This window comes from Alligator mississippiensis, chromosome 1 (genome assembly GCF_030867095.1).
Source record: "Alligator mississippiensis isolate rAllMis1 chromosome 1, rAllMis1, whole genome shotgun sequence".
In the NCBI taxonomy this organism is placed as follows: domain Eukaryota; kingdom Metazoa; phylum Chordata; order Crocodylia; family Alligatoridae; genus Alligator; species Alligator mississippiensis.
The window spans coordinates 480,266,995-480,337,193 of NC_081824.1; the positions used below are offsets into that span (position 1 = coordinate 480,266,995).

General features: G+C 53.9%; 1 protein-coding gene and 1 pseudogene across 1 annotated transcript; both read left to right on the forward strand.

Moving 5' to 3' along the window:
* The first annotated feature begins 1,829 nt into the window (after positions 1-1,829).
* Positions 1,830-54,303, forward strand: LOC106737791 (butyrophilin subfamily 3 member A2-like). The gene is made up of 25 exons (XM_059723303.1): positions 1,830-2,060; positions 3,311-3,427; positions 4,878-5,225; positions 8,628-8,909; positions 13,110-13,142; positions 13,234-13,266; positions 14,076-14,108; positions 14,205-14,237; positions 15,363-15,383; positions 16,261-16,281; positions 29,121-29,153; positions 31,663-31,695; positions 31,792-31,824; positions 32,950-32,970; positions 36,172-36,204; positions 37,442-37,474; positions 37,571-37,603; positions 38,727-38,747; positions 39,626-39,646; positions 42,448-42,480; positions 43,717-43,749; positions 44,613-44,645; positions 47,086-47,106; positions 50,280-50,306; positions 54,123-54,303. The coding sequence occupies exons 1-25, from the start codon at positions 1,877-1,879 to the stop codon at positions 54,212-54,214; spliced, it is 1,605 nt and encodes a 534-aa protein (XP_059579286.1). The 5' UTR covers positions 1,830-1,876; the 3' UTR covers positions 54,215-54,303.
* Positions 54,222-60,565, forward strand: LOC132248860 (E3 ubiquitin-protein ligase TRIM39-like; annotated as a pseudogene).
* The last annotated feature ends 9,634 nt before the right edge of the window (positions 60,566-70,199 follow it).

A 70,199-nucleotide genomic window follows, 5' to 3' on the forward strand; every position in this document is an offset into this window, starting at 1 on the left:
GCTGTCGCCAGGGCTCTTTGTCTGCGCCATCGAGCCTCTGGCACAACGGATCAGGGGGGATAGGGTGATTAGCGGGGTGAAAGTGCTGAGGGGAGGAGAATTGAAAGTCCTCCTATACATGGATGATGTGACATGTGTAGTAAGGGACGAGGTGTCCCTGGGAAGAGCCTTGAAACACGTAGACGAGTTTGGGGAGGCATCCGGAGCGAGGCTGAACGTGGACAAGAGCGTAGTGCTTGCAGTAGGGAATTGGGGGGAATTGAGAAACCTTGGGCTATGGGTGGAAAGGGAGGAACTGAAGATGCTGGGAGTCTGGATGGATATCCAGGGGAAAGGGAAACGGGCTTGGGAAGTGTTGGAGGGGAGAGTGAAGCAGACAGTGGGGTTGTGGAGCACACAGGGGTTATCATCGAGGGGGAAGGTGCAAGCGATTAAACAGTGAGTGCTGCTGCTAATCTTGTACACGGCGATGGTGTACCCCCCGTCCTGGCGACAGGCCCGGCGGGTCCAGCGGCCCTTGTGCCTTTTCTTTTGGGGGGTGAAGATAGAGAAAGTGGCTAGGACAGAGATATATAAGGATGAGGGATTGGGGGGATGGGGCTTCCCCAACATAGAGACCTTTGTTTACGTGCACTTTTTGAAGCTGGTGGTGAGGGAAGCGAGGGGAGCAGCGGGGACGGTTACCAGTTTCTGCAGGTTCTGGGGGGGAAGCTCCTGAGAAGGCTGGGCCTGTTCGGGAGTGCGTGGCAGGGAGCGTGGGCTTGGCAGATGTCGCTGCCCTATGCCCGACTTGGAGCCTTTGTTGCACAAGAAGGATTGGAGGGGTTAGGGATCGAGGGGCTGGGAGATGCCAAAAAGGTCTTTAATTTCCTGAGAGGAAAGCAGAGGATGTCGGATGTTGGGGAATTGAGACCGGAGCAAGTCAGCAGGGTGTGGAAAGGACTGGTGGGGAAGGACTGGAAAGGGGAGCATGAGGAGCTGGCGTGGAGGGCGGTGCGAAATGCTCTGCCAGTGCAACAGGTGCTCTCGCTGGGGACTCTCTCGGTCCCCCAAGTGCCCAAGGGAGCTCTGCGATGAGCCCAAGTCGGTGACACGTGTGCTGTGGGACTGCTTTTACGCACAACGGGTGTGGGGGAAGGTGACTACTTATTTGAAGGATACGGGAAGGGGAAAGGGGGTGACTTCCAGAAATGTTCTCTATGGCTTATCAGAGGGGACAGATGGGACATGGGGGTGAGGCTCTTAATCTCCTGCACCAAAGTAGCACTATGGAAAGTACGCTTTTTGTTGGCTCTAAAGGGGTCGTGCTTTTCCACGACGGAGTGTCTGCAGTTAGCAATGCACGAGCTGCACTTCTATAGAGCTAGAGAAGGAAATACAAAAGAAGTAGGGGAGAAAATATTCTGGCAAGAGCCGGACTTCAGGGGGTTGTTTCAGCCCCGCACAGGTGTAGGCTAAACTAAGAGTCAGGCTTTGTGGGTAGAAAAGGCTGGCTAGGGTCGTACACGGGGTAGAGACAACAAAGGGACCTCTATGTTCTCCCTTTTCTTTTTTCGGGAAAGTACAGGATGTCTAACACGATACGTGTAATGTGTGTTCACTACTCAGAGATGTTTGTATATACTGTGTAAAAAAAAAATGAGATGTTACGGTCTGGTTTTCTAATAAAATGTTTTTAAGAAAAAAAAAAAGTATGTTTCTTTAAGGGGATTTTGATTTGTGCTGAGTGTGTGTGTGTGTGTGTGTGTGTGTGTGTGTGTGTGTGTGTGAGAACAGGCCCTTCCGCAGTCATTTCCTGTAACCAGTTTTACTTTCAGTTTTGCAGCTGCTGGGAGCAGCAGGAAGGAGGATGCCCAGCAATCCTGAAATGCATTAAATGAACACCAGGACGGTGAGGGGTGCCTTTCCCGAGGCCTCTGGGCCAGGACCCCCTGTCTGGAGGTGGGGTAGCCCTCGTAGGGCCGGTCCTGCTGGGGAACAGCCCTGGGAAGGAGCACGGAGCTCAGCCCCAGCACCGAGAGGAAGACACGGCCCAGCCGCGGTGGCGCAGCACTCAGCGGGTAGGGGGGCTGAGGGGAGGGGGCCACGCTCACCCTGAGATATCCACACATGGACCCACTGACCACTCATGGGACCTGTCAGCATGGGAGGCACCCACTGGGGCAGGCAGACACTGCTCACGAGTCAGAGCCCGTGACACACTTGTGACAGGGTCCCTTGCACCGTCCCAGGACTGTGGGACTGGCACAGACTTAGCCTAGAGGGTCCCCGGGCGATGGCCCTGGCTGCTCACCCCTGAAACCAGCCCGGCTGGCTGTGGGTGTGCAGAGGTGCCCCTGCCTGTTTCCCTACACTAGTGTGGCCAGCCCGTGTATGTGTGCCACGAGGGCCATGGGTAGCGGCTGGGTCTGGCACGTGACCCTGGGTGCAAGGTAAGGGGAGGTGCTGGGACGGAGGCAGAGACACAGGCATCGCAGGGATCAGAGCAGCACTCAGGGAAGGTCTGGGTCTAACTAGTGGCGCTTGAGCCAAAAGGTGGTGGCCAGCAGGGCCGTGCGAAATGGCACCGTTCTCTTTTGCCTTGAGTTTCGATGATTCAGTCTAGCACCAGGGACGGGAGGTCAGCCCAGCTGCGCTGAGTTCGTTTCCCCAGTGCTATGGTCAAAATGTTTCGACTAGCCTTGTTTTGCTTTGAGGCTGTTTCGCAGCCCTTTCTTTTGCTTTGATTTTGCTGTTTCGACCTTGAAAAGAGTTGAAACAGTGTTGAAACAAAACAGCCCTGAGAAATGTCGCACAGCCCTGGTGGCCCGCACTGCCCTGCATGATGTCCTGCAGCGTGTGCCACGGCTCTTGTGCATTGAGAAGCCTGTCCCTGCCCTGAGATAACCGCGGGGGAGAAGGGCGGATGAGGAGGGGCATCCTGAGACCAGATCCGTCCCTCCTGGGTGATCAGGGCTATCACAGCAAACTGGTCCTTCCCCAAGCCATCCGTCTCTGCTATCTTAACTCCTGGCAGTGTGATGTGTTTTAATGGCTATGCAGAGCCCTTTTCAACATGCCGACAGCCACGACATCTGGTTCCCGGCCACAGCCCAGAGCAGGGCCCTTGTCCCGGGCAGGGTGGCTCAGGGGCGCAGATGCTCGTATGTGCCAGCGCCTGCTGTGGGTGCGCCTTGCTGCTGTGTGACACTGCCCAGGTTGGTGCCTCTGGAGAGCCCCTTCCCTTTGCACCATCCCACCTGCTGCCCTGGCACGGGGTCACAGCCCTGGGCATACTCAGGCTGGGTTTGTGCTTTTCTCTGCTGCGCAGGCCACACCGCCATGAAAAGGGAGGTTTCCTTGTTCTGCTTCAGCCCCTCAGCGAGCCCCTCTCTGCCCGGCTGCATCGCTCTCCTCATCGCTCTCCAGGTTCACCGTCTGGTGGCAGGTAGGACCCCTGCTTCCTTGTGGCATTTGCTGCTTGCTCTCATGCAGAGATCCATTGCCCGGGGCTCCCCACACGGTCAGAGATGTGATCCCATCACCCCCTCCCACAGCCATCCCCCTGGACCCGGCACAGCCCAGGGCAGGCACGGAGCTTCCTTCTCGCAGCCTCCCTGCAGGCCTGTGCCAGCCCCGCTCCTGCACCTGTCATCTCAGCTTCACCCTCCTCCCGGAGCCAGCCCAGCCCCGGCCTCTTCCCTCCCCTCCTACCCCATCCCCACTGCTGGTTAGAGGCCTTGTCCCACGGCATCTCCTACCACTGGGGCGCTTTCCCTTGTCCCTAGTCATGCCTCCAGTTCAGTCTGCGATGAGCCTGTTGCAGGCACTGAGTTCAGGTCTCAGGTCAGTCGCTCTCCCTTGGCTACGGGGTGTCAGCCACAGCAGTCTGGAGTCAGGCAGAAGGCAGGGCAGGGCGGCTCCTTGGATCAGTGGCTCGCAACCTGTTTAGACTCACAGCTCACTTGTTAGACTCAAGGCATGCCTTGGAAAATGCCAGCTCTTCGCATTCACTCATTTCTTGACAATGGAAAAATTAATAGAGCAATTCCTCTCTTCCAGAGAAGCTTCTGTTGCAGAAGCATGTATCTGAAGTGGTTAGTCTCTAGGGGCATTTTTACACATGTGCCAGATGCAGCGCTGGGTACAGTTGTATAAGTGGCACAGCACGTGTCAGCACTGAGAAAATGGTGGTAGTGCGCTTTGAACTAAAGCACATCAAATGTGTTTTAGTTTAAAGCGCACAGTCCAACACTTTCTCAGTGCTGATGTGCAGTACGCCGCTTGTACAACTGCACCTGGAAGAGCTCTGGGTAGATTAATTATGTACTCCAGCAGACTCAATTCATCGAGTGTGCTCCAACATGCTGTGTTTCCAGCATGACAGAGAAGACTCACGGTCTGTGTATCAATGCCCTAAAGTACCACCTTGCCCTCCCTTTTGTCTGCGTTTGCTACTAACCATTTGTCTCTCCTGGATTTACAAGGGCCCCTTTCCCTGGTCTCTGACTCAGGAAACTAAATTCCTGGCTGGGATGCATAGTGCAATGCAGCCAGCGGGCAGGGCCTGAGACTCTTCCCTAAACCCTGTGGGCTGAGGTGCGGCGGGAAGACCCAGGCCTGTTCCTCCTCCAACATATACCTGCCCCGTCCAGTCCATGCATGTGCAGGGCCCTGTCCCTTCTCCTTTGTCACTGCTGGGCCCAGGGCCAGCGAGCTGACTCCCTGAAGAGGGAGGCCGAGGGAGGCCATGCTGTCCTCTGCCCGCTCCAGCCAGGCGGCTCTGCATGCGTGTTTGCCTATGTCCACCTTTATGTCACGCTGCTGTTGAAGCTGCATTGACAGAGTTCATGGCTTCTGTCCAGTTTAATTTCCCTCTGGTCTTGCACTCTCCCCAGCCCAGTTCAGAGTGATTGGACCGGACCAGCCAGTTGTTGCCTCTGTGGGAGCAGTCGCAGTCCTTCCTTGCCGCCTCTCCCCTGCGACGAGCGCGGAGAGCATGGAGGTGCGGTGGTTTCGGTCCCGGTTCTCTTCAGTGGTGCACTTGTACCGGGGAGGTCGGGATCAGCCTGGAGAGCAGATGCAGGAGTATCTCGGGAGGACTCAGCTCCTGAAGCACAACATCACGTCTGGGAGCATCTCCCTAAGAATACGTGGGGTGCGACTCTCCGACTGTGGGCAGTACACCTGCTTCGTCCAGTCCCATGTCTCCTATGAAGAAGCTCTGCTGGAGCTGCAGGTGACAGGTGGGTAGCTCCTTTACGGTCTGGGCCTGCCCGCAGTGCACTGAATGGGGCTGGAGGGCTTAACGGGAGCAGGTGATAGTTCACTTGTCAGTCCCCAGAATCCCATCTCTGCCTCCACTTCCTGCAGTGTGCGCTCCCTGAGAGAGGAGGGGGATTTATTTCCTGAGAGTGCCCGGGAGGGTTTTCCATTCTCATCCTGACCTCAGGGTAGCCTGTAGACTTTGGGGGCTGGAGCACACCAGGGGAGGACCATGGGACTGGGGCAGAAGGTTTCAGTTTGACAGACTTTTTAACACTTAATTTCATTAACATGTCATATGTACTGGTGGCGGTAGGGGGATGCTGTAGCTGTGGTCCAGAAGGAATGCAAGAGGCAAGGATTTTTTTGGTTGATATCTTTCATGGCTAATATGATCTTTATGCAATTGTGATTATATTGGATATGTTTTGATATTTGTACATATGTTGGATATATTGATTTTGATGTGATTTTTCATATATGGATTTTGAGGTGAGAGGCCAACCCCTGTCTCTGGCATAACAATACATAGCCCCTCTCTTAGACACAGTGAGCTGTGGGGAGTGTGGGGACTTTTCATGTGTATGGGTGCAGACATGACAGTCCTAATCCCTGCATGGAGTGTTTCACTGGATTTTCTCTCCAGTCTCCAACCCTGCTGTAATATGGGTGAAACACTGGGGGCTCTGGGCTTTACACCCTGTCTTGCTAATCATCAGCCAGTTCACATGCTGGTAGCTGTGCCCAGGGGATGTTTGCTGGTCTCCTCGCTTGTCACCTTTTCTGTATAATTTAAAAGGATACGCTGAGAGAAATGCAGTGTGTTTATTAGTGACAAGATAACACAGCTAATCTAGAGACCAACCAAGACTCTCCTTACACCAGTAGCTGTAGCCTGGGCCAAGGCTGTTAGAGCAGTGGCCAGTTCATCTCTCCCCTTCAGTGCCTGCTGGGTGTATTTTCATGCCATTCATCACACCTTGTTGGTGCCCACGGCCCAACCCCGGGTGCAGCCCAGACCGAGCCCCCAGCCTCTTTCAGAATAAGCTCAGAGGAAGATTGCACACAGGCAGATTCACCCGTACAACCTGGGCATGGACGTGCTGGACGTGTCTCGGCTGCTGGGCCTCGCTGCCTGTCCTTTGCTCATCCTGCCTGGCCTTTGGTGACGTGCTGAGCCCCGCCAGGCCTGACACGCAGCTCGGACCAGCGCATCTCTGAGTTTGGAGCTGAGAACTGGAAAGCTATCAGTGCTTCCTTGTGTAGCACCCCCATCTCACCTCTGCCCAGGCATCTAGGGGAGTTTCCCAGGGTGACAGCCTGAATGAGCTTCCTGCCAGAAAGAAAGAAGAGAAAGAAAGATGGATGGAGACTGAGGGAGCACACCGAGCTCCTGGTTTGGGGGAGGGCACAAGCTTGGCCCCGAGCATGAGCGAGAGAATGAGTGAATCTGGTGTGTGGATACGGGTGGCAAGTCTGGGCTGTGCTGGAAGGGAATGGCACAGACAAGGATCCTGGGATCTGGGAAGAGGTGGGGATGTTGCAAAAAGTTCTTCATTGCACCTGGTTTGATAGGGCACAACTGGGGGTGCCTGTGTGGGAGAAAGGAGACTTACAGGAGCACCCTGCCCCGCTGGGGTGTACAGGACTAAGGCCACAGAAGTGGTGAAGTGCCTGAGCCCCATCCAGTCTCTCCCCATCCAGCCGGCTCCTCTCCCTGGGCAGGGGAAGCACCAGGGAGTGGACAGAGAAATGGCTATACCATGTTAACGGAGGGAGGGACTTAGCACTCAGGGGCACACCTCTCAGATCTGCTGGAAGTGGAAGCTAAAGCAGTGTACCTCAAACCCATGTGGTAACGTTCATACAGAACAGCCTGATGAGCTACAACTTGCTAGAGCATAAAAGTGAGTGTAAAAGGGTTCGTGCGGCTGAGAAGAGCCAAGAGCTGTGGCTTGTAGCCCATGCCAGGAGGTCTGATCGGTGGCTCAGGTTCAGAGCTTGCTCATGGCCCTCCTGGGGTCTGGCCTAGATTCATAGGGCACTATTTGTTATCGAAGCCCTATTTAAAATCAGCAGGTACTTTAATTCAGCCAATCAGAAACCACCTTCTAACATGTCAGATGTATGGTGAGATGCACCAAAACCCATGGGATCTCATTTGCTCTCATATAAGTTGATCAGCATCACACAGTGAATGTATTTGGGAAACTGTGCTGCCCTCGCACTGCATGAGAGTCCGGATCTGTGCCAGGCGCTGGGTTGGATCCCGTGTAATCAGGCATGCTCAGTGCAGGGCACAGGGCTGCGGCTGGGGGTGAGAGCACCCACGGAGATGGACGGAGCAGGTCACCCCCTTTAAGCTCTTGCTCCAGGCTGTGTTCATGTCCCAGGGGCTCTCGCACAGCTGAGAACAGCACATTGATGTGGGGGGGCCACACTGCACCTCCCTGGGCCTCCTGTCCTGCACATCGACATGGAGCTCCCCTGGCTTAGATACCAGCTCCCAGCCTGGGGCAGAGACTCTGCATCTCCTCTCCCCTGTGCCGCTCTAGATCGCTGCCCATTTCTAGTCCACCCCTCCTCCCCCTCCAGCAAAAGACAGTCACAAGCAGTGTGTAAGTGCAGCTTGTGCTGGTGCGTAACTGGGGTTTAGGGGCTTAAAGTGAAATAGGATCCAGGGTCCAGCCCTGTGAGTGTAGTGAAGGGAACAGGCCTCCCAGACAGCACGGGGCCCATTCACAGTGTTTATCCCATAGCTTGCTCTGCTGAGGGTCCGGAGCAGGCTCCTTCCTGAAGGTCTGAGCTGTTGATGGAGCAGGAGGGACTGGGATTTCCAAGGCCAAAAAGGCATTTTGCAGTCCACGTCCCTTAGGAATGAACAGGAATTGAGTACTCACATCCTAGCGGTGGTGCTGGGCAATTCCCCCGTACGTCTAGAGCAGTTGTGTCAGATTAGGGACTGTGGGTGAATCCTGCCTGCGAAGCAGATGTGTTCAGCCTGTGGGGCTTATAGAGGAGCTGGGGATTCAGGCAATGGACAAGTGGGGATGGGGCCTGCTGCCAAATCGGGGGCATGGAGCCCTATTGGTGGTGTGTGTCAGCGGTGGGGTGTGAGCAACTGGGTTGAGCAGCACGTGTCTATGGCAGGGGTTAACTCTCACCACTATTCACCCCACCACTGCCATTACCTATAGCACAGTGACTGCTGGTGCCATTTACCCTACCACCGCCACTGGTTGCACCACTACCACTGCCACTGCCCCCGTGCTGTGTCCAGACCCAGCCCGCAAGGATCCTTGCAGTCAGCATCTGCCCCAGGGTGTGGGTGAGTTTGAAGCCCTGATCTAGACCTAACGCAAGATTTGTCTGTTCCTCTCCAGCACTGGGCTCTGACCCCCACGTCTCTGCTGAGGGTCACCAGGACGGAGGGATCCGGATGGTGTGTCGATCGGCTGGGTGGCACCCAGAGCCCGAGGTGCAGTGGAGAGATCACCGTGGGCAGCCGTTACCACCAGCCTCTGAGAAGGTGTTCACAGACACTGCCGGGCTGTTTCACACGGAGGTTTCTGTTGTGATCATGGCAGAGTCGAACCAGAACGTGACCTGTGCTGTCAGGAGCCTGTTCCTGAACCAGGAGAAAACAGCCACCATCAGTATTGCAGGTCAGTGCCTGCCACGCCGTGAGCACGGCGTTGGGGTGGGGAGGGTGATCACTGCTCACGTGTCGGACATGTAGGGAGCCATTTCCCCAGGGAACACAACAGCCCGTCTGTGCTGCTCTCAGAATCCCATAGTTCCCAGGCTTATGGGGACATGGGAGTTTCCAGTGACACCGACACCAGGACTCAGGCCAAGCGCCCTGTGGCTGAGCCGAGAGCTGGGCCCGGGTGAGCCAGGTGGGGCCAGGCAGTGAGTCCTGCCCAAGGTTTGCAAATGCTGCTAAGGACTGAGGGTGCCTCCGCTTTGGGCACCCAGCTGAGACACCTGAGGGAGCCTGGTGTTCAAAGGCAGGTGCTCAGCACGGCTCCACTCCCAGACCCTCGGGGGTGTCCCAGGCTGAGTGCCCAGAGTCACTGGGCACTGCCGCTGCTGTCGGGAACTGCACAAAACATGGAAGTCCAGAGTATGACTCTTGAACTTGGAGTAGCTGGAATTAGAAATGAGGTGCGAGATGTGAGCAGGGCAGGATGAAGCCTAGCACACATTCCCCTGGGCTGGCCTGGATCCTTCCTCTCCGGGTGTGCTCGGTTCCAGCCGGGAGGTGCTTCTCAATGACAGGCTTTAGCCAAGCACTGGTATTGCTGTAGTCAGACCTGCATGACTGGGCTCAGAGCAGAGGAAAACCAGGTCATCCATAACATCCTGTGTCTAAAAGGGGTCAGATTAGACTCTCCACAGACACCTGAACCCCTCCCTGGTGCCTGTGTGTGCTCTGGCTTTTCCTTGCAGAGCCCCACGGTGCACACAGGGTCTCTGGGTGCACAAGGAGACTCAGGGGTGCAGCTCCCTGGGTGCGCAGTGACATCCTGGTCACTCATGCAAGAATCCCATAGTTCCCAGTTCCTGGTGAGAGACTGTAGTTCCCAGTGCCTGCTCAGGGTCTAATCAAACACCACATTTCACTTCAGGAAGGAATTTTCCCCTGTGGCATTAATGGTACAGACCATGGGGGGACGGGTCGCCTGCCTCTGCAGCAGAGGGAGTGCGGGGAGGCAAAGGTCATTGTCACCAGATTTGCCCGTCACTTTGGGGTGCGCTCATTTATTAGGGATACGTTTCTGGGCTCTCTGTAATTCTATCAATGTGCTGCTTGTGTTACTTGTGTTTCTGTTTGGAGCTGTATCTCTCCCTTCTGCAAGTCCTCACCCGCAATGGAGCTATCTTGCAGGACTCAGTTTCAGTGGGGCTGAGTTCCTCCAGCCCCCAAATCAGTCAAATACACACGCACACACACACACACACACACACACACACACACACATTAAAGTGACATACCTGACCCGGCCCGGTTCATCAGCATGTACAGGCTGACACCCTCATCTGCCAGGAATCAGTTAGTCAAGGTAACAACACACTGCAGTCAGACACGAGCACACAGGTGAACAGAAGACCTCTGCATCCGGCTGGGTGTCCAGCTGACACCCTCGTGGGCCAGCATTCAGTTCCTTGGGGCACGTCTGACCCAAACGGAGTCAATCAGCCTGTACACGCTGATCCCCTTCTGTGTCTCCAACTCAGCACGTCCCAGTCCTTTGCCCTAACTGTCCTAGCAGTGGTAGCCTCTTGATGAGTGGACCCCACAGTATTTTGGGGCTTCACAGGGATCTTTGGCTTAGGTAAAAGAAGCGTTGCTGCAGAGCACGTGTGAAGGGGAAGTAGAGAAGGAAAAATACACCCGGTTACCACCAGTTTGATTATAAAAGCTATTTATTGCTAAATATATGAAATTTTGATGTTACTAGTAGTAATAGCCATGCAAGCGAAAACAAACAGAAACAATTACAATATTACCCTGGCTCAATTGAGTATCTGGGGTAACCTAGCTCACACTTAACTAATACAATTCAGGTTCAGAAAGCTATGCCTAGAGAGAGAGAGAAACAGAGCGAGAACGAGAGCTGGGATCTCCCCGTCCCAAGGCACTCGGCTGGTTTGTTGGCAGGAAAAATTCCCAGCATGATCCTTGAAGGTTAAACAGGCGATGGAAAGAGAGGATCTGTTTCTCCCAGCTTCTCGAGAACAACAGTGGACGGTGTCACAGAGATTTCTCTCTCTTGAAGCACACTGTTTGCTGCTTTACACCTTTCTTATACCCTTAGTCCAGCCAGTTGAAGGCACTCTTTTAGTTGTGTAAATCAAAAGGGTCCCAAGCCACAACTGACAGGGGAAATCCTGTTACATGAACGGTTTCAATGTACATGAATTACCTTTTCCAGTGACAAGGGGTTATCTGGTTTGGAACATCTCAAGAAACAGATTAACAACCAGGAAAAACATAAGGTTTTAAGGAGTAACCAGACACCTAGGAGCCAGCTTGAAATGCTTATGAATACAGAAGTAAACTGGAAGGGATACCACGGTGTTTCTTCTCAGCTGGCCTAGCTATGCTTGCACTGTCAAATCAGCATCTGTGTTTTGTATTTTACCCGTTGTGAATAAGCCTCAGCTTAGCATGACTTTCAGATCTTACTGTAGTCTTCTAACAGACTTAAGGGCATTACTTGAAGTGCTCATAAACTTTGTGGGGAGGACTTCCATCAGTCATCCTGGGAAAAAATACGACAGCATTTGTGGCCAGGGCTCCAACAGGCTGGACATCGTGATGAACCCTGAACCACTGTTCAAATGTTGCCCATATCCTCTCAGACTCTGTCTCTTGGCTCAGCATTCCCTAACCCGGCAACTGAGATCCAGTCAATCAAGTTTAAAAAGGCCTCCCATACTGGGACTGGGAACGTACAGCCCGAGATGCCTATTACATTTTTGTTCTGCTTAGTTGTGGTTCGGTGAGGTGTGGGGAGGGGGAAAGAAAAAGTCCTTTGTAAGTCCAGCAAGCTGGGTGTCCGTGCTCCCTCGGGAACACAGAGCTGACAGGTAACAGCACGGCTCTCTTCCTTGGGTCTCTGAAGTGTATTTAACAACCTTGCAGCGGCAGGATGTAGAGAGTGTCCTTGTCCCCTGCTGTATTTATGTCAGGTGAGGCTGTTCTTGGTGTCCTCAGCTGTGTGTCTTTTACCTGTGCGAGAGGGTCGTTTGTGCAGTGTTTGGAACAGGCTAGACAAGCGCGTGTGGGATGGTCGGGGTAGGGATGATCCTGCCTTGAGCAGGTGCTTGGACTAGATGAGACCTCCTGACGTGCCTTCCAACCCTACTTCTTGTGATTACAGGAGCCCATGTAATTCTATTTCCTATCAAATCCCCTAATAATAATTGTTGCCCTTACTGTGTGGTCACAGCTAGAATGACATGGGGATAGCAAAGACACGGGGTCCATGCAGCACTGTTCATCTCGGGGCCTCTGGTTGCTACAGCTGCTGAGATCAGCGCACGGGTCACAGGGAGCACGAAGGGCCCTCACCAGTGCATCGGGCTGGAGGCTCAGAAAGGAGACCTGGGCTCTGAGTGCCCCGACTCGCTCTGTGCAGGTCCAGAGCACTGGGAGGGGAGGAGAGGAGACACAAACCCAGATGCAGCACCAGGCTCCCAGGGAGACAGGACAAGGGGTTTCCCATCAGCCTGTGCTGTGAAAGCTTCAAACATGGGCAGGGCTCCCAGACTTGCCCCCTCACCCCCACTGTAGAACAGTGACTCCCCAGGCATGGCACCGTGCGAGGGGCTCTGGAGCCATACGCACTGCTTTGGGCTCTGGGGTGCACGTGCAGAGCTTGCACAGCAATCTCAGCATGGGGCTGTGTTGCACCATGCACACATCCCCTGAGAGACCTCACTGCTCCTTGGGACACGTCCCCATGACCCTGCAGTTGAGGCTGCACTGGCTGCACTGCTCACGCTTTGGCTAACCCCCAGACTATTCCTGGTACCTGCAAACACTCTCCTGGGAGGCCTCTGGTGCCACGAAGCCCTTCCCTGTGTCCTGTAGTCAAAGCAGACTAAAGCATGGGATGGCTCCTTTGGAAGAGACATTTTGGAGGGGATAGGAAACAGTGGGGCAGTTTGAACCATGCCCTGGAGCAGGTCAGTGCCAGGCAGCAGGGATGTGGTGTGCAGGGAAGCTAATGACCACCTGTGTATGTCGGCCCATCTCCTTATGTGCATCCTTGCATCCCAACCCTGCTCATGGCAGGAATCGCACTATCACCTGGACAGGGTGAAATCTCACCTCTGCCCCTTCTCTCCCCCAGGGACTCTGCAATCCAAGCTGGAAAGTGAGAAAGGTGAGTGTTGGGGGCACTATATGTGCTACCAGGAGGATAATTTCAGAGTCACCATAGGGTGAATCTCACCGTCTCCCTCTTCTCTCCCCAGAGGCCCTGCGGTCTGAACTGGAGACCGAGAAAGGTAAGCGCCAGGAACTGTGGGATCTGTAAAAAAAAATTCTGTGACCCTTCCCAACAAAAAAGATGATTGGAAATAGGTCACAGATCAGACAGACACGTGCGCTATCCTGAGCTGAAGGGAAGCTCTGATGCTTTGTAACAGCACAGGGAGCCCCTCACTCACCCCGGGGACACGGCTGCACCTGCCAGTCCCAGGGGAAGTTGTGCTGAACTTTTGTCCAGACATGGAGGAAAGGTCCTTTCTTCAGTCCAATTATCTCAGTCAGGCCAGCTCAGATCTATGAAGGGACATGCAGGGGACACAGCCAAGACCATATGCTTGACTGTAGTAGGTCAGGTGAGTGCCTGAGAAGATGACAACCAAATTCACATCCTGGCCAACCTGACCTGGGAGATTATTGCTTGACCCCATAGTCTGCAATTGCTTTAATCCTAAATGCATGAGCAACCCCGCTATCCTAACACCAGCACAGGCACCAGCCCACCTGGGCCAATCTCTGCTATAGCACAGCCTTCAGGTCCCCCTGCCAAAATGCAAAGAGTCAGAGGGGACGAGGCAGGGGGATGGCTCCTTTGGAAGAAATATTAGAGCAGGTCCTAGAGGGGATAGGAAATAGTGGGGCGGTTTGAACCATGCCCTGGAGCAGGTCAGTCCCAGGCCACAGGGATGTGGCGTGCAGGCAAGCTAACGAAAACCTGTCTGTGCCCATCTCCTTACGTGCACCATTACAGCCCAGTCCTGCTCATGGCAGGAACCTCAGTACAAACTGGACAGGGTGAAATCTCATCTCTAACCTTGCTTTCCCCCAGGACTTCTGCAATCTAAGCTGGAGAGTGAGAAAGGTGAGTGTCTGCAGTCAGTTATATGTGCTACCAAGGGGATGATTCCCAGAGACACAACAGGTTGCCATCTCACCTATATTGCCCTTCTCTCCCCAGCGGCCCTGAAGTCTGCCCTGGAGAGTGAGAAAGGTGAGTGCCAGGGACACGTTGGAGGTCTTAAAGAGTTCCTGTGACAATTTATAGCAAAAAAAAAAAAAAAAAAAAAATTGGAATTGGGCTAAAGCTGGAGCAGACAAGAGCTGTGACCTGAGCTGAAGGGAGCCCGTGACCCCAAGTAACATCCCTCACAGCACAGGGAGCCCCTCACTCATCCCAGGGACACGGCTGCACCTGCCAGTCCCAGGGGAAGCTGTGCTGAGCTCTTGTCCAGACACGGAAGAAAGGTGCTTTCTTCAGGCCCGTTAGCTCAGTCAAGCCGGCTCAGGTCTGTGCATGGCCTTGCAGGGGACAGAGCCAAGAGCATTCACGTGATTATAGCAGGGCAGGTGACAGCCTGCTTTGATCCCTGCCCAGGACCATCTCCATTTCCACTGCAGACCCCAGCTCTGTTGGGGAGGGACCGGGGTCTCTCAGCACTGTGGCTATTAGGCCAGGGCTCCCTGAGCCCACAGCCCTGAGCAGCCCTCACCCGCCTGGTCCACACCAATGCAGGAGACAGGAAGACCTGACCAGCACGTAGCAGGATCCGTCCTCGTACAGGATCCCCTGGGCTCTGGCCCTATCATGGGCTGCAGTGGGGCGAGGGGCAGGACTTCACCCTGAAGCACACAACCAACCTTAACTCTGCCCTGCCCGGACCTCAGTGTTATTCCCACAGCCCTGATCAGTGCAGGATTGGGTCTGCAGGTTTCAGTGAAGGGATCATGGTTACTAAAAATAGCTTAGAGGTCCCCCCGTCCTCAGGGTGTCAGGGCAGGGCAGAGATAAGGGGTTTAGGTGCCTTAACTCCATTTCCAGCCTGTAACCTGCTACCACTTCTCTTCAGGTTCCCCCCAGCTTTCCTGGGGGTGTAACTCTGGGAGGGGGCTGACTCCACCACCCTTGCAGTGCACTGCCCCCATAACTTACTGACAGCTCCTTTCACCCATCTGGAGGGGCAACGGGTTTGGGGACCCAGGTGTGCTGTGGCCAAGGGGACAGTGAGGGACAGCCCCTGCATGCATAGGTAGGAGTGGAAAGGCCATTGCTTGGCGCTCTTTATCACTGTGTCCAGTCTCCATCCGTGTAACACGTCTCTCCTGCTGTTTGTTTCAGAGAGGCGGCGTGCAGACAAAGGTAACTTTTCTTCATGGATTTCCCCGGGGAGGGAAGGGGGAGGTCTCGTGCTGTGCAGCTGGTGTCCCAGCAGCTCTTCAGGGCTCCCTCTGCCTTGGAGCAGAGGCTGTGTGTGATGTGTTCTGGGGAGCTACCCAAAAACCTCATCCCCCAGCACCCCCAACCACTGCTCTTTCCCCCCGGTGCAGTGCTGCGTAGGAGCCCCAGGCCAGGGCTTGTCTGCACATGCAACGGGCTAAAGGGCAGCATGCATGTAGGGGCTGGAGAGGAGGGGATAGCTTCACTGTGGCAGGAGGAGGGATGGTGAGAAACTCGGCTGCCAGGATTTAGAGGCCGGATCATGGAGGAAGGGAGGAGCAGCATTTGGGAGTGGGAGTGTGGGGGGCAGGTGCAAGGAGAGAGGCGTTGGAGACCACCAGAGACTGTGTGGCTGAGTGAAGGGAGAAGGGCAACGGAGGGCAGAGCTGTGGAGAAACCCCCAGAAGACAGGAGAGGGAGGAAGAGGAGGCAGGCGCCCTGGCAGAGGTGGTGGAAGGGCAGGCAGGGAGGTGGGAGTGCTCGGGAGCCCAGCGAGGACAAGGCACCTTGCTGGAGAGGGGCTATAAGGGGTGGGGTGTCCTGGGGCCAGGCAGCCGAGCCCGGTGCCCGGGTGTCTGTGCAGAGCCTGGTGAAGAGGATGTCCCCAAGGCAGGCGGGACAGCAGAGCCAGGTCCTGCCCACACAGCGCATGGCCCTGGCCTGGACTCGGCTGGATGCCAGGAGCACAGATCTGCAGTGTGTGTCCATGTCCGCGGGTGGGGAGAGGCGGCTGCACCTGGGCCCGGGCCAGGGAATTTGTGGGACTCCAGGTTAATTCTCCTTCTCTTTCACGTTGCAGCGGAGTATGAAGCAATGAAAAGTAAGTGCCTTTTACTTCCTCCCTGACACCCTGACTTCACTGGCAACACCCTGGGACCCAGCCACGCGTCCCTCCCCATCTCCAGGGAGGTCTTGTGACAAGGACACTTCTGTATGAAAGGGTCCAATCCTGGGTGCAGTCCCAGGCCTGCAGCCCTGCTTCCTTGGGCCCGGTCTAGCCCCTGTGGCCCCTGTTCCCTCTCCCCTCCCCACACGCTGTGTGACTGGCACTGACTGGCCCAGGGGCCCATAGGCTGGGACCCAAAGTCACTCCAGCCCCCACAACCCCCCACACTCACCCAATTTCCCTGTTGACCCCTTTACACCCAGCCCTTGTGCCTTCATCCTCTGGAGCCTGTGCAGAGCCCAGCGCTGCCCCTGGCTCCGAGGCGCTAGGCCCCACATGGGTGCAGGTCCTGTGTCCAACAACCCCTGAGTGCTGGGACCTCGCGCTGCAGCCTCCTCTGCCCTGAAACCACCACTGACCCCTCAGCCTCTGGTGCCACAAGGCTTAAGCCCAGCCTTTCCCCAAGGCTGCCAAGGTGTGAGCCTGTATGGCTATGTGATGGTAGAGCACGGCACACGGAGACCTTGCACACAGGGTCTGAACACCCCCTGCTCTTCACTGAACAGCACAGGAGATGCATGTTTCTGGACAAAGATAACAAGCTCTGCACACGTTTTCCTCCCCAGCTGCCTTGTCTCCAGGGACCACCCTTGGGGTTCGGGCCTCTGGGATCCCTCTTGTCTTTTGAACCATGGAATACTTCAGCTCAGCTTTCCTGACCCCAGCTAAGTCTGCAGCCCAGCCTGCCCTTCTGGCCTCTCATCTCACTCTATCCACAAGATCACCTCTCCTGCCCAGGCCTGCCTCTGTCTTGCCCCAAAGCCCTGATGAGGCTCTGGCAGTCTGGGCATTGCCCCCAGATCCACTCCCTTCCCAGAGGGAATGGGAAGTTTCAGGCTCAGGGATTCTAGAGAAGCATCCATGACTAAGGTTAGGGGTCCCAATCCCACAGACTGTACTTAGGCCACATGCCCACTGAAGCCAACATGGGTTGCATCCAGCATAGGACAGATTTGTCAGTAAGGATCATGGCTACTGACCAGCATTGACACCTCAAGAATTTTTTTTTGCTGACCATCTACAAACTTTTTACTAACACCCATGCTTTTTATTAGTGATGTTTTTACTGACCTATGCTTTATATAATGTAAATATAACCCTTCTGCCAGACCTTGGAAGGCAGTGACAAAGTGGGCTTCAATTATAGGGGTTAACACTAACCATAGGGCAAAAGTTTGGTTCTCAGTATAAAGTTTGCAGATTTTAAGTGGGAAAAAATGTCCTTGTGTTGGCAGCCCTGCTTGAGTGCAGGTGTGGTGTTTCCATCTGGTGCCCCCACCCCAAGGGCCCCTCCTCACCACCCCTCCCCCATTCTGAGACCTCTAACTACACCCTACATCCACCCCAGCACACCTCCTAGCCTTACCCTGCAGCTCCAACCCCCACCCCATTCTGGATCAGAGCTCCACCCACTCCCTCTCCCCATCCTGACACACAGCTTCTTGCCAGCTGCACCACTGTACCTTCCAGGTGGGCAGCTGTTAGAGGCAGGGGATGGCCAAAGGGGCCCAGCAGCAGCACATGGCTGGGAGGGAGGAGAGCTCTAAGCTGGCTCCTGTTGTTAGGCCCCAGCTCAAGTTTGGGTTCGTGCCCGGTATGCAAAAGCCAATAGATACCAGGGGTGAAAGTATAAAGAAGATTTATTGCTAGCAATAAAAGGTGCAAGCGGAATAGTTTCCCAGAACAAGCACACTTGATTTCAATTCTAAGCCCCTTTTATACAGGAGTTTTAAACCTTCATAAGCATCCTTGTTTGCTAATTGGCTATAAAGGAGTGACGCAAGGAGTTTTTTACTGAGCATGTCTCTAGACCTGTGTTTTAGCTATGTATCTCATTAACATACATGCATGTTTCATCAGCATATCTTTTGCCCACCTAGGGGCGTGATTTTTAGTATTTTAATGAGCTCTTTGACCCAGTACTCTGATTCTGCTTTTGTTTTCAAGCCGCCTTTATCTAAGACTGTCTGCTCCTTATCATTGCAGATGGGCATTCGTCACATAATATTCACTTTTGCTTAGGCTTTGCATAGTAGTTTCTAGGTCAAACCTCACATTCCCCTCTCTGGAGCATTTTTAATTATTTTTATTATAATTGCTCCATTCAATTTGACTTAACACACATCTAGTATCCTCAGCTTTCTTTGTTTTGCAGAATCATTTGATTTACCTTAGGCCTGAAGATAGATAAAATAACAGGTAAACATTGGATACAACTAACTATTAGGAAACATTCAGAAGCATTAGCTGTTGCCTGAACCCGTACAGAAAACATGTCTCTACTTTTCTCTTTTACAATAGTCCCCCACTTATATACCCTGATATGTATTTTTCTTCTCTACATCTTTCAGCATAGTATAATTTTGTAAAATTTTCAAAGGGGTAGGTACTGCAATTAAGCATGAGGTAAAAACCAGGTGAGCGTTGATCCCTCCCGCTAAGCAGAAGTCCGTTCTATTTAATATTTCCCGGGCCAGATAAATCCAAACATTTTCCTGAGGGTCAAATTTTTGTTGTAAAAGATTTTCCCCTCCTATGAGTAGGAGTGGACAGATCAGGGTGCCCCACACTAAAACCTTGAACAATTTCATAATAAGGCTTGTAAAACTTGATCAAAGATTGACAAATTATTTAAAGTTCCTTTCTTTTGAATAGGAATTTTAAGTCTCTTATTGGCTCCATCTTCCACTGTTCTCTGCCTCCGGTCCCGGAGTTTGCAGGGGTTTCTTCTTGTTCCTGTCCAGCCACCGGCTTTAGGCAACTGGAATGTATCCAAGTCTTGATTCTTTCGAGCTTTGCTGCCATCGGGGTCGTTAAAAGAACCTTATATGGGCCCTTCCATCTGGCTCGAAGTGGTTCCTCGTTCCAATCTTTCACAAGGGCGTAACTCCCAGGTAATAATCGATTTTCCGGGACAAGAGACTGGTCCTGTGTCTGCAGCACATCCCGTACCTGCTGATGCATGGAAGACAAAACAGAAACCAAGGACCATCCATATTCTCTAATCACTCCCTCCCCTAAAACATGTAACTGTTGTTCAGTACCCATGGGCAGACTCAGAGGGTAAGGCTTACCATACATTATCTCAAATGGGCTTAATCCCAATTTAGAATGTGGTGTGACCCTTACTCGTAACAGGGCCAAGGGTAGGGCCTCTGGCCATTTGAGTTGAGCTTCTTGGCAAATCTTTGCAAGGTGTCTTTTTAAGGTCTGATTCATACGTTCCACCTTTCCACTGGACTGGGGTCTCCAAGGGGTGTGTAAATGCCAGCTGATTCCCAGGAACTCAGAAACCTTCTGAGTAATTTGTGCAATGAAATGTGGGCCATTGTCTGACCCTATTCCTTTTGGAAGTCCGAAGCGAGGTATGATTTCTCGTAGGAGTGCCTTGACCACCTCTCGGGCTTGGGCAGTCCGACATGGGAAGCACGCAACCCAATTAGAGAAAGTGTCCACAAAGACAAGGAGATATCTCATCCCCTGTTGCCGGGGTAACTCAGTAAAATCCACCTGCCATTCTTCTCCTGGCCCATTGCCTATTCTCTGATGTCCTGAAGTTTCTTTTCTCCCTCCTTTTGGGTTATTTCTCTGGCAGACCTCACATGTCTCTGATACCTTCTTGGCAGCCTCTCTTAATCCCACTCCAGTTACATAGTGACTGATCCACCTTATCAGGGCCCTGGGTCCGTAGTGGGTGCCATGATGGGCTCTCTTTACTACCACATGAAGCCAGGCAGCTGGGATGATAATGCGGCCGTCCTTTGCTACTAGCCACCCGTGCTTCCCCTTCTTTGCTTGAAACTCTCTTATCAATTGTTTGTCTCTTTCCCCATACTGTGCTGTCACAGGCTGGTATAAGTCTGGGAGGAGAGGTAACAGATTACTTACTTCGGGCAGCAAGTCTGTCTGAGGTCTTTTAGCTGCTCTCTTTGCTGTAGCATCAGCAAATCGATTACCTTTTGTGGAGGGGTTGTTTTCTTTTTGATGTGCTTTGCAATGCATTACCGCCACCTCCTTTGGTTCCCAGACTGCCTTGAGGAGAGCTTTTATCTGCTTGCTATGCTTAATGCCTGTTCCTTTAGAATCAAGTAGACCCCGCTCTTTCCATAGCGCTCCGTGAGCATGTAAAACAAGGAAAACATATTTAGAGTCAGTATAAATATTGACAGTTTTGTTGGTCGCCAATTGCAAAGCCCGAGTCACAGCAATGAGTTCAGCCTTTTGAGCTGAAACAGATGGGTTTAAAGGTCCTGCTTCTATCACATTCTGTGTAGTCACGATAGCGTATCCGGATTTTCGAATTCCATTCTCCATACTCGAGCTGCCATCAGTGTAAAACTCCAGGTCAGCTTTTTCAAGAGGTCTGTCTCTCAAATTTGGTCTTGAAGAATAAACAGTTTCCAATGTTTGCAAACAATCATGCACAAGATCTGGTGTGTCCCCCATAGAAGGCAACAGTGTTGCTGGATTTACAGTGCGAGAAATGGCCAATTTTGGATCCCCAAGCTCCTCAAACCCACAGACCACTATCCCATGCTCCTTATTCATGTGGGCACCAATGACACAGCTCGGAGCACTCCCAGCCAGGTCATGAGGCGCTACAGGGATTTGGGAGCAGGGCTTAAGGGTCTGGGGGCACAGGTGGTGTTCTCGTCGATCCTCCCAATCTCAGGCTATGGGCTGAGAAGGGACAGGAGGATCTATGTGGTCAACCAAAGACTGCGGCACTGGTGTCGTCAGGAAGGCTTTGGCTTTCATGACCACAGCCCGCTCTTTGGCGAGAGAGGCAGCGAGCTGCTGGGAAGAGATGCTCTCCACCTCTCTCCCCTAGGGAGGAGGCTCTTCTCAGCCAGACTGGCTGACCTGCTCCACCGGGCTTTAAACTAAGCCTGCTGGCGGACGGGGGGACGACCGCCACTGCTGGCCCGCTGAGCAAATCTTGCAAAGCCAGCGGATCACGGCACTCAAGGGAGTCCAACCCAGCCCCAGTCCTGGTAAAATCTGTGGGCAAGGAAGGAGCCCCCAGGGGGCACTTGCCTGCCTGTACACAAATGCCAGGAGCTTGGGGAATAAGCAGGAGGAGCTCATCCTCCTGCTCAGTGCAAACAATTACGATGTCATAGGGATCACGGAGACCTGGTGGGACTCCACCCATGACTGGACCACGGGGATTGATGGCTATACCCTGTACAGGAGGGATTGTGTAGAGAAAAGGGGGGGGGGGTGTAGCTCTCTATGTTAAGGAAAGCTACACGTCCCTGCAAGCCGATATTGGCGACCAGGTTGGACGGCTGGAGACCCTCTGGGTTAAAATCCGTGGGGAACACAGCACAGGGGACACAATGGTGGGAGTCTACTACAGACCTCCCACCCAAAGTCCTGAGCTAGACCAGGAGTTTGCCCAGGAACTGGCTGAGGCAGCTTGCTCCGGGACCATGGTTGTCATGGGTGACTTCAATTACCTAGAAATCTCGTGGGAGGATCGCTCAGCAAAATCTGAGCGGTCGCAAAGCTTCCTTTCGTGCGTGGATGACCTCTACTTGACTCAAGAAGTCTATGGGCCAACGAGAGGCAAAGCGCTGCTCGACCTGGTGCTGGCTACTGGGGATGACCTAGTCGGCAACCTAGTGATCGATGCGAAGCTGGGTGACAGCGACCACGAGCTGATCACCTTCACCATCCGCTGAAAAGCTGGCAAGTCAGTCAGCAACACGCAAGTCCTTGACTTCAGGAAAGCCAACTTTGACAAGCTCAGGAGGCTTGTCAGTGAGGCCCTAAGGGACTGTGACCACAGGGAGAGGGGAGTTCAAGAAGAGTGGTTGCTCCTCAAGGGAGCGATCCTCAATGCACAAACTAAGTCTATTCCATCTCGGAGGAAAGGCAGCAAGAGGGCACAGCAGCCCCCCTGGCTCTCCAGGGACCTAGCAGACCTCCTGAGGCTAAAAAGAAAGGCCTACAAAGGATGGAGGATGGGAGTCACCTCCAAGGAGGATTATTCTGCACTGGTCCGGTCCTGTAGGGAGCAGACCAGGAAAGCCAAGGCTGCAACTGAACTCCAGCTAGCTTTGAGCATCAAGGACAATAAAAAGTCCTTTTTCAGATATGTGGGGAGCCGGAGGAAAAGCAGGGGCAACGTTGGACCCCTGCTGAACCAGATGGGGCAACTGACAACTGACGCCCAGGAAAAAGCCAACCTATTAAATAGGTACTTTGCGTCGGTCTTTCATCAGCCCCATGGGACGCCCGTGCCTGCTACAGGGCCGGGAAGTCCGGGTGAGGACGGATCTTTGAAAACTCTTGGCGCTCTGGTGTAGTGCCTGAAGACTGGAAGAAGGTCAACGTGGCCTATCTTCAAGAAAGGGAGGAAAGCGGATCCGGCTAACTATAGGCCCATCAGCCTGACTTCTATCCCGGGGAAGATCTTAGAAAAGTTTATTAAGGAGGCCATCCTTAATGGACAGGCCGACGTCAACATCTTAAGGGATAGCCAGCACGGGTTTGTTGCGGGTAGGTCTTGCTTGACCAATCTCATTTCCTTCTACGACCAGGTGACCTATCACCTGGACAAGGGAGATGAGATTGATGTCATATATCTTGACTTCAAAAAAGCCTTCGATCTGGTGTCCCATGATCGTCTCTTGGAGAAACTGGCCAGTTGTCGCCTTGGGTCCCCCACGATCCACTGGCTGCAAAATTGGCTCCGGGGTCGGACCCAGAGGGTAGTAATTGATGGAAGTCACTCATCGTGGTGTCCTGTGACCAGTGGGGTCCCCCAGGGCTCTGTCCTTGGACCCATACTGTTCAACATCTTCATTAATGATGTGGACACTAGAGTCAGAAGTGGACTGGCCAAGTTCGCCGATGACACCAAACTTTGGGGCAAAGCATCCACACCAGAAGACAGGCGTATGATCCAGGCTGACCTGGACAGGCTCAGCAGGTGGGCGGATGAGAATCTGATGGTGTTCAACACCGATAAGTGCTGCGTTCTCCACCTTGGGAAAAAAAACCTGCAGCATCCTCATAGGCTCGGCAGTGCTATGTTGGTTAGCACTATGGAAGAAAGAGACTTGGGGGTCATCATTGACCACAAGATGAACATGAGCCTGCAGTGCGATGCTGCGGCTAGTAAAACGACCAAAACGCTGGCTTGCATCCATAGATGCTTCTCAGGCAAATCCCGGGATGTCATTCTCCCCCTGTACTTGGCCTTAGTGAGGACGCAGCTGGAGTACTGCGTCCAGTTTTGGGCTTCACAATTCAAAAAGGATGTGGAGAAGCTTGAGAGAGTCCAGAGGAGAGCCATGCGCATGATCAGAGCTCAGGGAAGCAGACCCTACGACGACAGGCTGAGAGCCCTGGGGCTCTTTAGCCTGGAAAAGCGCAGGCTCAGGGGTGATCTGATGGCCACCTACAAGTTTATCAGGGGTGACCACCAGTATCTGGGGGAATGTTTGTTCACCAGAGCGCCCCAAGGTATGACGAGGACGAATGGTCACTAACTACTGCAAGATCGTTTCAAGCTGGACATAAGGAAGAATTTCTTTACTGTCTGAGCCCCCAAGGTCTGGAACAGCCTGCCACCGGAGGTGGTTCAAGCGGCTTCATTGAACACCTTCAAGATGAAACTGGATGCTTATCTTGCTGGGATCCTATGACCCCAGCTGACGTCCTGCCCTTTGGGCGGGGGGCTGGACTCGATGATCTTCCGAGGTCCCTTCCAGCCCTAATGCCTATGAAACTATGAAACCTATGAATTTTATTTCAGGCTTATCTAGGAGGATGGCCTGATATCGAGCCATTCATCCCGGGGTTAACCAGTTCCCTCCTTTCTGTTCCAGGAGTGTAAGCACTGCATGAGGCACATATACAGTCATTTCATGGCCTAGGGTTAACTTTTCAGCTTCTTGTATTAGCAGACAGGTAGCAGCAACAGCCCAGAGACAAGCAGGCCATCCACATGACACAAAGTCTAATTTTTTAGAAAGATATGCCACTGGTCGTTGCCAGCTACCCAATTTCTGTGTTAAGACTCCCACGGCTACCCCACCTCGGTCATGCACAAAAAGGGAAAAAGGCTTACTCATGTCCGGTAGTCCTAAGGCGGGTGCTTCAATGACAGCCTGCTTTAACTGGCAGAATGCTTGCTCACACTCTTCAGTCCATTCAAGCACCTTTTCATCACCTTGTGTAGCTTCATACAGAGGTTTTGCAATAACCCCAAAATTTGGAATCCAAATCCTGCAAAAACCTATTGTACCTAAGAATCCTCGTAGTTGTTTCTTTGTTATTGGGGGTGCCAGCTGGCATATAGCTTCTTTTCTTTCAGGCAACAGGGCTGTCTGACCAGGCTGTAATTCACATCCCAAGTATGTTACCTTCTGGGACATGGGCTGCATTTTACTTCTGGATACTCGGTATCCTTCTTGACCCAGAAAATTAAGGAGGCAAATTGTTCCTTCCAGGCAGCTTCCTTCAGTGGTGGCTGTTAAAAGCAAGTCATCCACATATTGCAGAAGAGCACAGGACAGTGACAGTTTTAGCCTACGTAAATCCTTGCTTAATGCAGTGCCGAATAGGGTTGGGCTGTTTTTAAATCCTTGGGGTAAAACAGTCCAGCACAACTGAGTCTTAATGCTAGTATCTGGGTCTTCCCATTCAAATGCAAATATTTCCTGAGATCCCCTCTCTACCGGTATACAGAAGAAAGCATCTTTTAAATCAATAACCGTAAACCAGTTATGATCTGGGTTCAAAGCAGATAGCAAGGTGTACGGATTAGGCATTACTGGGTATATACTCACCACCACTTTATTTACAGCTCTCAAGTCTTGGACGAAACGATATTCATTACTCTTAGGCTTCTTCACAGGCAAGATGGGTGTGTTAAAAGCTGATGTACATTCACGGAGAAGGCCATACTCCAGGAACCGTTCAACTAACGGCTTCAGTCCTTTCCTGGCTTCCATCCGCACTGGATATTGTTTTATATATGGAGGCTGGGCCCCTGGCAAAAGTTGAATCTTCACAGGGTCAGCATTTTTAGCCTTCCCGGGTCGGTGACCTGCCCATACCCATGGAACAACAGCATCGAGCAGGGGTTGAGGAATATCCGGTGTACTTTCCTCTTGGAGAAGGCCGAGAAGGCAAGCCTGCAAATGCCACCCCTTTTCAGGAGGCACTGTTAAAAACATTTGCCCATCCTGGAACGACAACGTAGCTTGCAGTTTACAGAAGAGGTCTCTCTGTAGGCAGTCTGGCATGTACAAGAATTGATGGGTAACTTCGGCCTGCCCAAGATTACAGGTCATTGGCTGTAGGAAGGGTCGTGTTACTGCCTTCCCTGTAACCCCTACCACTGGCACAGTCTTTTTACTTAAAGGTTTCAGTTTTTGAGTTAAGACAGAATGGGCAGCACCTGTATCGACGAGAAAATCTACCAATTCATCTCTGTCCCTTAGTTGCATTTTAACCAGAGGCTCGTCAGGGGACACTGGGATCTGGGTTATCTTTCCCTCCCGGGCCTCCGGTCCCTTTCAGTCTGAATCCCTTCCAAAAGTGAACAATCCACTGCTCTCCTCTTTTTTCTTTTCACCTTCCCCAACTTTCCGATAAGGGCATTCCCGCTTCCAATGTCCTTTTTGTTTGCAAAAGGCACATTGATCTTTCTCTAACGGACCCCGTCTCTGAGGCTGTCTCCAGGATCCCTCATCTCTAGGTTTTCCCGTGATTGCAGCTGCCATTAGGGCTGCTTGGATTTTCATCTTTCTCTCCTCTTTCTTGTCCTGTTGCTTTTCCTGAACACTTTCTCGGTTAGTAAATACTTGGTAAGCAATGTCTACTAGTTGGGAAATAGGCATACCTGTTGCTCCGTCTGTCTTCTGCAATTTCTTTCTAATGTCCTGTGCACTCTGACCTATAAAGATCATATTTACCATGCGAGCGTTCGACGCATCCTCCGGATCCTCATGAGTGTATTGCCTGAAAGTAGTGTAAATTCTTTCCAAAAAAGCACTCGGGGTCTCATTAGTCTCCTGTCGAACCTCATACACCTTACTGAGATTCTGAGGTTTTTTCACAGCATCTCTCAATCCTCGGAGGATATATTCTCGATAGGCACGGATGGAGGTCATATCTTGGCCTGGTTTCCAATCTGGCTCCTGGATGGGGATATGATCGTCTCTATTTCCTTGCAGGTTCCCTGCAGTAATTTCCTTTTCCACGTACTCACGAGCTTTGTTCACTACAATTCTCCTTTCCTCTGGTGTCAACAGGATATCTAAAAGAGACTGAACATCTGCCCAGGTTGGGTTATGGGTAATGAAATCGTTTTAAACAGGTTTCGTACCTTTCCAGGATTCTCTTTCAACCTGGGGTTATTGTTCTTGCAATTATACAAATCTGATGTAGTGAAAGGAACATGCACAAAGGTTCGACGGTAGGTTGGCTCACCGTCATCTTCGGGAGGCCTGGGTACCACTTGTTCTCTTAGGGGAAATACCCCATTTCCCTTCCCACGGCCAGGATCAGATTCCCTGTGATGTTTTCCCTTAACCCTGGAGTCTGCTCCTAACTGTACTCTCCACCCACCTCCCGGGCTTATATCAGGAGAAGTCGGGGAGTCTGGAGATTGCCAAGCACCTGACGGCCATGGTTGGTGCTGTTCCAGATCCCTGGGTCAGGGAGTATTCTCAGCTTCTGCCTCGGGGGGGGGGGGGGGGAAGAAGCAGGAAGAGCAGATGCCAATGAGGAATCAGATGAATCAGGAGGAGGAGGGGGAAAAGGAAGAGAATAAGGTAAAGGCAACAGGGGGAGGGGGAGCCTCCGGCTCCGGACAGTCCAGGACAGGATTTGCAGTTGGTCGAGCCACAGCCATCACACAGATCCCAAACCCCTCCCCCAATCCACATTCCTCCAAAATCTTCTTATCTCTACAAAGAGACATAAACGCTTGCGCATACATCAATTTCTCCCATTTACCATTCTGCTGGCAGAACAAAATCAATTGTAAGATGGTATTATAATTAACACTTCCCTCCCGAGGCCAATATTCTTTATCATCTAGCTGATAGCATGGTCACGCAGTTTCACAGAAGAATTTAGCTTTCTTAGTCATAGGATCCCCACCAAACTCTGCCCAATGTCCCAATTCACAAGAGAGGGGGGTACATTTCCTAACCTTACTGTTAATAGTACCCATCTCAGGGCTGCCTTCCCGGTTCTGACCGTCCGACTTACCTGGGATCCAGGGATCTGTTCTTAGTCCTCGTCCTCACAGGGGAAAAATCACTGGTCTTGGACTCGGGCCAGACAGAATACTTACAGAGATAATCCCAGGCAGGCGTACTGACGGTAGGCCTTATGCCTTTTCTACACTCTCACCCAGGTGCCTGTTACTGATACTTTCACTCTATGGTGTTGCACCATTAGGCTACTGCCGCCTCAGCGATCCAGCTCCTCCTGAAGCAAAAGTCTCACCGGGAAAAGAAATCCTGGGGCGCGCCTGGCATTTGATAAGGAAGAGCAAATCAGCTGGTCGTCAGTTAGTCCGGGCAAAGCTTATCTAAGGCAGTCCCATCTGGGTCGCCACAAACTGTTAGGCCCCAGCTCAAGTCTGGGTTCGTGCCCGGTATGCAAAGGCCAATAAAGATACCAGGGGTGAAAGTATAAAGAAGATTTATTGCTAGCAATAAAAGGTGCAAGCGGAATAATTTCCCAGAACAAGCACACTAGATTTCAATCCTAAGCCTCTTTTATACAGGAGTTTTAAACCTTCGTAAGCATCCTTGTTTGCTAATTGGCTATAAAGGAGTGACGCAAGGAGTTCTTTACTGAGCATGTCTCTATACCTGTGTTTTAGCTATGTATCTCATTAACATACATGCATGTTTCATCAGCATATCTTTTGCCCACCTAGGGGCGTGATTTTTAGTATTTTAATGAGCTCTTTGACCCAGTACTCTGATTCTGCTTTTGTTTTCAAGCCTCCTTTATCTAAGACTGTCTGCTCCTTATCATTGCAGATGGGCATTCCTCACGTAACATTCACTTTTGCTTAGGCTTTGCATAGTAGTTTCTAGGTCAAACCTCACACTGTGAGCCCCAAAGCCCTATAAGAGCTCCCTGTGGGGCGCTGTGCTCCCGCTCAGACACTAGTGGCAGTGCTGTGCTCTGCCTGTCTATCACGCTCATGGTGGCTTAGTTGTTTATGGTGACTCCAGTTTTCGACAGACTTTATGAACCAGTGTTTTTTGCCATATACCCCCCTGACTTGGGAGGTAACTTCTTCCTGAGCACATGCTTCTTAATTGATATACTCCTAAGTGCATGAGCAACACCCACTATCCCAGCACCCAGGAGGTCTTTTAGTACCAGTAGGGGCACCAGGCCACCTGGGCAAGTCTCTGTGCTACAGCACGACTTTCAGTTACCCCCTGTCACAGTGGCAGGAGTCAGAGGAGACCAGATAGGGGGATGGCTCAGTTGGAAGAGACCTTTAGATCAGGTCCTGGAGGGGATAGGAAAAAGTGTGGCAGTTTGAACCACGCGATGGAGCAGGTCATTCCCAGGCAACAGGGATGTGGTGTGCAGGGAAAATAATACAAACCTGCCTGTCAGCCCATTTCCTTATGTGCATCATCACAGCACTATGGCAGGAACCTCACTGTAAATTGGACAGGGTAAAATCTCATCTCTAACCTTTCTCTCCCCAGGGACTCTGCAATCCAAGCTGGAAAATGAGAAAAGTGAGTGTCTGAGGCCAGTTATATGTGCTACCAGGAGGGTGATTTCAGAGACACCACAGGGTGAATCTCACCTCTCCCATCCCCTACCCCAGGCAGGGTGTTCTCCATCCACATTCCTACCTCTTCTCCCTCCCCTAGGCCTACCTTTGCTGAGCTCCCTTATGTCCCTCCTGCCTGGTGCTTTCTAGGAAACAGCAATCAGGGCCAGGTTTCTTTCACCATCACCTTGTCCTCCCAGTGCCCCCAGTCCAGGGCTCCATTGCCCCTTTCTGCTGCCCTGTCTGGGGTGCTGCGTGTGAGCTCCCTGGGGCAGGGCCTGTCCCCATGTGCTGTGTGTGGAGGGGGCAGCATGTGTGGGCAGAAGCCAGAGAGGAGGGAGCTTTATTAGTTATGGCAGGATAAAATAAAGGCCAGTATCAGAGACGGGGCTGTCAGGATGGAGAGAGGAGGCTGGATCCTGCACGTCCTGAGTGCATGGAGGAGCAACAGCACCAGGGCACGGCTGGGAGGTGCAGACCCAAGGGAGGGAGGAGGCTTGCACATGCCAAGCCTGTGGGGACGTGTGACGGTGCCATTTGTGGATAAGAGCTCTCTAGAGGTGCAAGTATGTGCAGGGTCCTGCTCTGGACTGGGACCTCCTCAGTGCAGGGACGGGTGGTCTGATAGTCTAGAGTCTGCACGTACAGGGCCTGGCACAGGACGGCTCATTCTCAGTCTGCAAGTGCAGGGCCCAGGACGGTGTGATGTGCAGCCTGGAAGGGCTACTGGCCCCTTGATATTAGTGATAACAGGAGTGGAAGCAAGAGACCCCCGTGGGGTTTTGGAGCTGAAGGAAAGGCACGGGCCTGGAAGAGTTGTAGGTAGGAGGGTGCAGAGGGTGGGGGGTGAAGAGAGAGGTAGGCAGGGAGCTGCAGGCATCAGGCTGAGATGGGGCTGGGGTCCGTCATGGAGCCAGGAAACCCTTCACTGTGTCCTGTAGTCAAAGGGGACTAAAGCATGGGATGGCTCCTTTGGAAGAGACATTTTGGAGGGGATAGGAAATAGTGGGGCAGTTTGAACCATGCCCTGGAGCAGGTCAGTCCCAGGCAGCAGGGATGTAGTGTGCAGGGATAATAATACAAACCTGCCTGTCAGCCCATTTCCTTATGTGCATCATCACAGCCCAACCCTGCCTATGGCAGGAACCTCACTGTAAACTGGACAGGGTGAAATCTCATCTCTAACCTTTCTCTCCCCAGGGACTCTGCAATCCAAGCTGGAAAATGAGAAAAGTGAGTGTCTGAGGCCAGTTATATGTGCTACCAGGAGGGTGATTTCAGAGACACCACAGGGTGAATCTCACCTCTTCCCATCCCCTACCCTAGGCAGGGTGTTCTCCATCCACATTCCTACCTCTTCTCCCTCCCCTAGGCCTACCTTTGCTGAGCTCCCTTATGTCCCTCCTGCCTGGTCCTATCTAGGAAACAGCAATCAGGGCCAGGTTTCTTTCACCATCACCTCATCCTCCCAGTGCCCCCAGCCCAGGGCTCCATTGCCCCTTTCTGCTGCCCTGTCTGGGGTGCTGCATGTGAGCTCCCTGGGGCAGGGCCTGTCCCCATGTGCTGTGTGTGGAGGGGGCAGCATGTGTGGGCAGAAGCCAGAGAGGAAGGAGCTTTATTAGTTACGGCAGGATAAAATAAGGGCCAGTATCAGAGACAGGGCTGTCAGGATGGAGAGAGGAGGCTGGATCCTGCACGTCCTGAGTGCATGGAGGAGCAACGGCACCAGGGCATGGCTGGGAGGTGCAGACCCAAGGGAGGGAGGAGGCTTGCACATGCCAATCCTGTGGGGACATGTGATGGTGCCATTTGTGGATGAGAGCTCTCTAGAGGTGCAAGTATGTGCAGGGTCCTGCTCTGGACTGGGACCTCCTCAGTGCAGGGACGGGTGGTCTGATAGTCTAGAGTCTGCACGTACAGGGCCTGGCACAGGACGGCTCATTCTCAGTCTCAAGTGCAGGGCCCAGGATGGTGTGATGTGCAGCCTGGAAGGGCTACTGGCCCCTTGATATTAGTGATGACAGGAGTGGAAGTGAGGAGACCTCTGTGGGGTTTTGGAACTGAAGGAAATGTACGGGCCTGGAAGAGTTGTAGGTAGGAGGGTACGGAGGGTGGGGGGTGAAGAGAGAGGTAGGCAGGGAGCTGCAGGCATCAGGCTGAGATGGGGCTGGGGTCTGTCATGGAGCCAGGAAACCCTTCACTGTGTCCTGTAGTCAAAGGGGACTAAAGCATGGGATGGCTCCTTTGGAAGAGACATTTTGGAGGGGATAGGAAATAGTGGGGCAGTTTGAACCATGCCCTGGAGCAGGTCAGTCCCAGGCCACAGGGATGCGGCGTACAGGGAAGCTAATGAAAACCTGTCTGTGCCCATCTCCTTACGCGCACCATTACAGCCCAGTCCTGCTCATGGCAGGAACCTCAGTACAAACTGGACAGGGTGAAATCTCATCTCTAACCTTGCTTTCCCCCAGGACTTCTGCAATCTAAGCTGGAGAGAGAGAAAGGTGAGTGTCTGCAGTCAGTTATATGTGCTACCAAGGGGATGATTCCCAGAGACACAACAGGTTGCCATCTCACCTCTCTTGCCCTTCTCTCCCCAGAGGCCCTGAAGTCTGCCCTGGAGAGTGAGAAAGGTGAGTGCCAGGGACACGTGGGAGGTCTTAAAGAGTTCCTGTGACAATTTATAGCAAAAAAAAAAAAATATATATATTGGAATTGGGCTAAAGCTGGAGCAGACAAGAGCTCTGACCTGAGCTGAAGGGAGCCCGTGACCCCAAGTAACATCCCTCACAGCACAGGGAGCCCCTCACTCATCCCAGGGACATGGCTGCACCTGCCAGTCCCAGGGGAAGCTGTGCTGAGCTCTTGTTCAGACACGGAAGAAAGGTGCTTTCTTCAGGCCCGTTAGCTCAGTCAAGCCGGCTCAGGTCTGTGCATGGCCTTGCAGGGGACAGAGCTAAGAGCATTCACGTGATTATAGCAGGGCAGGTGACAGCCTGCTTTGATCCCTGCCCAGGACCATCTCCATTTCCACTGCAGACCCCAGCTCTGGTGGGGAGGGACCGGGGTCTCTCAGCACTGTGGCTATTAGGCCAGGGCTCCCTGAGCCCACAGCCCTGAGCAGCCCTCACCCACCTGGTCCACATCAATGCAGGAGACAGGGAGACCTGACCAGCACGTAGCAGGATCCGTCCTCGTACAGGATCCCCTGGGCTCTGGCCCATCCATGGGCTGCAGTGGGTCGAGGGGCAGGACTTTACCCTGGAGCACACAACCAACGTTAACCCTGCCCTGTCTGGACCCCAGGTATTAGTCCCAAAGTCCTGCAAAGTGCAGGGTTGAGTCTGCAGGTTTCAATCAAGGGATCACGGCTACTAAAAATGGCTCAGGGGTTCTCCCCCGTCAGGGTGTCAGGGCAGGGCAGAGATAAGGGGGTTTAGGTGCCTTAACTGCATTTCCAGCCTGTAACCTGCTACCACTTCTCTTCAGGTTCCCCTCAGCTTTCCTGGGGGTGTAACTCTGGGAGGGGGCTGACTCCACCACCCTTGCAGTGCACTGCCCCCATAACTTACTGACAGCTCCTTTCACCCATCTGGAGGGGCAACGGGTTTGGGGACCCAGGTGTGCTGTGGCCAAGGGGACAGTGAGGGACAGCCCCTGCATGCATAGGTAGGAGTCGAAAGGTCATTGCTTGGCGCTCTTCATCACTGTGTCCAGTCTCCATCCGTGTAACACGTCTCTCCTGCTGTTTGTTTCAGAGAGGCGGCGTGCAGACAAAGGTAACTTTTCTTCATGGATTTCCCCGGGGAGGGAAGGGGGAGGTCTCGTGCTGTGCAGCTGGTGTCCCAGCAGCTCTTCAGGGCTCCCTCTGCCTTGGAGCAGAGGCTGTGTGTGATGTGTGCTGAGGAGATGCCCAAAAACCTCTTCCCCCAGCACCCCCAACCACTGCTCTTTCCCCCCGGTGCAATGCTGCGTGGGAGCCCCAGGCCAGGGCTTGTCTCCACATGCAACGGGCTAAAGGGCAGCATGCATGTGGGGGCTGGAGAGGAGGGGATGGCTTCACTGTGGCAGAAGAGGAGGGATGGTGAGAAACTGGGCTGCCAGGATTTAGAGGCCAGATCATGGAGGAAGGAAGGGAGGAGCAGCTTTTGGGAGTGGGAGTGTGGGGGGCAGGTGCAAGGAGAGAGGAGTCGGAGACCCCCCGAGACTGTGTGGCTGAGTGAAGGGAGGAGGGTAAATGAGGGCTGAGCTGTGGAGAAACCCCCAGAAGACAGGAGAGGGAGGAAGAGGAGGCAGGCGCCCTGGCAGAGGTGGTGGAAGGGCAGGCAGGGAGGTGGGAGTGCTCGGGAGCCCAGCGAGGACAAGGCATCTTGCTGGAGAGGAGCTATAAGGGGTGGGGTGTCCTGGAGCCAGGCAGCCGAGCCCGGTGCCCGGGTGTCTGTGCAGAGCCTGGTGAAGAGGATGTCCCCAATGCAGGCGGGACAGCAGAGCCGGGTCCTGCCCACACAGCACATGGCCCTGGCCTGGACTCGGCTGGATGCCTGGAGCACAGATCTGCAGTGTGTGTCCATGTCCGCGGGTGGGGAGAGGCGGCTGCACCTGGGCCCGGGCCAGGGAATTTGTGGGACTCCAGGTTAATTCTCCTTCTCTTTCACCTTGCCACGGAGTATGAAGCAATGAAAAGTAAGTGCCTTTTACTGCCTCCCTGACACCCTGACTTCACTGGCAACACCCTGGGACCCAGCCACACGTCCCTCCCCATCTCCAGGGAGGTCTTGTGACAAGGACACTTCTGTATGAAAGGATCCAATCCTGGGTGCAGTCCCAGGCCTGCAGCCCTGCTTCCTTGGGTCCGGTCTAGCCCCTGTGGCCCGTTCCCTCTCCCCTCCCCACACGCTGTGTGACTGGCACTGACTGGCCCAGGGGCCCATAGGCTGGGACCCAAAGTCTCTCCAGCCTCCACAACCCCCCACACTCACCCAATTTCCCTGTTGACCCCTTTACACCCAGCCCTTGTGCCTTCATCCTCTGGAGCCTGTGCAGAGCCCAGCGCTGCCCCTGGCTCCGAGGCGCTAGGCCCCACATGGGTGCAGGTCCTGTGTCCAGCAACCCCCTGAGTGCTGGGACCTCGCGCTGCAGCCGCCTCTGCCCTGAAACCACCACTGACCCCTCAGCCTCTGGTGCCACAAGGCTTAAGCCCAGCCTTTCCCCATGGCTGCCAAGGTGTGAGCCTGTATGGATATGTGATGGTAGAGCACGGCACACGGAGACCTTGCACACAGGGTCTGAACACCCCCAGCTCTTCACTGAACAGCACAGGAGATGCACGTTTCTGGACAAAGATAACAAGCTCTGCACACGTTTTGCTCCCCAGCTGCCTTGTCTCCAGGGAGCATCCTTGGGGTTCGAGCCTCTAGGATCCCTCTTGTCTTTTGAACCATGGAGTGCTTCAGCTCAGCTTTCCTGACCCCAGCTAAGTCTGGAGCCCAGCCTGCCCTCCTGGCCTCTCATCTCTCTCTATCCACAAGCTCAGCTCTCCTGCCCAGGCCTGCCTCTGTCTTGCCCCAAAGCCCTGATGAGGCTCTGGCAGTCTGGGCATTGCCCCCAGATCCACTCCCTTCCCAGAGGGAATGGGAAGTTTCAGGCTCAGGGATTGTAGAGAAGCATCCAAGACTAAGGTTAGGGGTCCCAATCCCACAGACTGTACTCAGGCAACATGCCCACTGAAGCCAACATGGGTTGCATCCAGCATAGGACAGATTTGTCAGTAAGGATCATGGCTACTGACCAGAATTGACACCTCAAGAATTTTTTTTGCTGACCATCTACAAACTTTTTACTAACACCCATGCTTTTTATTACTGATGTTTTTACTGACCTATGCTTTATATAATGTAAATATAACCCTTCTGCCAGACCTTGGAAGGCAGTGACAAGGTGGGCTTCAAAAAGGGATTAACACTAACCATAGGGCAAAAGTTTGGTTCTCAGTATAACGTTTGCAGATTTTAAGTGGGAAAAAATGTCCTTGTGTTGGCAGCCCTGCTTGAGTGCAGGTGTGGTGTTTCCATCTGGTGCCCCCACCCCAGGGGCCCCTCCTCACCGCCCCTCCCCCATTCTGAGACCTCTAATCACACCCTACATCCACCCCAGCACACCTCCTAGCCTTACCCTGCAGCTCCAACCCCCGCCCCATTCTGGATCAGAGCTCCACCCACTCCCTCTCCCCATCCTGACACACAGCTTCTTGCCAGCTGCACCACTGTACCTTCCAGGTGGGCAGCTGTTAGAGGCAGGGGATGGCCAAAGGGGCCCAGCAGCAGCACATGGCTGGGAGGGAGGAGAGCTCTAGGCTGGCTCCTGTGAGCCCCAAAGCCCTATAAGAGCTCCCTTTGGGGCGCTGTGCTCCCACTCAGACACCAGGGGCAGTGCTGTGCTCTGCCTGTCTATCACGCTCATGGTGGCTTAGTTGTTTATGGTGACTCCAGTTTTCGACAGGCTTTATGAACCAGTGTTTTTTGCCATATACCCCCCTGACTTGGGAGATAACTTTTTCCTGAGCACATGCTTCTTAATTGATATACTCCTAAGTGCATGAGCAACACCCACTTTCCCAGCACCCAGGAGGTCTTTTAGTACCAGTAGGGGCACCAGGCCACCTGGGCAAGTCTCTGTGCTACAGCACGACTTCCAGTTACCCCCTGTCACAGTGGCAGGAGTCAGAGGGGACCAGATAGGGGGATGGCTCATTTGGAAGAGACCTTTAGATCAGGTCTTGGAGGGGATAGGAAAAAGTGCGGCAGTTTGAACCACGCGATGGAGCAGGTCATTCCCAGGCAGCAGGGATGTGGTGTGCAGGGAAAATAATACAAACCTGCCTGTCAGCCCATTTCCTTATGTGCATCATCACAGCACTATGGCAGGAACCTCACTGTAAACTGGACAGGGTGAAATCTCATCTCTAACCTTCCTCTCCCCAGGGACTCTGCAATCCAAGCTGGAAAATGAGAAAAGTGAGTGTCTGAGGCCAGTTATATGTGCTACCAGGAGGGTGATTTCAGAGACACCACAGGGTGAATCTCACCTCTCCCATCCCCTACCCCAGGCAGGGTGTTCTCCATCCACATTCCTACCTCTTCTCCCTCCCCTAGGCCTACCTTTGCTGAGCTCCCTTATGTCCCTCCTGCCTGGTCCTATCTAGGAAATAGCAATCAGGGCCAGGTTTCTTTCACCATCACCTCATCCTCCCAGTGCCCCCAGCCCAGGGCTCCATTGCCCCTTTCTCCTGCCCTGTCTGGGGTGCTGCATGTGAGCTCCCTGGGGCAGGGCCTGTCCCCATGTGCTGTGTGTGGAGGGGGCAGCATGTGTGGGCAGAAGCCAGAGAGGAAGGAGCTTTATTAGTTACGGCAGGATAAAATAAGGGCCAGTATCAGAGATGGGGCTGTCAGGATGGAGAGAGGAGGCTGGATCCTGCACGTCCTGAGTGCATGGAGGAGCAACGGCACCAGGGCATGGCTGGGAGGTGCAGACCCAAGGAAGGGAGGAGGCTTGCACATGCCAATCCTGTGGGGACATGTGATGGTGCCATTTGTGGATGAGAGCTCTCTAGAGGTGCAAGTATGTGCAGGGTCCTGCTCTGGACTGGGACCTCCTCAGTGCAGGGACGGGTGGTCTGATAGTCTAGAGTCTGCACGTACAGGGCCTGGCACAGGACGGCTCATTCTCAGTCTCAAGTGCAGGGCCCAGGATGGTGTGATGTGCAGCCTGGAAGGGCTACTGGCCCCTTGATATTAGTGATGACAGGAGTGGAAGTGAGGAGACCTCTGTGGGGTTTTGGAACTGAAGGAAATGTACGGGCCTGGAAGAGTTGTAGGTAGGAGGGTGCGGAGGGTGGGGGGTGAAGAGAGAGGTAGGCAGGGAGCTGCAGGCATCAGGCTGAGATGGGGCTGGGGTCTGTCATGGAGCCAGGAAACCCTTCACTGTGTCCTGTAGTCAAAGGGGACTAAAGCATGGGATGGCTCCTTTGGAAGAGACATTTTGGAGGGGATAGGAAATAGTGGGGCAGTTTGAACCATGCCCTGGAGCAGGTCAGTCCCAGGCCACAGGGATGCGGCGTACAGGGAAGCTAACGAAAACCTGTCTGTGCCCATCTCCTTACGCGCACCATTACAGCCCAGTCCTGCTCATGGCAGGAACCTCAGTACAAACTGGACAGGGTGAAATCTCATCTCTAACCTTGCTTTCCCCCAGGACTTCTGCAATCCAAGCTGGAGAGAGAGAAAGGTGAGTGTCTGCAGTCACTTATATGTGCTACCAAGGGGATGATTCCCAGAGACACAACAGGTTGCCTTCTCACCTCTCTTGCCCTTCTCTCCCCAGCGGCCCTGAAGTCTGCCCTGGAGAGTGAGAAAGGTGAGTGCCAGGGACACGTTGGAGGTCTTAAAGAGTTCCTGTGACAATTTATAGCAAAAAAAAAAAAAAAAAAAAAATTGGAATTGGGCTAAAGCTGGAGCAGACAAGAGCTGTGACCTGAGCTGAAGGGAGCCCGTGACCCCAAGTAACATCCCTCACAGCACAGGGAGCCCCTCACGCAGCCCAGGGACACGGCTGCACCTGCCAGTCCCAGGGGAAGCTATGCTGAGCTCTTGTCCAGACACGGAAGAAAGGTGCTTTCTTCAGGCCCGTTAGCTCAGTCAAGCCGGCTCAGGTCTGTGCATGGCCTTGCAGGGGACAGAGCCAAGAGCATTCACGTGATTATAGCAGGGCAGGTGACAGCCTGCTTTGATCCCTGCCCAGGACCATCTCCATTTCCACTGCAGACCCCATCTCTGTTGGGGAGGGACCAGGGTCTCTCAGCACTGTGGCTATTAGGCCAGGGCTCCCTGAGCCCACAGCCCTGAGCAGCCCTCACCCACCTGGTCCACACCAATGCAGGAGACAGGGAGACCTGACCAGCACGTAGCAGGATCCGTCCTCGTACAGGATCCCCTGGGCTCTGGCCCTTCCATGGGCTGCAGTGGGGCGAGGGGCAGGACTTCACCCTGAAGCACACAACCAACCTTAACTCTGCCCTGCCCGGACCTCAGTGCTATTCCCACAGCCCTGATCAGTGCAGGATTGGGTCTGCAGGTTTCAGTGAAGGGATCATGGTTACTAAAAATAGCTTAGAGGTCCCCCCTTCCTCAGGGTGTCAGGGCAGGGCAGAGATAAGGGGGTTTAGGTGCCTTAACTGCATTTCCAGCCTGTAACCTGCTACCGCTTCTCTTCAGGTTCCCCTCAGCTTTCCTGGGGGTGTAACTGGGAGGGGGCTGACTCCACCACCCTTGCAGTGCACTGCCCCCATAACTTACTGACAGCTCCTTTCACCCATCTGGAGGGGCAACGGGTTTGGGGACCCAGGTGTGCTGTGGCCAAGGGGACAGTGAGGGACAGCCCCTGCATGTATAGGTACAGTGGAAAGGCCATTGCTTGGTGCTCTTCATCCCTGTGTCCAGTCTCCATCCGTGTAACACGTCTCTCCTGCTGTTTGTTTCAGAGAGGCGCCGTGCAGACAAAGGTAACTTTTCTTCATGGATTTCCCCGGGGAGGGAAGGGGGAGGTCTTGTGCTGTGCAGCTGGTGTCCCAGCAGCTCTTCAGGGCTCCCTCTGCCTTGGAGCAGAGGCTGTGTGTGATGTGTGCTGGGGAGCTGCCCAAAAACCTCTTCCCCCAGCACCCCCAACCACTGCTCTTTCCCCCCGGTGCAGTGCTGCGTAGGAGCCCCAGGCCAGGGCTTGTCTCCACATGCAACGGGCTAAAGGGCAGCATGCATGTGGGGGCTGGAGAGGAGGGGATGGCTTCACTGTGGCAGAAGAGGAGGGATGGTGAGAAACTCGGCTGCCAGGATTTAGAGGCCAGATCATGGAGGAAGGGAGGAGCAGCTTTTGGGAGTGGGAGTGTGGGGGCAGGTGCAAGGAGAGAGGAGTCGGAGACCCCCCGAGACTGTGGGGCTGAGTGAAGGGAGGAGGGTAAATGAGGGCTGAGCTGTGGAGAAACCCCCAGAAGACAGGAGAGGGAGGAAGAGGAGGCAGGCGCCCTGGCAGAGGTGGTGGAAGGGCAGGCAGGGAGGTGGGAGTGCTCGGGAGCCCAGCGAGGACAAGGCACCTTGCTGGATAGGGGCTATAAGGGGTGGGGTGTCCTGGAGCCAGGCAGCCGAGCCCGGTGCCCGGGTGTCTGTGCAGAGCCTGGTGAAGAGGATGTCCCCAAGGCAGGCGGGACAGCAGAGCCAGGTCCTGCCCACACAGCGCATGGCCCTGGCCTGGACTCGGCTTGATGCCAGGAGCACAGATCTGCAGTGTGTGTCCATGTCCGCGGGTGGGGAGAGGCGGCTGCACCTGCGCCCGGGCCAGGGAATTTGTGGGACTCCAGGTTAATTCTCCTTCTCTTTCACGTTGCAGCGGAGTATGAAGCAATGAAAAGTAAGTGCCTTTTACTGCCCCCGTGACACCCTGACTTCACTGGCAACACCCTGGGACCCAGCCACACGTCCCTCCCCATCTCCAGGGAGGTCTTGTGACAAGGACACTTCTGTATGAAAGGGTCCAATCCTGGGTGCAGTCCCAGACCTGCAGCCCTGCTTCCTTGGGCCCGGTCTAGCCCCTGTGGCCCGTTCCCTCTCCCCTCCCCACACGCTGTGACTGGCACTGACTGGCCCAGGGGCCCATAGGCTGGGACCCAAAGTCACTCCAGCCCCCACAACCCCCCACACTCACCCAATTTCCCTGTTGACCCCTTTACACCCAGCCCTTGTGCCTTCATCCTCTGGAGCCTGTGCAGAGCCCAGCCCTGCCCCTGGCTCCGAGGCGCTAGACCCCACATGGGTGCAGGTCTTGTGTCCAACAACCCCTTGAGTGCTGGGACCTCGCGCTGCAGCCGCCTCTGCCCTGAAACCACGACTGACCCCTCAGCCTCTGGTGCCACAAGGCTTAAGCCCAGCCTTTCCCCAAGGCTGCCAAGGTGTGAGCCTGTATGGCTATGTGATGGTAGAGCACGGCACACAGAGACCTTGCACACAGGGTCTGAACACCCTCTGCTCTTCACTGAACAGCACAGGAGATGCACGTTTCTGGACAAAGATAACAAGCTTTGCACACGTTTTGCTCCCCAGCTGCCTTGTCTCCAGGGAGCATCCTTGGGGTTCGAGCCTCTAGGCTCCCTCTTGTCTTTTGAACCATGGAGTGCTTCAGCTCAGCTTTCCTGACCCCAGCTAAGTCTGGAGCCCAGCCTGCCCTCCTGGCCTCTCATCTCTCTCTATCTGTTAGGCCCCAGCTCAAGTCTGGGTTCGTGCCCGGTATGCAAAGGCCAATGAAGATACCAGGGGTGAAAGTATAAAAAAGATTTATTGCTAGCAATAAAAGGTGCAAGCGGAATAATTTCACTCTACAAGCACAGCGCACATGCAATACTGAGCCCCTTATATACAAGAGTTTGAATCTTCATAAGCATCCTTGTTTGCTAATTGGTTATAAAGGAGTGACGCAAGGAGTTCTTTACTGAGCATGTCTCTATACCTGTGTTTTAGCTATGTATCTCATTAACATACATATATGTTTCATTAGCATATATCTTCTCCGCCTAGGGGTGTGTTTTTTAGTATTTTAATGAGCTCTTTGTTCCAGTAACTCTGATTCTGTTTTTGTTTTCAAGCTTCCTCTATCTAAGACTGTCTGCTCCTTATCATTGCAGATGGGCATCCGACACATAACATTCACTTTTGCTTAGGCTTTTCATAGTAGTTTCTAGGTCGAACCTTACATATCCACAAGCTCACCTCTCCTGCCCAGGCCTGCCTCTGTCTTGCCCCAAAGCCCTGATGAGGCTCTGGCAGTCTGGGTATTGCCCCTAGATCCACTCCCTTCCCAGAGGGAATGGGAAGTTTCAGGCTCAGGGATTGTAGAGAAGCATCAAGACTAAGGTTAGGGGTCCCAATCCCACAGACTGTACTCAGGCAACATGCCCACTGAAGCCAACATGGGTTGCATCCTGCATGGGACAGATTTGTCAGTAAGGATCATGGCTACTGACCAGAATTGACACCTCAAGAATTTTTTTTGCTGACCATCTACAAACTTTTTACTAACACCCATGCTTTTTATTACTGATGTTTTTACTGACTTATGCTTTATATAATGTAAATATAACCCTTCTGCCAGACCTTGGAAGGCAGTGACAAGGTGGGCTTCAAATATAGGGATTAACACTAACCATAGGGCAAAAGTTTGGTTCTCAGTATAATGTTTGCAGATTTTAAGTGGGAAAAAAATGTCCTTGTGTTGGCAGCCCTGCTTGAGTGCAGGTGTGGTGTTTCCATCTGGTGCCCCCACCCCAGGGGCCCCTCCTCACCGCCCCTCCCCCATTCTGAGACCTCTAACCACACCCTACATCCACCCCTGCACACCTCCTAGCCTTACCCTCCAGCTCCAACCCCCGCCCCATTCTGGATCAGAGCTCCACCCACTCCCTCTCCCCATCCTGACACACAGCTTCTTGCCAGCTGCACCACTGTACCTTCCAGGTGGGCAGCTGTTAGAGGCAGGGGATGGCCAAAGGGGCCCAGCAGCAGCACATGGCTGGGAGGGAGGAGAGCTCTAGGCTGGCTCCTGTGAGCCCCAAAGCCCCATAACAGCTCCCTGTGGGGCGCTGTGCTCCCGCTCAGACACCAGGGGCAGTGCTGTGCTCTGCCTGTCTATCACGCTCATGGTGGCTTAGTTGTTTATGGTGACTCCAGTTTTCGACAGACTTTATGAACCAGTGTTTTTTGCCATATACCCCCCTGACTTGGGAGGTAACTTTTTCCTCAGCACATGCTTCTTAATTGATTTACTCCTAAGTGCATGAGCAACACCCACTTTCCCAGCACCCAGGAGGTCTTTTAGTACCAGTAGGGGCACCAGGCCACCTGGGCAAATCTCTATGCTACAGCACGACTTCCAGTTACCCCCTGTCACAGTGGCAGGAGTCAGTGGGGACCAGATAGGGGAATGGCTAATTTGGAAGAGACCTTTAGATCAGGTCCTGGAGGGGATAGGAAAAAGTGCAGCAGTTTGAACCACGCGATGGAGCAGGTCATTCCCAGGCAGCAGGGATGTGGTGTGCAGGGAAAATAATACAAACCTGCCTGTCAGCCCATTTCCTTATGTGCATCATCACAGCACTATGGCAGGAACCTCACTGTAAACTGGACAGGGTGAAATCTCATCTCTAACCTTTCTCTCCCCAGGGACTCTGCAATCCGAGCTGGAAAATGAGAAAAGTGAGTGTCTGAGGCCAGTTATATGTGCTACCAGGAGGGTGATTTCAGAGACACCACAGGGTGAATCTCACCTCTCCCATCCCCTAACCTAGGCAGGGTGTTCTCCATCCACATTCCTACCTCTTCTCCCTTCCCTAGGCCTACCTTTGCTGAGCTCCCTTATGTCCCTCCTGCCTGGTGCTATCTAGGAAATAGTAATCAAGACCGGGTTTCTTTCACCATCACCTCATCCTCCCAGTGCCCCCAGCCCAGGGCTCCATTGCCCCTTTCTGCTGCCCTGTCTGGGGTACTGCGTGTGAGCTCCCTGGGGCAGGGCCTGTCCCCATGTGCTGTGTGTGGAGAGGGCAGCATGTGTGGGCAGAAGCCAGAGAGGAGGGAGCTTTATTAGTTATGGCAGGATAAAATAAGGGCCAGTATCAGAGACGGGGCTGTCAGGATGGAGAGTGGAGGCTGGATCCTGCACGTCCTGAGTGCAGGGAGGAGCAACGGCACCAGGGCACGGCTGGGAGGTGCAGACCCAAGGGAGGGAGGAGCCTTGGACATGCCAATCCTGTGGGGACGTGTGATGGCGCCATTTGTGGATAAGAGCTCTCTAGAGGTGCAAGTATGTGCAGGGTCCTGCTCTGGACTGGGACCTCCTCAGTGCAGGGACAGGTGGTCTGATAGTCTAGAGTCTGTACGTACAGGGCCGGGCAGAGGACGGCTCATTCTCAGTCTGCAAATGCAGGGCCCAGGACGGTGTGATGTGCAGCCTGGAAGGGCTACTGGCCCCTTGATATTAGTGATGACAGGAGTGGAAGCAAGAGACTGCCGTGGGGTGTGGAGCTGAGACAAAGGCACGGGCCTCGAAGAGTTGTAGGTAGGTGGGTGCAGAGGGTGGGGGGTGAAGAGAGAGGTAGGCAGGGAGCTGCAGGCGTCAGGCTGAGATGGGGCTGGGGTCTGTCATGGAGCCAGGAAGCCCTTCCCTGTGTCCTGTAGTCAAAGGGGACTAAAGCATGGGATGGCTCCTTTGGAAGAGACATTTTGGAGGGGATAGGAAATAGTGGGGCAGTTTGAACCATGCCCTGGAGCAGGTCAGTCCCAGGCCACAGGGATGCGGCGTACAGGGAAGCTAATGAAAACCTGTCTGTGCCCATCTCCTTACGCGCACCATTACAGCCCAGTCCTGCTCATGGCAGAAACCTCAGTACAAACTGGACAGGGTGAAATCTCATCTCTAACCTTGCTTTCCCCCAGGACTTCTGCAATCTAGGCTGGAGAGAGAGAAAGGTGAGTGTCTGCAGTCAGTTATATGTGCTGTCAGGACCCAGGGCAGCCGGCCAGCAGCTCTCTCTGACTCCCACCCGGGCAGATAAGGGTCCGGGGCCTTAGAGGGCCGTCAGGCGGGTACTTGTGACGCGTGGAGTGGGATTAATTAGGCAGACGCTTATCGGTTGCAAAGTAAGATTATTTATTTACGCCGTCAAGGTGGTGAATAGCGGAGGTTAGAGATACTTGGTTAGTTATAGGTTAAGGTTCGAAGGTCGTATGTCGGTCTGTATAAAAGTCTTTGATCGGGCAGATAAACGGAGAAAAAATCGGGCCTGCAGGTCATTGATTTACGTCTGATAAGGTCGAGACGGGGGAGACTGACAAGCGATTAATTTGTGAGTTATTCTTACGCGTACGTTCAGAGGTTTTTTTAGGTGTGTGCGCGGAGGTCTCCCGTTCTTCACGGAAGTGAAGATGGGTTTTATTTGTGTTATAGCCAGTTGCTTTTCGTCACGTCATAAATTTAATTAGAATCGCCAATTATCTAGCGGTCTTCTCTAGGGTTCTATCTCACAGGGTTATTCCCTGTTTTCTTTGACCAGTTATAATGATTTATGTACAGCACAGAAGGCTAAGTTTCATTTCTAGTTAGTGTCGCAGTTATAAATCTCTTTTTGACATGCGCAGCAAAAAAAAAAAGCGGTTACTATCATTATTGTTAACCCTTAGTTAACCTAGTGCAGAAAAAAACTGTTTTGAATGGTTTTACTTGTTTGTGACATGGGCACTACTTAATTTGGTTGTGACATGTGCTACCAAGGGGATGATTCCCAGAGACACAACAGGTTGCCATCTCACCTGTATTGCCCTTCTCTCCCCAGCGGCCCTGAAGTCTGCCCTGGAGAGTGAGAAAGGTGAGTGCCAGGGACACGTGGGAGGTCTTAAAGAGTTCCTGTGACAGTTTATAGCAAAAAAAAAAAAATTATTGGAATTGGGCTAAAGCTGGAGCAGACAAGAGCTGTGACCTGAGCTGAAGGGAGCCCGTGACCCCAAGTAACATCCCTCACAGCACAGGGAGCCCCTCACGCAGCCCAGGGACACGGCTGCACCTGCCAGTCCCAGGGGAAGCTGTGCTGAGTTCTTGTCCAGACACGGAAGAAAGGTGCTTTCTTCAGGCCCGTTAGCTCAGTCAAGCTGGCTCAGGTCTGTGCATGGCCTTGCAGGGGACAGAGCTAAGAGCATTCACGTGATTATAGCAGGGCAGGTGACAGACGGCTTTGATCCGTGCCCAGGACCATCTCCATTTCCACTGCAGACCCCATCTCTGTTGGGGAGGGACCAGGGTCTCTCAGCACTGTGGCTATTAGGCCAGGGCTCCCTGAGCCCACAGCCCTGAGCAGCCCTCACCCACCTGGTCCACATCAATTCAGGAGACAGGGAGACCTGACCAGCACGTAGCAGGATCCGTCCTCGTACAGGATCCCCTGGGCTCTGGCCCTATCATGGGCTGCAGTGGGGCAAGGGGCAGGACTTCACCCTGGAGCACACAACCAACCTTAACTCTGCCCTGCCCGGACCTCAGTGCTAGTCCCACAGCCCTGATCAGTGCCGGATTGGGTCTGCAGGTTTCAGTGAAGGGATCATGGTTACTAAAAATAGCTTAGAGGTCCCCCCTTCCTCAGGGTGTCAGGGCAGGGCAGAGATAAGGGGGTTTAGGTGCCTTAACTGCATTTCCAGCCTGTAACCTGCTACCGCTTCTCTTCAGGTTCCCCTCAGCTTTCCTGGGGGTGTAACTCTGGGAGGGGGCTGACTCCACCACCCTTGCAGTGCACTGCCCCCATAACTTACTGGGCAGCATGCATGTGGGGGCTGGAGAGGAGGGGATGGCTTCACTGTGGCAGAAGAGGAGGGGTGTGGAGCTGAAAGAAAGGCATGGGCCTGGAAGAGTTGTAGGTAGGAGGGTGCAGAGGGTGGGGGGTGAAGAGAGAGGTAGGCAGGGGGATGCAGGCATCCGGCTGAGATGGGGCTGGGGTCCATCATGGAGCCAGGAAGCCCTTCCCTGTGTCCCGGGTATCTGTGCAGAGCCTGGGGGGCAGGGAACACAACCTCAGCAGCCCGGACAGCAGAGCCAAGGCCCGACCCCGCAGCAGGTGGCTGGGGCTGGAGGACAAATCAGTGCCAGTGTCCGTGTCCTCCGGGGCAGACGCTGCTCTCAGCTGTGCTGGGCCAGGGACTTTGTGGGGCTCCACACTCATTCTTGCTCTCTCACTTTGCGGGGGAACACGAGGCAATGAAGGGTAAATGCACTTTACTGGCTTCACTGATGCTCTGGCTACATTGGAAACACTGTGAGAGCAACCCATGTCCGTACCCATCTCCAGAGAGGCCTCGTCACAAGGACTGATCTGCATGAATGGACCCAAACCTGGGCACCGTCCAAGGCCTCGCCCTCATTGCAGTGCCTGCCTGGGGCAGCCTGTGCCCTGTGGCCCCTGCTGCCTTCACCGCATGCACAAGCATGGTCAGACCCATGTGTAGTCACAGCGTGGTCGGCCCCAGATGGACACTCACCAGCAGATCCAGCATTGGACCTGTGGGGTCTGGGCAGAGGGTGAGGTGTGGGGCCCTCCCTGTGCCACCCCACGCTGGGCCATCGTCACTGATGTAGCCCAGGGGCCCTAAGGCTGCAATCATGGGTGATTGCCCTCCTTCCTCCCTTCTAGGACCATCCAGATCACCCATCTGCCTTCTCCCCCGGGGCGCTGAGGGCCCATGCTGTAAACTCCTGAGTCCTGGGACCTCACACAGCAGCTGCCTCTTCCCAGAGACCTGGACTGCCTCTTCAATCTCTGCCCCTCAAGGCTTAAGCAAAGCCTTTCCCCAGAGCCTACCAAGTTGGCAGCTTTCTGGGCCATGGGACAGGGAGAGCCCGGGTGCACAGACAGGCTGTGCACAGAGCACACGAACACACGTTGTCTAGTTCTGTGTCAGCTTCTGTCCTCGGTGGTGATAGGGTGCTGTTGTAACCTTCATGGTCCAGGAGTTGTGGAAGAGGTAAGACATTTTTGGGGTGGTATCTTTTATTGGACCACCTGCAGATCTGGGATTAAGTTAGACAAATTTTTGAACACAAGGTATTCTTCTTCTGGTCTCCTTTCACCCAGCTCTGCAGTTAACCTAATATGAGATATCGACTTGTCCCCAGAATGTCCTTGCTGCTCACATGTTTCTTACCCAGATGGCAACTTGGTTCCAGCGTCTGCACTGGCAGACAGGGAGCTGTTGCCCTTGTCTGGGGGGGACCAGGGAGTTTGCTGGGCTCCGCATTAATTCTTGTTCTTTCTCCCTTTACAGTGAAGTACAAGGCAGTGGAAGGTAAGTGCTCTATTCTAGCTTCACTGACTCCTGCCCTCATTGAAAACACCTGGAAAATCAACCACACGTCCTCCCATCTCCAGAGGCCTAACAAGGACATAACTGTATGAATGGGCCCAATCCTGAGTGTGCTGCAAGGCCTCGGCCATGTCTGCAGTGCCTGCTGGGGCAGTCCTGGGCACCGTGACCCCTGTCACCTTCCCCACACAGCACAAGCAGGGTCAGACCCACGTGCTGTCACGGGGCTCATAAATCCCCTGCTGCACGCTCACTAGCAGAGCTAATGTCAGATGTGTGGGGCCTGGGCAGAGGCCACAGTTCAGGCCCTTCCCCCGTCACCAAACATGGGCTCACTGTCACTGGTATAGACCATGGGGTCCCTGTCACTGGTATAGACCAGGGGCTTCGAAGTCTGGAACCAAGAGAAACTACCCTCTTCACTCCTCCTAGAGCCATCCTGCTTCCCCGAGTGCCGTGGTGGCCCCCAGTCATTACCTCCAGCTGAGGGGCTCTAGGCTCAGGCACATGGTGCAGTCTGTGTGTAGCATCCTCTTCTGCGTGCTGGCACCCTTTACTGCCTCAGCGCTGGGACCAGGATGAACCCTTCAGACTCTGACCCTTAAGGCTTAAACCAGGGCTTTCTCTAGAGCCCACCAAGGTGGCAGCCCTCTGGGGAGCCCTGTGCTTCTCCAGGGTCAGGGGACCATGAGAGCCCAGGTGCAAACAGACAAACTTTGCATAAAGGAGCTCAACACATATTGTCCCGTTCTGTGTTGACTTCTGTCCTCGGTGGTGTTACAGCGATGTTGTAGCCTTGATGATCCAGGAGTCATGTAAGAGGCGAGGCATTTTGGGGGTGCTATCTTTTATGGGACCACCTGCCTATCTGGGATTGAGTTAGACAAGCTTTTGAACACAAGGCATTATGCTTCTGGTCTCCTTTCTCCCAGCTGTGCAGTTCATACAATAACAAATATCGCCCCGCCACCAAAAACTGCTGCTTGTGCACTTCTGCCTTAAACCCCTGGATGCCAACCTGCTCCTGGCTCTGCCCTGTCTGACAGGGGCTGCTGCCCTTACCTGGGATGGGCCAGGAGTCTGTGGTGCTCCACATTAGTTCTCTCCACTTTGCAGCGAGATACAAGAAGTGGGAGGTAAATGAGTTTTTACTGACTCTCCTGACACCCTGAAAATCAAACCGCTCCCTCCGCATCTCCAGGAAGGACTTGTAAGAGGATGCTCTGTAGGGATCATCCTGGGGAGGCTCCTGGTCCCAGCCCTGACTCCCAGCACCCACCATGGGGCAGGCCTGGGACCTCAGCCCCTGTTGCCTTCCCCACACAGCACACGCAGGGTCAGGCCCACGTGCTCCCACGGGTCAGCTTGATCCCTGGCTGGACCTTCCCCAGTAGAGCCAGTGACAGATCCATGAGGCCAGGGCAGAGGCCAGGGCGTGGGGACCTCTCTTGCCCCAGCTCCTGAGCACTGGGACCTCCCGCTCCAGCTGCCTCACCCCTGGCACCGATCCTGACTCCTCCTCTGGGAAAGCCTCACATTGAACTCCTGTGTCTTGCTTGGGTCGGATGTCTCAGGTGGGGAGGGGTGTAGGTTGTAAACATGCTGGACTAAGGACACGGGCAGACAAGGTGCTTTGGGTGAATCTGATATCTTTTATTAGACCAACTTAAATAGTTGGGAAAAAAATTCTTAGCAAGCTTTTGGGTTCAAAAACCCTTCATCAGGCTGAGGAAGTCTCTGCAGTTGGTATGTGCTCGTCCTGGATGGAAGGAATAGTGAAAAAGCCAGAGGCTGGGCTGGTACGCATGCAAGACAGGGGAGGAGGGCACGCACGGCTACTGATGCTGGGACCTGGTGCGGCTGTGGTACAGAGCAGCCCTGTGAGGCTCTGGGATCCCTTTCTGCAGATCACAGGGTTTTTTGAACCACAGAGCTCTTCAGCTCAGCTTCCCTGAACTCGTCTAGTCCCACAATTAAACCAGGCCCTCCACCCACAGCTGCCAGCCACGACCTCGCCTTCCTGCCCAGGCCTGCCTGTGTCTGGCCCAGGGTTTTGTGTGTCTCTGGCAGACTGTTTGTCCCCTTCCAGCACTGTGACATTTTTGTTCTGGGTCTGTGCTCTCCCCTGAGGCCTGGGACAGAATGACTGACCAAGGTCCCAGGCTCTGGGATGGGCCTGAGCAATGCCTGGTCCACAAAGCATAGGGGCAGAGCAGCAGTCATGGGACAGCAACATTCATAGCAGTCCCCATCTAATCCAGGGCTCCAACAGTCATGTCCCAGCTCACGGCCCCAATCCTGTGTGGAGCTGAGTGCCCTCTGCTCCAGTGCAAACCTGCAAGAACTGTGCATGCTCAGCACTGGCTGGGCTCACACCCGGCATCACTGCAGTCATGAAATCGCTTCCTGGAGGGAGAGATCTTGGAGACCTTTGAGCTGGATGCACATTATTTCTAGTCGGGGAACGAGGGGAGGGGACCGGCAGGAGCCAGTTACGGTCCCTGGTTCTCAGACTGCCCCTGGGGCTGCTTTGGCTGACCCTGGTTGCCTGTGGTCCCTGAGGAGGGGACTGTACCCTGACACCCCTGCCCCGACACCCCACCCATGAAATTAGCAGGTGGCAGCGGGCACAGGTGCAGGTTACTCTGCTCCGTGCCAGCTGAGCACTACCTGCACCCGGGCATTGCTCACGTGTGCAGTCAGGGCCAGGTCCTGCCCATCTGCCCCATCTGCACAAAGGGGCTGGAGCAGGGGAAGGGTCTGCCCGTGTCCAGTTCTGCCTCCCTTGCAACCCTGAGTAACTCCCCCAGGGCAGCCCCACTGGCTCCTAGGACCGGGGTGGGAGAGCATCGCAGTACAGGGGCTGGAGAAGAGAGACCCTAACTCTGGCCTGGGGACCCGATCCTGCCACCTGCACCAGGCAGCATTCCTGCTGAAGCCAGCACTGGCTGTCTGTCGTGCGGGGGCAGCTTTGTCAGTGAGGATCATGGCGACTGACTGACCTGTTTTCATTTTCCTTCCCTCTGTTCTTCCCCGGGACACTCCGCCAGAGCTGGGAAAGTGCTGGTTTTGTTCTCTGCAATGTCCTGCTCACTGATACGTGTCCCGTGGGGTTTGTGCTTGTGTGTCTGAACTCTGGTTTCTGGCTTTTTCAGGACTCACCAAAGCCCAGAGACATGCAGGTGAGTGAAACCAACCCTTCCTCCGGGCCTCCTGGCCCCATCTCCCCAGGGGTGTCGGCTCCGCACTCTGCCCCTGACTCCCGGGGTGCTGCCTGGCAGGGTCACGGGTGCAAGGAGACAGAAAGTTGCCCCGAGCCCCCAGGGCTGGGCTTTGGGGAAATGCTGGGCCTCAGACCCCGGTGCAGCTGCCCTCCCTGGCGGCTCTGCTGCCTCCTGCTAGTGAGGTGCTGAGCTGCTCCCTGCTGACCCCGGCCCTGGAAACGCTCCTCCCTCTGTGTGTGATGCAGTGGCAGGTAGAGCATGGAGGACAGGGCACGGCTGGATGCCCTCAGGGGGTGGTGGGGTGAGGAACAGGGTGTCCAAACCTCACCCACCAGAGCTGTGAGCTCCCCTCCAAGGGAGAGAGGAGCTGTGTCCCCCACCCAGGACCCAAAGCCCTGCCTCCCCCTGCTCAGCTCCCAGGGCTCTGGCTGCACCCTGGAGAAGGCAGGGGTGCAGGGGCAGGCCCGTGTGTGCAGGGGCAGGCAGCAGTGTATGGGGCACTGGGGCAGCACAGCATCCATGGGTGTCCATGTCGGATCCCCGCCAGGTGCTGGCACCGTGACTCCATGTGATGTGAGAAGCAAAGTGCTGCTCAGCATCAGTGCATGTGGCAGGATCTGCCCCTCAGTGTGCAGCTGTTTATCCCAGCAGTGCCAGGAGATCCCAGCTGAGACCAGGCCCTGCGTGCTTGGAGCTGCCGGGACAAGGAGTAGGAGACAACCCTGCCCTGCCTGGTGGCTTCTCATCTAAAGGGACAGGACAGACAAGGACAGCCCATGATCCTCTCTCTCCAGCCTGAGGCCCAGGGACTCCAGGGACTTGCCCAGGGTCACACAGAGAGTCAGTGGCAGAGCAGGGAAGAGACTCCCAATCTCCTGGGTGGTGGCCCAGCACCTGCAGCCCAAGCACCTCCATCCCTGCGTGCAGAGCACAAGAAACCCTCCATCAGGGCAGGGGTGAGCAGGCCGGGTGGGAGTGTCAATCTCGGAGAGAAAGTCGGGTAGCAGAGCCCACATCTCGTGTTCTTGTCACATCCTCTGGGTCTCGGGTCTCCTGCAGCCCTGGGGGCCTTGTCCACATCCTCTGCACAGGCACTGCCCCTGTGGGGGGGAGTTAACTGGTCCAGGGGTTGGGGATAGAGAGTTGGTGCCAGGGAAACTGCTGGGGGCTGGGGTTTGGGGCTGATCTGAGAGGTGGAGGTGGAGGTTGCTTGTGGCCAGGATAAGGGGGTTTGCTCCAGGCCGAGGAGACAGCCTTGGAGATGGACACAAAGGGAGCATGCCGGGGCAGTGGGATGGATAAGGGGACAGAGCATGAAGGGGCAGGTGGGCACAGGCAGAGGATAGAGGGTGGGGGCAGGAAAAGTGGCCTAGGTGTGGAACCACAAAATAACTGATCCGTGGTGCTGGGGGTGGGAGAGAGGAGCCCGGTGGGAGAGAGGAGCCCGGTGGGAGGGTTGCTGCCGGAGGGCATCCTCCCACGACCAGTTTTGCTGCCTGGGCAGCTCCTGCGGCCGCTTGCTGGGGCTGATCACTGCAGCCATTTCTGGGAGCAGCTGCTGCTGCTTTGGGAGCGGCTGCCGGCGTGTCTGGCGGCAGTGGCAGCGATCGGCCTGTGCTTCCAGGGGGCACCGGTGCTCCCGCCTGCCTCGCCTGCCCATCACCTAGGCGGTGAGCGCGGCCGGTCAGAGGGGTGCACCAATGCTCTCAGGGGTGCACGTGTGCCCTCATGCACCCCTACGTGTCACCGCTGCCCCTGGCCCTGCTCTGCAGGCTGCTCAGTGGACTGGCCTCAGGCGGCTCCAGGCTGCAAAATGCTGGTGCCCAACCTTGCCTCCCAGCACACAGCCTGCTGCTTCCTCCCTGTGTCCCTGCGCTCTTTCCCTGACACACACGTCCTCTCCCAGGTGCAGTCCAGTCTGTGCCTAGCTTCTCCTTTTGCCTTTAGTGCCCAGGGAAACCCTTCTCCTTCTCCCTGAGCTCTTGCTCAGACCGTGTGTGTTGCCTGGGCTTTGGACAGTGGTTTCTGTCACTCCAGATCCCTCCCTCCAGGAAGGGTCTTCATGGCTCTTTCCCTGAGGCAGCAGGAAGGGCAGAAAGCAGCCTTCAGGCAGGCCTGGGGTTGCTCAGAGAGCTCAGACACACCAGTGCAAGCACAAGCCCCTCCAGGCAGCAAGAGATGCTGAATAAGATGCCTGGGTCGCTGCAGCGGTTGTCTGCCCAGGATGTTGCAAACCAGCAGTCAGTGCAGGCCTGACCCACACAGAGCTGAAGCCGAAAAGCTTCTTTCACTTGGGCCTGGTACACATGTGCCTGGGTCTGGGAGGGTCAGTCCAAGAGACCTTATAGGGGCTTCGGTGGCCCAGGCCAGCTCTGTTGCGTGGATGAGCCCTGAGGTCCTCATGGATGGAAGAGGCTCTGCAGTGAAACCCAGCAAGTCCCACGCCTTACACACACAGAATCACAGTCACAGAAAGAAGGACCAGGAGGGACCTGTGAGATCATCAAGTCCAGTCCCCTCTCATGGGCCAGGGTGCGGGGGGAGGAGAGCACACACGCTCCCTGGGGATGTGAGCCAGTCCCTGCCAGCTCTGTATATGCTGGGGTGCCTGGGCATGGCTGTAGGGGAGTTGTGCAGCTCACAACAGGGGACAAATCCCTCTGGGAGGAGAAGTCGGGCTGGACCCGTCTCTGTTTTCAGCCTGGGTGTTGGGTGGGAGCAGGGCCGATGTCCTCAAGTGGGCAAATGTCACAGCAGGTCTGGGGACAGAGCAGGGGGGAAGGTGCATTCACACTGGTGCTCTGAACAGACCCCATCCCAGACTGCTCATCTTCCCCAGCCTGCCCTTGCACAAGTGCTGCACGAGTCTCCTGTGGTTTCCCAGGGCTGCATTTCCCCAGGCCCCAAGTGGCCCCGGAGCCAAGGTCCTGTTGGGAGCCATTGGGATTTCTGCTCCTGGGTCACTGCGATGTGTTTGGAAACTGCATCGGGATGTGCAGCTTCTGGCACAATGGAGGCTGGCCAGTGCGGCACCTGGGCCCACGGGACTGGGATTGTGCAGTGCTCTGGGGGCAGACGGCCCCGGTCCCAGCAGTGTCCCAGGTCCTGTGTACACGGGGTGTCCTTGTCCCAGTGCAGTTCCTCCGGTGGAGACCCCCAGAGCAGACACACGGCGGGGGGGCTGGGACATGTCTCTTGTGCAGCTGAGCCCAGAGGTTTGGGGCAGTTAATGGGGAAATGCCCCTTCCCCGCTCGACTGCCCCAGACTCACCAGCAATGGGCCCTGTTCTGCGGTGCTTAGTGCCCCTGTCAGTGCTCCCCCTGCCCTTCCCCTCCCCTCCCCACCCCGTGCACCCAGCCCCATGCACGTGCCCCCTGCCCCCCTGCCACCCCTTCCCCCGGGCAGGCTGCTCTGCTGGGCCCCTCTGCTCCCTGCTGTCTCCCAGCCCGGCCCCCTCCCTGCAGCCTCCCTGCCGCCCCCCTCGCCCCCTTCCCAACAGCGCCCATGACACCAGCTCAGGGGTTTGGAGCCCACTCCTCTTGCCCTCCTAAGCAGAGCAGCCCACTGGGTGTGGGGGAGGGGCAGGGCAGGGACCTGCTGGAATGACAGCATCGCATGCCCCTCCCCCTCCTGGGGCTGCCCCTCCCCCACCGCAAGTCCCTCCCCCCTCATGGCTGCAGCACCCAGGCTGGGAATGCCCCGGGGATGGAGGGGCCAGTGGGGACATCCTGCTTTCCTGTTCCCCCATTTCATTTTCCCCCATTTCCCCGCAGGGCGACGGTGTATTCCCAGCAGGGACCGACCCACAAGTCCTGGGACGCAGCGAATCCCCTGTGGTTGCGGGGACTGCCTGCCCTGGCCCTGACCCGTGACTCTCCCCAGTGGACGTGACTCTGGACCCAGGGACGGCTCATCCCAACCTTGTCCTGTCTGAGGATTGGAAATGTGTGAGACACGGAGACACCCGACAGGATCTGCCCGACACCCCTGAGAGATTTGATCCTTGTGTCAATGTCCCGGGCTCGGAGGGGGTCACGGGCGGGAGGCGCTACTGGGAGGTGGAGGTGGGAGACAAGACACGCTGGGCCCTGGGTGTGTGCAGGGAGTCTGTGCACAGGAAGGGGGGGTCACATGCTCATCTGGCGATGGATACTGGGTCGTGCGGCTGTGGGACGGGGGATACAAGGCCCTCACCTCCCCCTCAACCCCCCTCCCCATGCGCGTGCGGCCCAGGCGGGTGGGGGTTTTCCTGGACTACGAGGGGGGCGAGGTCTCATTTTACAACGTGACCGACAGGTCCCATCTCTTCACTTTCACTGACACCTTCTCCGGGACCCTGCGCCCGTTCTTCAGTCCTGGTCTCAATCCTGGGGGCACCAACGCGGCTCCCCTGACCCTGTGCCCGGTCCCAGCCCAGCCCTGAGGGAATCCCTGTCCCTGCCATGACCCGCGGGGGGCACAGACTGTCCCCTCCCCGCGCCCCGACTGCCACCCCTCGGTGCCCCCGGGCTGGGGACAGGGCTGGGGTCTCCATCACAGCACCTGCTTCATGTCCCAGTCCCCACGCACACAGCCTGGGAGGGACCGGCTCCAAGCTCTCGTCCTTCATGTACAGATCCCTGCCGTCCCCGTGTTTTGTCAATCGGGACTTTGCTTTCCTCTCCCAGCACTGTCCTCCCGCCTCTCCTCTCCTCCCCTCCCTCCACGCCCTGTCCTTTGCTCTCTGCGCCTCCTGCCATAGCGTGTGAGGAGGTGAGCGCGTGCTCGTGAAAGCTGATGCGTCTCCGAGTCCATGAGCCCAGCGGTGCTCAAGCTTTCTGTGCGCGAGTGCAGGGCCCCGCACCACATCTAGGGCCACACGTGCGGTTGGACTGCACAGGCGGACCCGGACCCTGTGCACGTACATGACGGCTCAGTGCCCCGGGGACAGGGGTGCTTGGGTGGCAGGGTGTGGGGGCAGCATCCCTAGCAGGGACAGCCTGCTGGAGCCGGGGCAGAGCCACGATCCCCTGCGTGCGTGCTGCTGTGTCTTATTGTGTTTGCTTGCACTGCCCCTTCCAGGCCAAGGCCCCCGTGGTCAGCATTGCAGGGTCCAGTTGCTTGTGGCAGTTTTGCAGCACTGCTGACTCCATTTTCGCTGCCACGAGGAGCCAGTGGGCATTTGGTTATGCCACCTGTCCGTGGGGTACCTTTTGGGGGTTTCCCCACGCACTGGATACAGGCAGTCCAACTACTTACAGTTCATTATTTACAAAACCGGAGGTGGTTCATGCACCTACTTTGAACGTCTTCAAGAGCAATTTGGATGCTTATCTTGCTGGGATCCTATGACCCCAGCTGACTTCCTGCCCTGGGGCAGGGGGCTGGACTCGATGATCTTCCGAGGTCCCTTCCAGCCCTAATGTCTATGAAATCTATGAAAATCTATGAAAACAGTCATCGTCTGAATGAGGTTAAAGCAGACCAGGATATCGGTCATCAAATTGTCGAAGGCCGGTATCAATGCACTGAAAAACGCTGTCCCAATTGAATCACAGCCACCCTCAGTACAGCTCCCCAGCATAAACCTTGCACTGCAGTGACGTTCAGCAGGAGCACACGGGGGAACAAGACATCTGCTCTCCATCACACTGCCAACACAGGAGACATAGATTCATAGATTCATAGATGTTAGGGTCGGAAGGGACCTTAATAGATCATCGAGTCTGACCCCCTGCATAAGCAGGAAAGAGTGCTGGGTCTAGATGACCCCAGCTAGATACTCATCCAACCTCCTCTTGAAGACCCCCAGGGTAGGGGAGAGCACCACCTCCCTAGGGAGCCTGTTCCAGACCTTGACCACTCGAACTGTGAAGTTCTTCCTAATGTCCAATCTAAATCTGCTCTCTGCTAGCTTGTGGCCATTATTTCTTGAAACCCTTGGGGGCGTCTTGGTGAATAAATACTCACCAATTCCCTTCTGTGCCCCCGTGATGAACTTATAGGCAGCCACAAGGTCGCCTCTCAACCTTCTCTTGCGGAGGCTGAAAAGGTCCAGTTTCTCTAGTCTCTCCTCGTAGGGCTTGGTCTGCAGGCCCTTGACCATACGAGTTGCCCTTCTCTGGACCCTCTCCAGGTTATCCGCATCCTTCTTGAAGTGTGGCGCCCAGAATTGCACGCAGTACTCCAACTGCGGTCTGACCAACGCCCTATAGAGGGGAAGTATCACCTCCCTGGACCTATTTGTCATGCATCTGCTGATGCACGATAAAGTGCCATAGGCTTTTCTGATGGCTTCGTCACACTGCTGGCTCATGTTCATCTTGGAGTCCACTAGGACTCCAACATCCCTTTCCACCTCTGTGCCACCCAGCAGGTCATTCCCTGGGCTGTAGGTGTGCTGGACATTTTTCCTCCCTAGGTGCAGCACGTTGCATTTTTCCTTGTTGAACTGCATCCTGTTGTTTTCTGCCCACTTGTCCAACCTGTCCGGGTCTGCCTGCAGCTGTTCCCTGCCCTCCGGCGTGTCCACTTCTCCCCATAGCTTTGTGTCATCCGCCAACTTGGACAGAGTACATTTCACTCCCTCGTCCAAGTCGCTGATGAAGACATTAAAGAGTATCGGTCCCAGGACCGAGCCCTGCGGGACCCCACTGCCCACACCCTTCCAAGTCGAGACCGACCCATCCACCACGACTCTCTGGGTGCGACTCTCTAGCCAATTCGTCACCCACCGGACTGTGTTGTCATCCACGTCACAGCCTCTTAACTTGTTCACCAGTATGGGGTGGGATACCGTATCAAAGGCCTTCCTGAAGTCTAAGTATACGACATCCACCCCTCCTCCTGTGTCCAGGCATTTCATAACCTGTCCATAGAAAAAGACTAGATTGGTCAGGCACGATCTGCCCGCCACAAACCCGTGCTGGTTTCCCCTCAGCATAATTTGTCCTGCTGGGCCTTTACAGCAGTCCAGAAAACAGATCACAGGGTAAAGACATGCCCCCCAAGCCTCTGAGTAGGTCAGAAAACAGTAAACTATTCCTACTCCTATTTCTGTTCCTAAAAGGTGCACCAGGAAAGCCTGTATCCCACAAGGGCTAACATGCAGGGATTGCCCCCAAAAAGCAGTTCTCATCTCTCTGAAATATCTTGTCCAGCCTCTCCAACCCTTTCCTTGGCATAAGATCAAACAAGGGGACTTTTACGAGGACTGGCAAAGCTAAAAAATATGTTTAAATAACATTTTAAAATGGAAATACAGTTTTACCTTTAAAGATGCTTGTCCCTCCATAATTACCATGGCCCCAAATAAAGCCATTTTCCTTGCAATCCATTCCTCCTCCTTTTTCACCTTCTGTTGTAGCTCCTTATCTAGACCGACACTACCTTTGGGCAGGGCTTTTTCTGCACACATGCGTGTAAAACCCCATATAAGCTATTTTGCTCTAAAAAGTGCAAAAGAAAGCTTGGAAAGAAAGCACTTACTTCTTTTGTAGTAGATGAACACCGTAGTAATGTCCTTCTATTTTACTGACATAAGACACGGCCTTCTAAAGCATTAAGTATTTAACAGTAGTCAAGACTGTTTTGATCAACCACGTCCTACATTTACTCTTACAAGAAGTCGATTTGACCCATCTCTACAGCTGCACGTAGAGCAGGTTTAAATTCACTCCATTCATCAGACTCCAACAGGGAAGTTTTCAAGAAGGGTTCCTAACACTGCCACCACTGGATCAGTGTTAGCGAGGGGCGCACCGATGAAGATTTTCTTGGTCGATACACATAGCTCACTATTAACCAGCCATATCGGCTGCTACCAATCCGATAACCGATTTACAGGAGCACAGGTGGGCAGCGTGGGGAGCAGCTCCCTGCAGGTAAGCCTGTGGAGGGGAAGGGGCATGGGGGAGAGAAGAGGCATGGGGGTGCAGACTGAGGTCCCCACAGTGAGAGAGGGAGTGGAGCAGGGGCAGGGGCTGGGGTCTGTGCCCAGCCAGGGTGGTGAATGGGACCCGGGGCCAGTGCAGGAAGGAGGACAGAGCCACGGGTGGTTTGTCCAGGGGATCACTGTCCTGGTGCTTAATAATTGCAATGGGGAGCGCTCGACATAAAGGTCGTTGAATGAACTTGAGTTCAAGCACTGCCGCCACCATTTTTAAATGCAGGGACATTTTTTACTTGCCACCTCCATGCCTCTCCTGGGGGTGGGCGCAGTGGCAGGGAGCACATAGATGCGGTATCTTGGGGCACGGCTAGAAGGCATATATGTTTAGTGATGAAAATTCTCAGCTACACCGGGAAGAACAAGCCAAGAGCTAATAACGTTAATTTTCCTTTTATCAGTGCTTATCCAACACGCAACCGTTATGTTGGTGCACCTCTAGTATTACCAGCCAAGATACTTAGTGAAAACTAACCTACTATAGCCACAACTGTTACCATCTTCTCCAGTGTACGCAACACATTTTCCTCCCAAAAAGGAGCTCTAATATCAGCTGTGTCTGATATACTGAAGCTGCAGAAGAAAAGCAATAGTTAAGTAAAACTGGTCGAAATATAACTTGAATCCAAGCCTCCAAATGCCAGTGAGAATTTGCAGCCCTAGGGAGGGAAGGGCAAGAAGAGTCCAGCTGAGGGCAACAAAGATGGTTGGGGGCCGGGGCACATGGCTTGTGAGAAGAGGCTGAGGGCACTGGGCTAATTGAGTCTGGAGAATAGAAAACTGTGCGGGCAGGATTGAATAGCAGCCTTCAACTCCCTGCACGGGTAGGAAGAGGGTGGAGCTGGGCTGTTCTCAGGACAAGGAGCAATGGGCTCAAGCTGCAGCAAGGGAAGTTGAGGTTAGATATGAGGAAGAACTTTGTCACTAGGACGGGGGTGAAGCACTACAACAGGCTTCCCCGAGAGGTGTTTTTTACACAAATCTAGGATCTGAGACCCTCACACTCATCCCAACTCATTCAAAATGTGGAAGTTACAGTCCATGTCCCTTATTTTCTCTTGAAGTTTTCAGTAGATATAGATGATTTACAATTCTTTTTGACTTTCCCATTCGGGCTGCGAACAAATCGACTACTCTGTTTTGAGTCAGGTGAGACTTTCTCTTTCTTTCTCTGACCTTCATTTGGGGGATTCATTGCCCTGGTCGTCCTGAGCTGACCCTTAGTTTCAAGGCCAGAGACACATTTTAAGTTTGGTGGTTGGCTACTTGCTTTATGGAAGGTGCTGAGGAGATACTTTGGGGAATACAAAAATTAACACAGAAACAAGGAGAAAACACATTTATATAAACAAAAATCAAGATTTTAACCAGTGAACAAAAATAGACAGATGCTGAAAGGGTTGAGGATATAAGAAGGCTTTTGATGAATCCTACGGAGCTGGAACTTATTAAACGCTACCTCAGCAGTTGGCAAAATGCTCTTCTGACCTTTTTGGTGCACAAAGACGTAGTTGCTCCTGATTACTTTCGACTGCCCTAAAAAGATAGCAGAATAAGATCAGTTCCCATGGCTCGTACCCTTTTGGATGCTTTGAATGGTCTTCCAGGAGACGAGGGCCCAGAACTGAGGGCTCCCCATTCCCAAGAGCGTGCTCCGACCACTACAAAGCTGTTCAAAAGGTGGCCGCCCCCTCCTCCAGCCCTGGTTTGGAACAGGACTCACTGCAGCTGGTGTGAGTTGGAGTATGGTTAAAGGACTGGAGACTTGGGCACCTCCCTAGCATTCATCTGGACAGCAGCATCCTATTTCATTTTCCATGACAAAATGGCACTTGTCCATCGCTGGAACTGCTAGAACAGGCTACAGGTGCATTATAGACAAGAAACGCCGTAACAGCAGTTTCTGCTGCTTACGCTTCTGCCCGGCTCCAGCAAAAGTATCTCTGCATGTGACCCACGGGGAGCAGGATGAGCAGTAGCGGCCTTAGGGGAGGTAAACTGGACGACCACCTGGGGTCCCACACTTTCGGGGTCCCCAAAATTTTGAACCTAAAACAAACCTAGAATGTAGCTCAGTGGTAAAAAACCTCTTTCTTTCCGTACCTTATTATAAACGTTGTTCTTTCTTCAACTTATGAATACTGATTATCAAAATAGGTGTCGGAGCAACGGATTGACCATTGACTCTAAATTTATTTTGGTGCAAAAATCTCAATAATATGTCTCTCAATAAAATAGGTTTGTTAAGACTTGTGTTCAGAGTGTTGTATTACTTAAATGTATTATGTAATATTCTCCACTCCAGTTCCAATAAAAATTAATTACCCTGACTATCTGTATTAACAGTGTTGTATTAAGATACTTTCATTGCAGTTTCATGATAGGGCAACATGAAATTGAAATTGAAAATGTCCAACTTGCTGATAGGTCATCAATAATAAGCTTCTAATGGCCCCAAATGACTCTTGCCCAGGGCTCCGACAACCCTCAGGCCACCACTGAAACGGGGACCAGGCTCAGCAGTTGAGCTCCCTGATACTCAGGTCCTCACTAGGGCTGTGCGAAGCAGCTGTGTTGATTCAGTTTCGGATTCAGCCATTTAGAAGGGACAGTGATTCGTCTGGGTATTTTGGATAACTGTTCCGTTTTGATTCAGCCGAATCTGTTTGGGAGTTTCGACGCTGTTTCGGTGATTCGGTCATAGGCTATAATGGGGAAATACTAAAATACCTATAACTTTGTCATTTCTGGCCTGATTTGGAAGAAACTTGCAGAGATGGTAGCCCCTTCTGAGGGCATGAACCCAGCCAGGTTTCAGGGACATAGGTGCAGGGGTTCTGTGAAACAGCCCCTCAAACTCTTCAAAGAAAAACTGGTATCACTTGCTGGCGCCGGCAGCCTGCTGCTATCCCGCATGCAGATCCGGAGGCCCAAACGCCACGGGAGGGCAGCGGGGCCGTGCCAGACTCCTGCAGCGGGGTGCAGGCCACTTTATCTGTGCATGGGATGACAGCAGGCTGCCGTCCCTCCCCTAGAGCACTGGGACTGGAAGGGACCTCAGGGACAGATCGCAGACACCGCCCAGCTCCAGATGTCAATATGAGAGCAGCCCTTCCCCTCCTCTTCCCCCTCTCTCTTCGTAGTTTCTGTTTCCCAGCAAGCCCAGCTCCAAAACTCCAAAATTGGCACCGCTCCCCCACCTCCACATTTCCAGACCCGGGGGGAATATTGTGGGCTGGATGACACTGCTGCAGGGCAGATCTGACCCAGGGGGCAGGGGCTGAGCATCCATGTTCTAGGCCTTTTGTCTCCTCTCTCTTTGCTGCCAGCTGTGCTCATCACCCGGCAGGCTGCCTTGACTTGGGAAGACTACAGGAAGAAAGGCACTGAATACTTTGGCTTTCTCTAAATACATCGCTTGTAACTAGATTGCCTTCTGCAATCCATAAAGGTCTGATCGTTTCTTTGATCTTCCTTTTTCTTCTTGACATACTACTGAAGTGCCTTTTTAACTGCTTTCTATGGCCCTTGCTATTTACATTTCAAATCATATTCTGCCTTGCCTAATTTTCTTACAATCTATGACAACTTCCATCACAGCAAGTTTCTCAGCAATGCCTCTCTTGATCAATAATTTCTAAGCAATGACAGAAAGACCACAGAGCGCCCCATGGCCACAACCAGGAACTTGGACTTGAATCCTCTATATGACACGTTCCTGCCATGACTGTCGGAGCATCCCTCTCTGAAGTGATTCATAGAAAACTTGGAAAGTCTCACTTCTTCCCAATGTGCAACAAAAATTCTGAATTTCCAGAAAAAATTAACCGTTTCTTTCTCTGGTCAGAACTGGTTCTAACCTTGTCTTCAGTGTTTTAGTGAGTATTACTGCATGTAGCATTTTTAGACAAAGGGGTCCAATCATGACCTCAGTTCAATCAGTATGGATTCAGAGTTAGTCTACTGAACGGACTGTCATTTCACCCACATCAAAACTGCTTTTCACTGGTATGCCAAACACATTCAAACCTCCTGAAGTATTTCTCCCCTGCCTAATTTCACCCCCTCTAAAAATATTGAGAGCAACAAGACTGGCTCAGAAAGAAGTGGTCAGCATTTTCTTTTATTGAAAGAAACTCTATTTTCCGGATTGTCTTTACAGCTCAACTTTTTGAAATTGAAAAAAGTGAAAAAAAGCAAGTAAAGTTGAATCTCCCAGGCTAGAACAGGCACCCGTGCTCCGCTCTTAACTAGGAGTAATGGAGGGAAGTAGCCTGGAAAACAGACGCTTACCTTGCCTACACTAGCAGAAGAATCGGGTTTTTTCTTGCTTGTCCGTGATTTCTGACCAGACCTGTGATGAAAAGTAAAAAATGTTTAGTCCCCATGCATTTTGAATGCTGCATTTCCTGAACAAACCGTTTAACAGGGCATCGCGACTATCTGTCCTGAGGTCATGCTTAATAAAACACTTCCGTGTAACTGGATTGTCAAATGGCAGGATGTGAAAGCCATGAAGGCCCCACAGTTCATGGCCCTATATTGAAGATCAAACATGCCCTGTTTGCTTCTCCCCCTGTACTGCTGAAAGAGTCTGCGAGGTGCTGGGAAGTAATCCAGCTGCAACACCAGAGCTCCACGCAGGCTCACTGATAGCTGTACACACGTGTACCTTAATTCAGCACCCAGTAGCAGGCAGGCAGGAAAGAGCATTAAGAGCCCCTAGCTACCTCGCCTTGAGCCCTGGGGCTTATTCCCCCTGCCCCCCCCGCCAGCTACACTACTGCCTTTCATTTGATACTATAACTAAGAACCAGGGATCCTGGTTTTCTCTGATTTACCAAGCCCCAATTCAAATTTGGATTTGGGGAGTTTTTTTTAAATCTGAGGAAATCCAGATCCCCGCTAATAACTCACTTGCAGCACTGCCTAGTAGGTCGTTCAAGGACCCTCCCCATGGGGGGAGACCTCAGCCCTCTCCGCATAGCACACGGCAGACAGGGGAACTGCACAGACCCCAGCACCGGACACGCTGCTCCTTCCTGCCAGGGATGGGAAAGTAAAAGCAGCCATGCGGGTGCACGGCAGGCCTTTGCGGATGCACACAGCAGCCAAGGCAGAGCAGAGACAGTGCTGGGGAAGAGACCGCCAGGCACAGGGCAGGGGAAGCTGCTGCTGCTCCGCACACAGCACGACATGATGGCTCTCCCGCTCGCTTTCCCGCAGGTGCTCTGACACTTTCATCGTGGACGAGGCTGTCAGGCTGCAACTTCAAACCGAGGGCCTTGGCCTAAGACCACGGCTGCGCATCTTGACCTGCCGCCCTCTCACTACCCGCTCAGGCTGGTCAAAGCCATCCTGAAGTCTCTGGCAGGGCCAAGCCCTGTGTCCCCTCCCTGCTACCAGAGCGGTAACTGGGGTCAGCTGACCGTCCCCTTCCCTCGAATAAACCCCCGACCCAGAACAAGAAAGTGTCTGGGCAACGGGGCAACCTACCCAAGACTGCTTGGATGCTCCCTCTAGCTCGCTCCTTAGCTTTGCCTTAGTCTGATCTCCTGGTTCTTGACTCAGCTCAACCCTGGACCTCGCTCCTGGACTGACCCCCTGGCTTCCTGACCCAGCGTGACCCCAGGTTTTGCTTACCTATCCAAGTCCTAGGCAGTGCCCCCATGTCCTGGCATGACAAAGGTCCTCTTTGATCTCATTCAAGAGCATGTCATGGATGCCCTCTCCCTGATGGCCAATGAGCAACTATGGCTCTAGACCCTAATTCTCTTCAATTGGCATCTGGGCCCTTGCCTCCTCAGGACAGGGAAAGGCACGGTTTCCTTTCATGGGGAGAGAAGCAGGGCTGCCCCCACCGGGGAGCCATCCAGATCCTGCAAGCCCTGCGGCTGAAGCCCTGCTTCACCTGGCAGGAAGCAGAGTCACAGTAGGAGGCAGTAACCTCACTTACTCACCCAGCCGTGCCCTGCCCACCTGCCCTTCTGCAGCTGAGTCTGACCTTCAGATTAGACCCAGCACAACGGTGGAGGCAACGGATGGTGACAACACAGCGCCCTCTTTTATCGTCCCACCCAGCATGTGCCATGGGGAACTGGAATAAGGAATCAGGTTTAGATATTAGCAGATTTGACGTACCTTCGAAAGGGACAGGCAATACTACACACTGCAATGGTGATAAGCAGCAGGAGAATAACACTTCCTATGATTATCCCTATTAAAAGGGTATTGGAGGATGCTTGGAAAGACAAAGAGACATGAGGTTATGCTTTCTTTACATTCAGCCGTTCCTGGTACAACTGTAAAAAGTGTTTTAGTACGATTTGAGCCAGGTACTTTTAGGATTTCATGCCTGTGCATGTGCTCTCTCTCTCCGGCTCTCCTTCTCCCCTTCCCTCTCCCATCAGTTATCTAACAGTACAAAAACTTGTAACTGGTTTTCTCTGTACATCAGGTGCCAGGATTCATATTAGCTTTGTGGACTGCCAATAAATAGAGTAGGAGTAGAGAATCGGTGCAGGTCTCTCTCACTGGAAAAGACCTGGTGCCAATGCTTTCACTGAGGAGCAGGTGTGCACACACCGAACAAAGGAAGGATGCATTCAACTGCTTCCAGGTATATAGCACAAAATGTCTTGTGCAATTAAAGAGCTCTGCTCTCTTGAAAGGACGGCTCTCCTCACTGCTAATCACATCCCTCAGGAATCAGGACCCCTGGAGCCAGGAGCAATGTTTCGTGACCGTGCCATGCCCACGGCTTGTGAGGCAGCGCTGCCACATCTAAAGCAGAGGTGTTTTGGCTATTGCTTGCACCTCTGAGCTAAGGACCAGGAAGGCTTTCCTGGAGCCAACTGGCAAATTGTCTGCAGAGGTAGCCAGGCACTGCTATAAATGAAAATAGTATCTACGGAGCAGGGCCAAAATCTTTGTGCCTGAAATGGAAAGCCCATGGAGGAAAATAATTTCCTTCCTTACAAGCCAACCAACCACTTGGCTTCCCTATCCCTGGGACTAGAGCAAAACCGCCTCTGCTCCGACAACGACCAAAGAGGGTGGTGCGAGATGGCTGTCAGATACTTTGGTATCTCTTGTGCCCGACTTCTGGCAGTCTGAGAGACAAGTGGTTAGGGTCTGCCAAAATACCTCGGTGGGGTCCTTGATGACTTTATTTTTTGTGAGGGCTGTATTTCTGGGTAAGCAGTTAGAGAGGACTGGAAGTAGGGGTTCAGCAGAACTGAAGTCAAGAAGAAGGGAGGTAAGAAACCACGAACCAACCCCAGACTCCGAAAACAGAGAAAGCAGGAGGGAGCGATCAGGCAAGGGGTGAAGCTGAGCCAGGAGTCTGGACAGGTGGAAACCAAGACAGGAACTGGAGCTACGGCTGGGCAGAATGAGACATGCCCTTGTTCGAGCAGGACTGGCTCAAAGTCCAAGGGGGATGCATTGCATTGCTCCGTAGACCCCGATAACCAAGTCCACACTATTATGACTCACTCCAAGGAAGAGGAAGGATTGCATCGGGACAGGGTTTCATTTGGGATGTGCTCAGTTACATCAAGATACATTATATATATGGGGGTAGCTAGGCAGATGTACTGGCTCCTTGGATTTTGTACATCCCACTGGGGAACCCTTACTGTACGGTATCTAGCACTCTGTGGGCCCACCAACTTCACCCGCAGGTATCTGCATTGCCTCTGCCACACTTCTCAATGCATATGGGCATGGTCCCTGCGTGGTGGCAAAAGCAGGTTGATAAAATCATGGGGGCAGGAGGAAAGGTTCATCTCTGGAAGGCAGCCAATCCCAGCATGCAGATGTGGGGAGGACAAAGCAGAAGGTTAACCTAAAGGACCCTCAGAGGTAGACGCAAGATGAATGAGAGACTGGCTGGTGCGTGGTGTCCCCAGAGCCAGCTGCAGGAGGGACGCTGTGCCTCGGCAATGAGGTTCTTCTGCTCTAGGGTTAGGAACAAACCTGTGATCACTGAACTGAAACTGGGGCTGGGTGGATCTACAAAGAGTGCCAAAGAAAGCACAGCAAGGAGCAGAGTCAGTGGTGGTTGTACGGCCAGATCACTATTATGCACACTAACACCTTGGCATTACTGCTAGCTCATGGAAGGAAAAAGTCTGAGCAGTGCCTGCAGCAATTGTCGCAATGCCTCTGGGTCCAAAAGAGCTGGAGGGCAGCACTACAGCCTCAGGGACTTGCACAGCTCGGGGCTTTGAACTCTCACAACGGAAGGGCAGGAGATTTCATAGATTTCATAGACATTAGGCCTGGAAGGGACCTCGGAAGATCATCGAGTCCAGCCCCCTGCCCAAAGGGCAGGAAGTCAGCTGGGGTCATAGGATCCCAGCAAGATAAGCATCCAGTTTCATCTTGAAGGTGTTCAATGAAGGCACTTGAACCACCTCCAGTGGCAGGCTGTTCCAGACCTTGGGGACTCGGACAGTAAAGAAATTCTTCCTTATGTCCAGCCTGAAATGGTCTTGTAGTAGTTTATGACCGTTCGACCTAGTCGTCATCCCTTGGGGCACTCTGGTGAACAAACGTTCCCCCAGATACTGGTGGTCACCCCTGACAAACTTGTAGGTGGCCATCAGATCACCCCTGAGCCTGCGCTTTGCCAGGCTAAAGAGCCCCAGGGCTCTCAGCCTGTCATGGTAGGGTCTGCTTCCCTGAGCTCTGATCATGCGCGTGGCTCTTCTCTGGACTCTCTCAAGCTTCTCCACATTCTTTTTGAATTGTGGAGCCCAAAACTGGACGCAGTACTCCAGCTGCGGCCTCACTAAGGCCGAGTACAGGGGGAGAATGACGTCCCGGGATTTGCTTGAGAAGCATCTATGGATGCAAGCCAGCATTTTGGTCACTTTACTAGCCGCAGCATCGCACTGCAGGCTCATGTTCATCTTGTGGTCAATGATGACCCCCAATTATCTTTCTTCCATAGTGCTAGCCAACATAGCACTGCCGAGCCTATAAGGATGCTGCAGCTTTTTCTTCCCAATGTGGAGAACCTTGCATTTATCGGCGTTGAACACCATCAGATTCTCATCCGCCCACTTGCTGAGCCTGTGCAGGTCAGCCTGGATCATCCACCTGTCTTCTGGTGTGGATGCTTTGCCCCAAAGTTTGGTGTCATCGGCGAACTTGGCCAGTCCGCTTCTGACTCCAGTGTCCACATCATTAATGAAGATGTTGAACAGTATGGGTCCAAGGACAGAGCCCTGGGGGACCCCACTGGTCACAGGACACCACGAAGAGTGACTTCCATCAATTACTACCCTCTGGGTCCGACCCCGGAGCCAATTTTGCAGCCAGTGGATCGTGGGGGACCCAAGGCGACAACTGGCCAGTTTCTCCAAGAGGTGATCATGGGACACCAGATTGAAGGCTTTTTTGAAGTCAAGATATATGACATCAATCTCTTCTCCCTTGTCCAGGTGATAGGTCACCTGGTCATAGAAGGAAATGAGATTGGTCAAGCAAGACCTACCCGCAACAAACCCGTGCTGGCTATCCCTTAAGATGCTGACGTTGGCCAGTCCATTAAGGATGGCCTCTTTGATAAACTTTTCTAAGATCTTCCCTCAGATAGAAGTCAAGCTGATGGGCCTATAGTTAGCTGGATCCACTTTCCTCCCTTTCTTGAAGATAGGCACCACATTGGCCTTCTTCCAGTCTTCGGGCACTACACCAGAGCGCCAAGAGTTTTCAAAGATCCGCGCTAGAGGCTGGGCTATGATGCTCACCAGCTCCTTGAGTACCCTGGGGTGAAGATTGTCAGGGCTGGCTGACTTGAAGGTATCCAGCTTCTCAAGATGTTCCTTCATGAAGTCAGAATTTATGGAGGGCAGGGGATCACCCTCACCCGGACTTCGCTGTCCCGTAGCGTGCATGGGCGTCCCATGGTACTGATGAAAGACCGATGCAAAATACCTATTTAATAGGTTGGCTTTTTCCTGGGCGTCAGTTGTTCAGTTGCCCCATCTGGTTCAGCAGGGGTCCAACGTTGCCCCTGCTTTTCCTCCGGCTCCCCACATATCTGAAAAAGGACTTTTTATTGTCCTTGATGCTCAAAGCTAGCTGGAGTTCAGTTGCAGCCTTGGCTTTCCTGGTCTGCTCCCTACAGGACCGGACCAGTGCAGTGTATTCCTCCTTGGAGGTGACTCCCATCCTCCATCCTTTGTAGGCTTTTCTTTTTAGCCTCAGGAGGTCTGCTAGGTCCCTGGAGAGCCAGGGGGGCTGCTGTGCCCTCTTGCTGCCTTTCCTCCGAGATGGAATAGACTTAGTTTGTGCATTGAGGATCGCTCCCTTGAGGAGCAACCACTCTTCTTGAACTCCCCTCTCCCTGTGGTCATGGTCCCTTAGGGCCTCACTGACAAGCCTCCTGAGCTTGTCAAAGTCGGCTTTCCTGAAGTCAAGGACTTGCGTGTTGCTGACTGACTTGCCAGCTTTTCGGCGGATGGTGAAGGTGATCAGCTCGTGGTCGCTGTCACCCAGCTTCCCATCGATCACTAGGTCACCGACTAGGTCATCCCCAGTAGCCAGCACCAGGTCGAGCAGCGCTTTGCCTCTCATTGGCCCATAGACTTCTTGAGTCAAGTAGAGGTCATCCACACATGAGAGGAAGCTTTGCGACCGTTCAGATTTTGCTGAGCGATCCTCCCACGAGATGTCCGGGTAATTGAAGTCACCCATGACAACCATGGTCCTGGAGCAAGCTGCCTCAGCCAGTTCCTGGGCAAACTCCTGGTCAAGCTCAGGACTTTGGGTGGGAGGTCTGTAATGGACTCCCACCATTGTGTCCCCTGTGCCGTGTTCCCCATGGATTTTAACCCAGAGGGTCTCCAGCCGTCCACCCTGGTCGCCAATATCTGCTTGCAGGGATGCGTAGCTTTCCTTAACATAGAGAGCTACACCCCAGCCCCTTTTCTTTACACGATCCCTCCTGTACAGGGTATAGCCATCTATACCCGTGGTCCAGTCATGGGCGGAGTCCCACCAGGTCTCTGTTATCCCTATGACATCTTAATTGTTTGCATTGAGCAGGAGGATGAGCTCCTCTTTCTTATTCCCCAAGCTCCTGGCATTTTTGTACAGGCAGGCAAGTGTCCCCTGGGGGGCTCCTTCCTTGCCCACAGATTTTACCAGGGCTGGAGCAGGGGTGGGCTCCCTTAAGTGCCTTGACCCACTGGCTTTCAAGGATTGCTTAGCGGGCCAGCAGTGGGGGTAGTCCCCCCATCCCCCAGCGGGCTTAGTTTAAAGCCCGGTGGAGCAGGTCAGCCAGTCTGGCTGAGAAGAGCCTCCTCCCTAGGGGAGAGAGGTGGAGGACATCTCTTCCCAGCAGCTCGCTGCCTCTCTCACCAAAGAGCGGGCTGTGGTCATGAAAGCCAAAGCCTGCCACATAGGATCCCGTCCCACCAGGATGGGGACCGCAGCCCCTTCCAGTACCCCCATGTCCAGGTACGTTGCACAGTCGTTCCACACGACGGGTGCACAGATTTCCGGTACCATAAGAGGTGGGGGCCCCATCCCGTGAATAGTAAGGGTCTTTCCCAGGATTATTTCTGCAGGCGAGACAAGGTTGGAATTGATTAATGTCACACTGCACCCTGAGTCCAGTTCCTCCACGAGGGTCCTCTCTTTTACCGTGATCATGGTCCGGTGGGGGGCCATCACCTCCTCTGAGTTTGTGATCCTGTAGCAACAGACTCTTCCTTCAGAGTGGCTCCGGCCCTCCCCCTCACTACTCACGGCTGTTGAACGCCTGACGGGCCTGGGTCTATTGCTTAGCTTTGGGCAGTTGGGCTTGATGTGGCCCAGCTCCTCGCAGTTATAGCACCCCCTCTTTTCTGAATTGGGTGGTCTGTCCGAATCTGGGGCCACCTTGTGCTCTGCCGGACGTGACCCT

Bases quoted from the DNA above. Each gene is read 5' to 3' on its own strand.
- LOC106737791 (XM_059723303.1), top strand. From the start codon at position 1,877: ATGAACACCAGGACGGTGAGGGGTGCCTTTCCCGAGGCCTCTGGGCCA. The intron at 5,226-8,627 runs GTGGGTAGCTCC...GTTCCTCTCCAG, and splicing joins GCTGGAGCTGCAGGTGACAG to CACTGGGCTCTGACCCCCAC. The intron at 8,910-13,109 runs GTCAGTGCCTGC...TCTCTCCCCCAG, and splicing joins AGCCACCATCAGTATTGCAG to GGACTCTGCAATCCAAGCTG.